Below are 72,089 nucleotides of genomic sequence, written 5' to 3'. Positions count from 1 at the left end.
CACTACTTTACCATACTTTGCCACTACTTTGCCGTAGCTTGCCACTACTTTACAGTATTTGCCACTACTTTGCCGTACTTTGCCACTACTTTGCAGTACTTTGCCACTAATTTGCCGTACTTTGCTACTACTTTGCCGTACATTGCCACTACTTTGCAGTACTTTGCCACTACTTTGCAGTACTTTGCCACGACATTGCCGAACTTTTCCACTATTTTGCCGTACGTTGCCACTACTTTGCTGTACTTTGCCACTACTTTGCCGTACTTTACCACTACTTTTCTATACTTTGCCACTACTTTGCTGTACTTTGCCTCTACTTTGCTGTACTTTGCCACTACTTTGCTGCTTTGCTGTACTTTGCCACTACTTTGCTGTACTTTGCCACTACTTTGCCGCTACTTTGCCACTACTTTGCTTACTTTGCCACGACTTTCCCGTACTTTCCCGTACTTTGCCACTACTTTGCTGAACTTTACCACAACCTTGCCATACTTTGCCAGTACTTTGATGTACTTTGCTATTACTTTGCCGTACTTTGCCACAACTTTGCCGTAGTTTGCCACTACTTTACAGTATTTGCTACTACTTTGCCGCACTTTGCCACTAATTTGCCACTACTTTGCCGTACTTTGTCACTACTTTACCATACTTTGTCACTACTTTGCCGTAGTTTGCCACTACTTTACAGTATTTGCTACTACTTTGCGTACTTTGCCACTACTTTGTCGTACTTTGCCACTACATTGCCGTACATTGCCAGCACTTTGCCGTACTTTGCCACTACTTTGCCGTACTTAATCACCACTTTACCATACTTTGCCACTACTTTGCCGTACTTTGCCACTACTTTGCAGTACTTTGCCACTAATTGGCCGTACTTTGCTACTACTTTGCCGTACATTGCCACTACTTTGCAGTACTTTGCCACTACTTTGCAGTACATTGCCACGACTTTGCCGAACTCTTCCACTATTTTGCCGTACTTTGCCACTACTTTGTCGTACTTTGCCACTACTTTGCCGTACTTTGCCACTACTTTGCCGTACTTTGCCACAACTTTGCTATACTTTGCCACTACTTTGCTGTACTTCGCCACTACTTTGCCGTACTCAGCCACTACTTTGCCGTACTTTGCCACTACTTTGCTGTACTTTGCTGTACTTTGCTACTACTTTGCCGTACTTTGCCACAACTTTGCTATACTTTGCCACTACTTTGCTGTACTTCGCCACTACTTTGCCGTACTCAGCCACTACTTTGCCGTACTTTGCCACTACTTTGCTGTACTTTGCTGTACTTTGCCACTACTTTGCTGTACTTTGCCACTACTTTGCCATACTTTGCCACTACTTTGCTTACTTTGCCACGACTTTCCCGTACTTTCCCGTACTTTGCCACTACTTTGCTGAACTTTGCCACAACCTTGCCATACTTTGCCACTACTTTGATGTACTTTGCTATTACTTTGCCACAACTTTGCCGTAGTTTGCCACTACTTTACAGTATTTGCTACTACTTTGCCGCACTTTGCCACTAATTTGCCACTACTTTGCCGTACTTTGTCACTACTTTACCATACTTTGTCACTACTTTGCCGTAGTTTGCCACTACTTTACAGTATTTGCTACTACTTTGCGTACTTTGCCACTACTTTGCCGTACTTTGCCACTACATTGCCGTACATTGCCAGCACTTTGCCGTACTTTGCCACTACTTTGCCGTACTTAATCACTACTTTACCATACTTTGCCACTACTTTGCCGTACTTTGCCACTACTTTGCAGTACTTTGCCACTAATTTGCCGTACTTTGCTACTACTTTGCAGTACTTTGCCACTACTTTGCAGTACATTGCCACGACTTTGCCGAACTTTTCCACTATTTTGCCGTACTTTACCACAACTTTGCCGTAGTTTGCCACTACTTTACACTATTTGCTACTACTTTTCCGTACTTTGCCGTACTTTGCCACTGCTTTGCCATACTATGCATCTACTTTGCCGTACTTTGCCACTACTTTGCCGTACTTTGCCTTTACTTTGCCGTACTTTGTCACTACTTTGCCATTCTTTGCTACTACTTTGCCGTACTTTGCCACTCTTTTGCCACTCCTTTGCCGTACTTTGCCACTATTTTGTCACTATTTTGTCACTACTTTGCCACTACTTTGCCGCTACTTTGCCACTACTTTGCCACACTTTGCCATACTTTGCCACTTCTTTGCCACTACTTTGCTACTACTTTGCCACTACTTTGCTGTACTTTGCCACTACTTTGCCGTACTTTCCCGTACTTTGCCGTACTTTGCCACTACTTTGCTGTACTTTGCCACTTCTTTGCTGTACTTTGTTACTACTTTGGCATAATTTGCTACTACTTTGCCGTACTTTGCCACTATTTTGTCACTACTTTGCCAATACTTTGCCACTGCTTTGCCGTACTTTGCCACTCTTTTGCCACTATTTTGCCCTACTTTGCCAATACTTTGCTGTACTTTGCCACTACTTTGCTGTACTTTTCGACTACATTGCCGTACTTTGCCACTACTTTGCCGTACTTTGCCACTACTTTGCCGTACTTTGCCTCTACTTTGCTGTACTTTGCCACTACTTTGCTGTACTTTGCCACTACTTTGCTGTACTTTGCCACTACTTTGCCGTACTTTTTCACTACTTTGCTGTACTTTGCCACTACTTTCCCGTACTTTTCCGTACTTTGCCACTACTTTGCAGTACTTTGCCACTACTTTGCCATACTTTGCCACTACTTTGATGTACTTTGCCACTACTTTGCTGTACTTTGCCACTACTTTGCCGTACTTTTTCACTACTTTGCTGTACTTTGCCACTACTTTCCCGTACTTTTCCGTACTTTGCCACTACTTTGCAGTACTTTGCCACTACTTTGCCATACTTTGCCACTACTTTGCTGTACTTTGCCACTACTTTCCCGTACTTTTCCGTACTTTGCCACTACTTTGCAGTACATTGCCACGACTTTGCCGAACTTTTCCACTATTTTGCCGTACTTTACCACAACTTTGCCGTAGTTTGCCACTACTTTACACTATTTGCTACTACTTTTCCGTACTTTGCCGTACTTTGCCACTGCTTTGCCATACTATGCATCTACTTTGCCGTACTTTGCCACTACTTTGCCGTACTTTGCCTCTACTTTGCCGTACTTTGTCACTACTTTGCCATTCTTTGCTACTACTTTGCCGTACTTTGCCACTCTTTTGCCACTCCTTTGCCGTACTTTGCCACTATTTTGTCACTATTTTGTCACTACTTTGCCACTACTTTGCCGCTACTTTGCCACTACTTTGCCACACTTTGCCATACTTTGCCACTTCTTTGCCACTACTTTGCTACTACTTTGCCACTACTTTGCTGTACTTTGCCACTACTTTGCCGTACTTTCCCGTACTTTGCCGTACTTTGCCACTACTTTGCTGTACTTTGCCACTTCTTTGCTGTACTTTGTTACTACTTTGGCATAATTTGCTACTACTTTGCCGTACTTTGCCACTATTTTGTCACTACTTTGCCAATACTTTGCCACTGCTTTGCCGTACTTTGCCACTCTTTTGCCACTATTTTGCCCTACTTTGCCAATACTTTGCTGTACTTGGCCACTACTTTGCTGTACTTTTCGACTACATTGCCGTACTTTGCCACTACTTTGCCGTACTTTGCCACTACTTTGCCGTACTTTGCCTCTACTTTGCTGTACTTTGCCACTACTTTGCTGTACTTTGCCACTACTTTGCTGTACTTTGCCACTACTTTGCCGTACTTTTTCACTACTTTGCTGTACTTTGCCACTACTTTCCCGTACTTTTCCGTACTTTGCCACTACTTTGCAGTACTTTGCCACTACTTTGCCATACTTTGCCACTACTTTGATGTACTTTGCCACTACTTTGCCGTATTTTGCCACAACTTTGCCGTAGTTTGCCACTACTTTACAGTATTTGCTACTTCTTTTCCGTAATTTGCCGTCCTCTGCCGTACTTTGCCACTGCTTTGCCGTACATTGCCTCTACTTTGCCGTACTTTGCCACTACTTTGCCGTACTTTTCCACTACTTTGCCGCACTATGTCACTACTTTGGCATACTTTGCTACTACTTTGCCGTACTTTGCCACTCTTTTGCCACTCCTTTGCCGTACTTTGCCACTATTTTGTCACTACTTTGCCACTACTTTGCCGCTACTTTGCCACTACTTTGCCACACTTTGCCATACTTTGCCACTTCTTTGCCACTACTTTGCTACTACTTTGCCACTACTTTGCTGTACTTTGCCACTACTTTGCTGTACTTTCCCGTACTTTCCCGTACTTTGCAACTATTTTGCTGTACTTTGCCACTTCTTTGCTGTACTTTGTTACTACTTTGGCATAATTTGCTACTACTTTGAAGTACTTTGCCACTATTTTGTCACTACTTTGCCACTACTTTGCCACTATTTTGTCACTACTTTGAAACTACTTTGCCACTACTTTGCCTCTACTTTGCCACTACTTGGCCGCACTTTGCCACTAATTTGCCACTACTTTGCCGGACTTTGTCACTACTTTACCATACTTTGCCACTACTTTGCCGTAGCTTGCCACTACTTTACAGTATTTGCCACTACTTTGCCGTACTTTGCCACTACTTTGCAGTACTTTGCCACTAATTTGCCGTACTTTGCTACTACTTTGCCGTACATTGCCACTACTTTGCAGTACTTTGCCACTACTTTGCAGTACTTTGCCACGACATTGCCGAACTTTTCCACTATTTTGCCGTACGTTGCCACTACTTTGCTGTACTTTGCCACTACTTTGCCGTACTTTACCACTACTTTTCTATACTTTGCCACTACTTTGCTGTACTTTGCCTCTACTTTGCTGTACTTTGCCACTACTTTGCTGCTTTGCTGTACTTTGCCACTACTTTGCTGTACTTTGCCACTACTTTGCCGCTACTTTGCCACTACTTTGCTTACTTTGCCACGACTTTCCCGTACTTTCCCGTACTTTGCCACTACTTTGCTGAACTTTACCACAACCTTGCCATACTTTGCCAGTACTTTGATGTACTTTGCTATTACTTTGCCGTACTTTGCCACAACTTTGCCGTAGTTTGCCACTACTTTACAGTATTTGCTACTACTTTGCCGCACTTTGCCACTAATTTGCCACTACTTTGCCGTACTTTGTCACTACTTTACCATACTTTGTCACTACTTTGCCGTAGTTTGCCACTACTTTACAGTATTTGCTACTACTTTGCGTACTTTGCCACTACTTTGTCGTACTTTGCCACTACATTGCCGTACATTGCCAGCACTTTGCCGTACTTTGCCACTACTTTGCCGTACTTAATCACCACTTTACCATACTTTGCCACTACTTTGCCGTACTTTGCCACTACTTTGCAGTACTTTGCCACTAATTGGCCGTACTTTGCTACTACTTTGCCGTACATTGCCACTACTTTGCAGTACTTTGCCACTACTTTGCAGTACATTGCCACGACTTTGCCGAACTCTTCCACTATTTTGCCGTACTTTGGCACTACTTTGTCGTACTTTGCCACTACTTTGCCGTACTTTGCCACTACTTTGCCGTACTTTGCCACAACTTTGCTATACTTTGCCACTACTTTGCTGTACTTCGCCACTACTTTGCCGTACTCAGCCACTACTTTGCCGTACTTTGCCACTACTTTGCTGTACTTTGCTGTACTTTGCTACTACTTTGCCGTACTTTGCCACAACTTTGCTATACTTTGCCACTACTTTGCTGTACTTCGCCACTACTTTGCCGTACTCAGCCACTACTTTGCCGTACTTTGCCACTACTTTGCTGTACTTTGCTGTACTTTGCCACTACTTTGCTGTACTTTGCCACTACTTTGCCATACTTTGCCACTACTTTGCTTACTTTGCCACGACTTTCCCGTACTTTCCCGTACTTTGCCACTACTTTGCTGAACTTTGCCACAACCTTGCCATACTTTGCCACTACTTTGATGTACTTTGCTATTACTTTGCCACAACTTTGCCGTAGTTTGCCACTACTTTACAGTATTTGCTACTACTTTGCCGCACTTTGCCACTAATTTGCCACTACTTTGCCGTACTTTGTCACTACTTTACCATACTTTGTCACTACTTTGCCGTAGTTTGCCACTACTTTACAGTATTTGCTACTACTTTGCGTACTTTGCCACTACTTTGCCGTACTTTGCCACTACATTGCCGTACATTGCCAGCACTTTGCCGTACTTTGCCACTACTTTGCCGTACTTAATCACTACTTTACCATACTTTGCCACTACTTTGCCGTACTTTGCCACTACTTTGCAGTACTTTGCCACTAATTTGCCGTACTTTGCTACTACTTTGCAGTACTTTGCCACTACTTTGCAGTACATTGCCACGACTTTGCCGAACTTTTCCACTATTTTGCCGTACTTTACCACAACTTTGCCGTAGTTTGCCACTACTTTACACTATTTGCTACTACTTTTCCGTACTTTGCCGTACTTTGCCACTGCTTTGCCATACTATGCATCTACTTTGCCGTACTTTGCCACTACTTTGCCGTACTTTGCCTTTACTTTGCCGTACTTTGTCACTACTTTGCCATTCTTTGCTACTACTTTGCCGTACTTTGCCACTCTTTTGCCACTCCTTTGCCGTACTTTGCCACTATTTTGTCACTATTTTGTCACTACTTTGCCACTACTTTGCCGCTACTTTGCCACTACTTTGCCACACTTTGCCATACTTTGCCACTTCTTTGCCACTACTTTGCTACTACTTTGCCACTACTTTGCTGTACTTTGCCACTACTTTGCCGTACTTTCCCGTACTTTGCCGTACTTTGCCACTACTTTGCTGTACTTTGCCACTTCTTTGCTGTACTTTGTTACTACTTTGGCATAATTTGCTACTACTTTGCCGTACTTTGCCACTATTTTGTCACTACTTTGCCAATACTTTGCCACTGCTTTGCCGTACTTTGCCACTCTTTTGCCACTATTTTGCCCTACTTTGCCAATACTTTGCCGTAGTTTGCCACTACTTTACACTATTTGCTACTACTTTTCCGTACTTTGCCGTACTTTGCCACTGCTTTGCCATACTATGCATCTACTTTGCCGTACTTTGCCACTACTTTGCCGTACTTTGCCTTTACTTTGCCGTACTTTGTCACTACTTTGCCATTCTTTGCTACTACTTTGCCGTACTTTGCCACTCTTTTGCCACTCCTTTGCCGTACTTTGCCACTATTTTGTCACTATTTTGTCACTACTTTGCCACTACTTTGCCGCTACTTTGCCACTACTTTGCCACACTTTGCCATACTTTGCCACTTCTTTGCCACTACTTTGCTACTACTTTGCCACTACTTTGCTGTACTTTGCCACTACTTTGCCGTACTTTCCCGTACTTTGCCGTACTTTGCCACTACTTTGCTGTACTTTGCCACTTCTTTGCTGTACTTTGTTACTACTTTGGCATAATTTGCTACTACTTTGCCGTACTTTGCCACTATTTTGTCACTACTTTGCCAATACTTTGCCACTGCTTTGCCGTACTTTGCCACTCTTTTGCCACTATTTTGCCCTACTTTGCCAATACTTTGCTGTACTTTGCCACTACTTTGCTGTACTTTTCGACTACATTGCCGTACTTTGCCACTACTTTGCCGTACTTTGCCACTACTTTGCCGTACTTTGCCTCTACTTTGCTGTACTTTGCCACTACTTTGCTGTACTTTGCCACTACTTTGCTGTACTTTGCCACTACTTTGCCGTACTTTTTCACTACTTTGCTGTACTTTGCCACTACTTTCCCGTACTTTTCCGTACTTTGCCACTACTTTGCAGTACTTTGCCACTACTTTGCCATACTTTGCCACTACTTTGATGTACTTTGCCACTACTTTGCCGTATTTTGCCACAACTTTGCCGTAGTTTGCCACTACTTTACAGTATTTGCTACTTCTTTTCCGTAATTTGCCGTCCTCTGCCGTACTTTGCCACTGCTTTGCCGTACATTGCCTCTACTTTGCCGTACTTTGCCACTACTTTGCCGTACTTTTCCACTACTTTGCCGCACTATGTCACTACTTTGGCATACTTTGCTACTACTTTGCCGTACTTTGCCACTCTTTTGCCACTCCTTTGCCGTACTTTGCCACTATTTTGTCACTACTTTGCCACTACTTTGCCGCTACTTTGCCTCTACTTTGCCACACTTTGCCATACTTTGCCACTTCTTTGCCACTACTTTGCTACTACTTTGCCACTACTTTGCTGTACTTTGCCACTACTTTGCTGTACTTTCCCGTACTTTCCCGTACTTTGCCACTACTTTGCTGTACTTTGCCACTTCTTTGCTGTACTTTGTTACTACTTTGGCATAATTTGCTACTACTTTGACGTACTTTGCCACTATTTTGTCACTACTTTGCCACTACTTTGCCACTATTTTGTCACTACTTTGAAACTACTTTGCCACTACTTTGCCTCTACTTTGCCACTACTTGGCCGCACTTTGCCACTAATTTGCCACTACTTTGCCGGACTTTGTCACTACTTTACCATACTTTGCCACTACTTTGCCGTAGTTTGCCACTGCTTTACAGTATTTGCCACTACTTTGCCGTACTTTGCCACTACTTTGCAGTACTTTGCCACTAATTTGCCGTACTTTGCCACAACCTTGCCATACTTTGCCACTACTTTGATGTACTTTGCTATTACTTTGCCACAACTTTGCCGTAGTTTGCCACTACTTTACAGTATTTGCTACTACTTTGCCGCACTTTGCCACTAATTTGCCACTACTTTGCCGTACTTTGTCACTATTTTACCATACTTTGTCACTACTTTGTCGTAGTTTGCCACTACTTTACAGTATTTGCTACTACTTTGCGTACTTTGCCACTACTTTGCCGTACTTTGCCACTACATTGCCGTACATTGCCAGCACTTTGCCGTACTTTGCCACTACTTTGCCGTACTTAATCACTACTTTACCATACTTTGCCACTACTTTGCCGTACTTTGCCACTACTTTGCAGTACTTTGCCACTAATTTGCCGTACTTTGCTACTACTTTGCAGTACTTTGCCACTACTTTGCAGTACATTGCCACGACTTTGCCGAACTTTTCCACTATTTTGCCGTACTTTACCACAACTTTGCCGTAGTTTGCCACTACTTTACACTATTTGCTACTACTTTTCCGTACTTTGCCGTACTTTGCCACTGCTTTGCCATACTATGCATCTACTTTGCCGTACTTTGCCACTACTTTGCCGTACTTTGCCTCTACTTTGCCGTACTTTGTCACTACTTTGCCATTCTTTGCTACTACTTTGCCGTACTTTGCCACTCTTTTGCCACTCCTTTGCCGTACTTTGCCACTATTTTGTCACTATTTTGTCACTACTTTGCCACTACTTTGCCGCTACTTTGCCACTACTTTGCCACACTTTGCCATACTTTGCCACTTCTTTGCCACTACTTTGCTACTACTTTGCCACTACTTTGCTGTACTTTGCCACTACTTTGCCGTACTTTCCCGTACTTTGCCGTACTTTGCCACTACTTTGCTGTACTTTGCCACTTCTTTGCTGTACTTTGTTACTACTTTGGCATAATTTGCTACTACTTTGCCGTACTTTGCCACTATTTTGTCACTACTTTGCCAATACTTTGCCACTGCTTTGCCGTACTTTGCCACTCTTTTGCCACTATTTTGCCCTACTTTGCCAATACTTTGCTGTACTTGGCCACTACTTTGCTGTACTTTTCGACTACATTGCCGTACTTTGCCACTACTTTGCCGTACTTTGCCACTACTTTGCCGTACTTTACCTCTACTTTGCTGTACTTTGCCACTACTTTGCTGTACTTTGCCACTACTTTGCTGTACTTTGCCACTACTTTGCCGTACTTTTTCACTACTTTGCTGTACTTTGCCACTACTTTCCCGTACTTTTCCGTACTTTGCCACTACTTTGCAGTACTTTGCCACTACTTTGCCATACTTTGCCACTACTTTGATGTACTTTGCCACTACTTTGCCGTATTTTGCCACAACTTTGCCGTAGTTTGCCACTACTTTACAGTATTTGCTACTTCTTTTCCGTAATTTGCCGTCCTCTGCCGTACTTTGCCACTGCTTTGCCGTACATTGCCTCTACTTTGCCGTACTTTGCCACTACTTTGCCGTACTTTTCCACTACTTTGCCGCACTATGTCACTACTTTGGCATACTTTGCTACTACTTTGCCGTACTTTGCCACTCTTTTGCCACTCCTTTGCCGTACTTTGCCACTATTTTGTCACTACTTTGCCACTACTTTGCCGCTACTTTGCCACTACTTTGCCACACTTTGCCATACTTTGCCACTTCTTTGCCACTACTTTGCTACTTCTTTGCCACTACTTTGCTGTACTTTGCCACTACTTTGCTGTACTTTCCCGTACTTTCCCGTACTTTGCAACTACTTTGCTGTACTTTGCCACTTCTTTGCTGTACTTTGTTACTACTTTGGCATAATTTGCTACTACTTTGAAGTACTTTGCCACTATTTTGTCACTACTTTGCCACTACTTTGCCACTATTTTGTCACTACTTTGAAACTACTTTGCCACTACTTTGCCTCTACTTTGCCACTACTTGGCCGCACTTTGCCACTAATTTGCCACTACTTTGCCGGACTTTGTCACTACTTTACCATACTTTGCCTCTACTTTGCCATAGTTTGCCACTACTTAACAGTATTTGCTACTACTTTGCCGTAGCTTGCCACTAATTTACAGTATTTGCCACTACTTTGCCGTACTTTGCCACTACTTTGCAGTACTTTGCCACTAATTTGCCGTACTTTGCTACTACTTTGCCGTACATTGCCACTACTTTGCAGTACTTTGCCACTACTTTGCGGTACTTTGCCACGACATTGCCGAACTTTTCCACTATTTTGCCGTACGTTGCCACTACTTTGCTGTACTTTGCCACTACTTTGCCGTACTTTACCACTACTTTTCTATACTTTGCCACTACTTTGCTGTACTTTGCCTCTACTTTGCTGTACTTTGCCACTACTTTGCTGCTTTGCTGTACTTTGCCACTACTTTGCTGTACTTTGCCACTACTTTGCCGCTACTTTGCCACTACTTTGCTTACTTTGCCACGACTTTCCCGTACTTTCCCGTACTTTGCCACTACTTTGCTGAACTTTACCACAACCTTGCCATACTTTGCCAGTACTTTGATGTACTTTGCTATTACTTTGCCGTACTTTGCCACAACTTTGCCGTAGTTTGCCACTACTTTACAGTATTTGCTACTACTTTGCCGCACTTTGCCACTAATTTGCCACTACTTTGCCGTACTTTGTCACTACTTTACCATACTTTGTCACTACTTTGCCGTAGTTTGCCACTACTTTACAGTATTTGCTACTACTTTGCGTACTTTGCCACTACTTTGTCGTACTTTGCCACTACATTGCCGTACATTGCCAGCACTTTGCCGTACTTTGCCACTACTTTGCCGTACTTAATCACCACTTTACCATACTTTGCCACTACTTTGCCGTACTTTGCCACTACTTTGCAGTACTTTGCCACTAATTGGCCGTACTTTGCTACTACTTTGCCGTACATTGCCACTACTTTGCAGTACTTTGCCACTACTTTGCAGTACATTGCCACGACTTTGCCGAACTCTTCCACTATTTTGCCGTACTTTGCCACTACTTTGTCGTACTTTGCCACTACTTTGCCGTACTTTGCCACTACTTTGCCGTACTTTGCCACAACTTTGCTATACTTTGCCACTACTTTGCTGTACTTCGCCACTACTTTGCCGTACTCAGCCACTACTTTGCCGTACTTTGCCACTACTTTGCTGTACTTTGCTGTACTTTGCTACTACTTTGCCGTACTTTGCCACAACTTTGCTATACTTTGCCACTACTTTGCTGTACTTCGCCACTACTTTGCCGTACTCAGCCACTACTTTGCCGTACTTTGCCACTACTTTGCTGTACTTTGCTGTACTTTGCCACTACTTTGCTGTACTTTGCCACTACTTTGCCATACTTTGCCACTACTTTGCTTACTTTGCCACGACTTTCCCGTACTTTCCCGTACTTTGCCACTACTTTGCTGAACTTTGCCACAACCTTGCCATACTTTGCCACTACTTTGATGTACTTTGCTATTACTTTGCCACAACTTTGCCGTAGTTTGCCACTACTTTACAGTATTTGCTACTACTTTGCCGCACTTTGCCACTAATTTGCCACTACTTTGCCGTACTTTGTCACTACTTTACCATACTTTGTCACTACTTTGCCGTAGTTTGCCACTACTTTACAGTATTTGCTACTACTTTGCGTACTTTGCCACTACTTTGCCGTACTTTGCCACTACATTGCCGTACATTGCCAGCACTTTGCCGTACTTTGCCACTACTTTGCCGTACTTAATCACTACTTTACCATACTTTGCCACTACTTTGCCGTACTTTGCCACTACTTTGCAGTACTTTGCCACTAATTTGCCGTACTTTGCTACTACTTTGCAGTACTTTGCCACTACTTTGCAGTACATTGCCACGACTTTGCCGAACTTTTCCACTATTTTGCCGTACTTTACCACAACTTTGCCGTAGTTTGCCACTACTTTACACTATTTGCTACTACTTTTCCGTACTTTGCCGTACTTTGCCACTGCTTTGCCATACTATGCATCTACTTTGCCGTACTTTGCCACTACTTTGCCGTACTTTGCCTTTACTTTGCCGTACTTTGTCACTACTTTGCCATTCTTTGCTACTACTTTGCCGTACTTTGCCACTCTTTTGCCACTCCTTTGCCGTACTTTGCCACTATTTTGTCACTATTTTGTCACTACTTTGCCACTACTTTGCCGCTACTTTGCCACTACTTTGCCACACTTTGCCATACTTTGCCACTTCTTTGCCACTACTTTGCTACTACTTTGCCACTACTTTGCTGTACTTTGCCACTACTTTGCCGTACTTTCCCGTACTTTGCCGTACTTTGCCACTACTTTGCTGTACTTTGCCACTTCTTTGCTGTACTTTGTTACTACTTTGGCATAATTTGCTACTACTTTGCCGTACTTTGCCACTATTTTGTCACTACTTTGCCAATACTTTGCCACTGCTTTGCCGTACTTTGCCACTCTTTTGCCACTATTTTGCCCTACTTTGCCAATACTTTGCTGTACTTTGCCACTACTTTGCTGTACTTTTCGACTACATTGCCGTACTTTGCCACTACTTTGCCGTACTTTGCCACTACTTTGCCGTACTTTGCCTCTACTTTGCTGTACTTTGCCACTACTTTGCTGTACTTTGCCACTACTTTGCTGTACTTTGCCACTACTTTGCCGTACTTTTTCACTACTTTGCTGTACTTTGCCACTACTTTCCCGTACTTTTCCGTACTTTGCCACTACTTTGCAGTACTTTGCCACTACTTTGCCATACTTTGCCACTACTTTGATGTACTTTGCCACTACTTTGCCGTATTTTGCCACAACTTTGCCGTAGTTTGCCACTACTTTACAGTATTTGCTACTTCTTTTCCGTAATTTGCCGTCCTCTGCCGTACTTTGCCACTGCTTTGCCGTACATTGCCTCTACTTTGCCGTACTTTGCCACTACTTTGCCGTACTTTTCCACTACTTTGCCGCACTATGTCACTACTTTGGCATACTTTGCTACTACTTTGCCGTACTTTGCCACTCTTTTGCCACTCCTTTGCCGTACTTTGCCACTATTTTGTCACTACTTTGCCACTACTTTGCCGCTACTTTGCCTCTACTTTGCCACACTTTGCCATACTTTGCCACTTCTTTGCCACTACTTTGCTACTACTTTGCCACTACTTTGCTGTACTTTGCCACTACTTTGCTGTACTTTCCCGTACTTTCCCGTACTTTGCCACTACTTTGCTGTACTTTGCCACTTCTTTGCTGTACTTTGTTACTACTTTGGCATAATTTGCTACTACTTTGACGTACTTTGCCACTATTTTGTCACTACTTTGCCACTACTTTGCCACTATTTTGTCACTACTTTGAAACTACTTTGCCACTACTTTGCCTCTACTTTGCCACTACTTGGCCGCACTTTGCCACTAATTTGCCACTACTTTGCCGGACTTTGTCACTACTTTACCATACTTTGCCACTACTTTGCCGTAGTTTGCCACTGCTTTACAGTATTTGCCACTACTTTGCCGTACTTTGCCACTACTTTGCAGTACTTTGCCACTAATTTGCCGTACTTTGCTACTACTTTGCCGTACATTGCCACTACTTTGCAGTTCTTTGCCACTACTTTGCAGTACTTTGCCACGACATTGCCGAACTTTTCCACTATTTTGCCGTACGTTGCCACTACTTTGCTGTACTTTGCCACTACTTTGCCGTACTTTACCACTACTTTTCTATACTTTGCCACTACTTTGCTGTACTTTGCCTCTACTTTGCTGTACTTTGCCACTACTTTGCTGCTTTGCTGTACTTTGCCACTACTTTGCTGTTCTTTGCCACTACTTTGCCGCTACTTTGCCACTACTTTGCTTACTTTGCCACGACTTTCCCGTACTTTTCCGTACTTTGCCACTACTTTGCTGAACTTTACCACAACCTTGTCATACTTTGCCAGTACTTTGATGTACTTTGCTATTACTTTGCCGTACTTTGCCACAACTTTGCCGTAGTTTGCCACTACTTTACAGTATTTGCTACTACTTTGCCGCACTTTGCCACTAATTTGCCACTACTTTGCCGTACTTTGTCACTACTTTACCATACTTTGTCACTACTTTGCCGTAGTTTGCCACTACTTTACAGTATTTGCTACTACTTTGCGTACTTTGCCACTACTTTGTCGTACTTTGCCACTACATTGCCGTACATTGCTAGCACTTTGCCGTACTTTGCCACTACTTTGCCGTACTTAATCACCACTTTACCATACTTTGCCACTACTTTGCCGTACTTTGCCACTACTTTGCAGTACTTTGCCACTAATTGGCCGTACTTTGCTACTACTTTGCCGTACATTGCCACTACTTTGCTGTACTTTGCCACTACTTTGCAGTACATTGCCACGACTTTGCCGAACTCTTCCACTATTTTGCCGTACTTTGCCACTAATTTGTCGTACTTTGCCACTACTTTGCCGTACTTTGCCACTACTTTGCCGTACTTTGCCACAACTTTGCTATACTTTGCCACTACTTTTCTGTACTTCGCCACTACTTTGCCGTACTCAGCCACTACTTTGCCGTACTTTGCCACTACTTTGCTGTACTTTGCTGTACTTTGCTACTACTTTGCCGTACTTTGCCACAACTTTGCTATACTTTGCCACTACTTTGCTGTACTTCGCCACTACTTTGCCGTACTCAGCCACTACTTTGCCGTACTTTGCCACTACTTTGCTGTACTTTGCTGTACTTTGCCACTACTTTGCTGTACTTTGCCACTACTTTGCCGTACTTTGCCACTACTTTGCTTACTTTGCCACGACTTTCCCGTACTTTCCCGTACTTTGCCACTACTTTGCTGAACTTTGCCACAACCTTGCCATACTTTGCCACTACTTTGATGTACTTTGCTATTACTTTGCCACAACTTTGCCGTAGTTTGCCACTACTTTACAGTATTTGCTACTACTTTGCCGCACTTTGCCACTACTTTACCATACTTTGTCACTACTTTGCCGTAGTTTGCCACTACTTTACAGTATTTGCTACGACTTTGCGTACTTTGCCACTACTTTGCCGTACTTTGCCACTACATTGCCGTACATTGCCAGCACTTTGCCGTACTTTGCCACTACTTTGCCGTACTTAATCACTACTTTACCATACTTTGCCACTACTTTGCCGTACTTTGCCACTACTTTGCAGTACTTTGCCACTAATTTGCCGTACTTTGCTACTACTTTGCAGTACTTTGCCACTACTTTGCAGTACATTGCCACGACTTTGCCGAACTTTTCCACTATTTTGCCGTACTTTACCACAACATAGCCGTAGTTTGCCACTACTTTACACTATTTGCTACTACTTTTCCGTACTTTGCCGTACTTTGCCACTGCTTTGCCATACTATGCATCTACTTTGCCGTACTTTGCCACTACTTTGCCGTACTTTGCCTTTACTTTGCCGTACTTTGTCACTACTTTGCCATTCTTTGCTACTACTTTGCCGTACTTTGCCACTCTTTTGCCACTCCTTTGCCGTACTTTGCCACTATTTTGTCACTATTTTGTCACTACTTTGCCACTACTTTGCCGCTACTTTGCCACTACTTTGCCACACTTTGCCATACTTTGCCACTTCTTTGCCACTACTTTGCTACTACTTTGCCACTACTTTGCTGTACTTTGCCACTACTTTGCCGTACTTTCCCGTACTTTGCCGTACTTTGCCACTACTTTGCTGTACTTTGCCACTTCTTTGCTGTACTTTGTTACTACTTTGGCATAATTTGCTACTACTTTGCCGTACTTTGCCACTATTTTGTCACTACTTTGCCAATACTTTGCCACTGCTTTGCCGTACTTTGCCACTCTTTTGCCACTATTTTGCCCTACTTTGCCAATACTTTGCTGTACTTTGCCACTACTTTGCTGTACTTTTCGACTACATTGCCGTACTTTGCCACTACTTTGCCGTACTTTGCCACTACTTTGCCGTACTTTGCCTCTACTTTGCTGTACTTTGCCACTACTTTGCTGTACTTTGCCACTACTTTGCTGTACTTTGCCACTACTTTGCCGTACTTTTTCACTACTTTGCTGTACTTTGCCACTACTTTCCCGTACTTTTCCGTACTTTGCCACTACTTTGCAGTACTTTGCCACTACTTTGCCATACTTTGCCACTACTTTGATGTACTTTGCCACTACTTTGCCGTATTTTGCCACAACTTTGCCGTAGTTTGCCACTACTTTACAGTATTTGCTACTTCTTTTCCGTAATTTGCCGTCCTCTGCCGTACTTTGCCACTGCTTTGCCGTACATTGCCTCTACTTTGCCGTACTTTGCCACTACTTTGCCGTACTTTTCCACTACTTTGCCGCACTATGTCACTACTTTGGCATACTTTGCTACTACTTTGCCGTACTTTGCCACTCTTTTGCCACTCCTTTGCCGTACTTTGCCACTATTTTGTCACTACTTTGCCACTACTTTGCCGCTACTTTGCCACTACTTTGCCACACTTTGCCATACTTTGCCACTTCTTTGCCACTACTTTGCTACTACTTTGCCACTACTTTGCTGCACTTTGCCACTACTTTGCTGTACTTTCCCGTACTTTCCCGTACTTTGCCACTACTTTGCTGTACTTTGCCACTTCTTTGCTGTACTTTGTTACTACTTTGGCATAATTTGCTACTACTTTGAAGTACTTTGCCACTATTTTGTCACTACTTTGCCACTACTTTGCCACTATTTTGTCACTACTTTGAAACTACTTTGCCACTACTTTGCGTCTACTTTGCCACTACTTGGCCGCACTTTGCCACTAATTTGCCACTACTTTGCTGGACTTTGTCACTACTTTACCATACTTTGCCACTACTTTGCCGTAGTTTGCCACTACTTTACAGTATTTGCCACTACTTTGCCGTACTTTGCCACTACTTTGCAGTACTTTGCCACTAATTTGCCGTACTTTGCTACTACTTTGCCGTACATTGCCACTACTTTGCAGTACTTTGCCACTACTTTGCCGTACTTTGCCACGACATTGCCGAACCTTTCCACTATTTTGCCGTACGTTGCCACTACTTTGCTGTACTTTGCCACTACTTTGCCGTACTTTACCACTACTTTGCTATACTTTGCCACTACTTTGCTGTACTTTGCCTCTACTTTGCTGTACTTTGCCACTACTTTGCTGCTTTGCTGTACTTTGCCACTACTTTGCTGTACTTTGCCACTACTTTGCCGCTAATTTGCCACTACTTTGCTTACTTTGCCACGACTTTCCCGTACTTTCCCGTACTTTGCCACTACTTTGCTGAACTTTACCACAACCTTGCCATACTTTGCCAGTACTTTGATGTACTTTGCTATTACTTTGCCGTACTTTGCCACAACTTTGCCGTAGTTTGCCACTACTTTACAGTATTTGCTACTACTTTGCCGCACTTTGCCACTAATTTGCCACTACTTTGCCGTACTTTGTCACTACTTTACCATACTTTGTCACTACTTTGCCGTAGTTTGCCACTACTTTACAGTATTTGCTACTACTTTGCGTACTTTGCCACTACTTTGTCGTACTTTGCCACTACATTGCCGTACATTGCCAGCACTTTGCCGTACTTTGCCACTACTTTGCCGTACTTAATCACTACTTTACCATACTTTGCCACTACTTTGCCGTACTTTGCCACTACTTTGCAGTACTTTGCCACTAATTTGCCGTACTTTGCTACTACTTTGCCGTACATTGCCACTACTTTGCAGTACTTTGCCACTACTTTGCAGTACATTGCCACGACTTTGCCGAACTTTTCCACTATTTTGCCGTACTTTACCACAACTTTGCCGTAGTTTGCCACTACTTTACACTATTTCCTTCTACTTTTCCGTACTTTGCCGTACTTTGCCACTACTTTGCCGTACTTTGCCACTACTTTGCCGTACTTTGTCACTACTTTGGCATACTTTGCTACTACTTTGCCGTACTTTGCCACTCTTTTGCCACTCCTTTGCCACACATTGCCGTACATTGCCACCACTTTGCCGTACTTTGCCACTACGTTACCATACTTTGCCACTACTTTGCCGTACTTTGCCACTACTTTGCCGTACTTTGCCACTACTTTGCCGTACTTTGCCACTACATTGCCGTACATTGCCACCACTTTGCCGTACTTTGCCACTACTTTGCCGTACTTTGCCACTACATTGCCGTACATTGCCACCACTTTGCCATACTTTGCCACTACTTTGCCGTATTTGTCACTACTTTACCATACTTTGCCACTACTTTGCCGTACTTTGCCGTACTTTGCCACTACTTTGCCGTACTTTGCCAATACATTGCCGTACATTGCCACCAATTTGCCGTATTTTACCACTACTTTGCCGTACTTTGTCACTACTTTGGCATACTTTGCTACTACTTTGCCGTACTTTGCCACTCTTTTGCCACTCCTTTGCCGTACTTTGCCACTATTTTGTCACTATTTTGTCACTACTTTGCCACTACTTTGCCGCTACTTCGCCACTACTTTGCCACACTTTGCCATACTTTGCCACTTCTTTGCCACTACTTTGCTGTTCTTTGCCACTACTTTGCCGTACTTTGCCACTACATTGCCGTACATTGCCACCACTTTGCCGTACTTTGCCACTACTTTGCCGTATTTGTCACTACTTTACCATACTTTGCCACTACTTTGCCGTACTTTGCCACTACTTTGCCGTACTTTGCCACTACTTTGCCGTACATTGCCACCAATTTGCCGTATTTTACCACTACTTTGCCGTACTTTGTCACTACTTTCCCGTACTTTCCCGTACTTTGCACTACTTTGCAGTACTTTGCCACTACTTTGCCATACTTTGCCACTACTTTGATGTACTTTGCCACTACTTTGCCGTACTTTGCCACAACTTTACCGTAGTTTGCCACTACTTTTCCGTAATTTGCCGTCCTCTGCCGCACTTTGTCACTACTTTGGCATACCTTGCTACTACTTTGCCGTACTTTGCCACTCTTTTGCCACTCCTTTGCCATACTTTGCCACTATTTTGTCACTACTTTGCCACTACTTTGCCTCTACTTTGCCACTACTTGGCCGCACTTTGTCACTAATTTGCCACTACTTTGCCGGACTTTGTCACTACTTTACCATACTTTGCCACTACTTTGCCATAGTTTGCCACTACTTCACAGTATTTGCTACTACTTTGCCGTACTTTTTCACTACTTTGCTGTAATTTGCCACTACTTTCCCGTACTTTGCCACTACTTTGCCGTACTTTTTCACTACTTTGCTGTAATTTGCCACTACTTTCCCGTACTTTCCCGTACTTTGCCACTACTTTGCCGTATTTTACCACTACTTTGCCGTACTTTGTCACTACTTTGGCATACTTTGCTACTACTTTGCCGTACTTTGCCACTCTTTTGCCACTCCTTTGCCGTACTTTGCCACTATTTTGTCACTATTTTGTCACTACTTTGCCACTACTTTGCCGCTACTTCGCCACTACTTTGCCACACTTTGCCATACTTTGCCACTTCTTTGCCACTACTTTGCTGTACTTTGCCAATACTTTGCCGTACTTTGCAACTACTTTGCACTACTTTGCCACTTCTTGGCAGTACATTGCCACTACTTTGCTGTAATTTGCCACTACTTTCCCGTACTTTGCCACTACTTTGCCGCACTTTGTCACTAATTTCCCGTACTTTGCCACTACTTTGCCGTATTTTGCCACTAATTTGCCATACTGTGCCACTCATTTGCCGTACTTTGCCACTACTTTGTCGTACTTTGCCACTACTTTGCCGTACTTTGCCACTACATTGCCGTACATTGGCACCACTTTGCCGTACTTTGCCACTACTTTACCATACTTTGCCACTACATTGCCGTACATTGCCACCACTTTGCCGTACTTTTCCACTACTTTGCCGTACTTTGCCACTCTTTTGCCACTCCTTTGCCGTACTTTGCCACTAATTTGTCACTACTTTGCCACTACTTTGCCACTACTTTGCCGCACTTTGCCACAAATTTGGCACTACTTTGCCGGACTTTGTCACTACTTTACCATACTTTGCCACTACTTTGCCGTAGTTTGCCACTACTTTACAGTATTTGCTACTACTTTGCCACTACTTTGCCATACTTTGCCACTACTTTGCTGTAGTTTCCACTACTTTACAGTATTTGCTACTACTTTGCCACTACTTTGCCACTACATTGCCACTACTTTGCCTCTGCTTTGCCACTACTTGGCCGCACTATGCCACTAATTTGCCACTACTTTGCCGGACTTTGTCACTACTTTACCATACTTTGCCTCTACTTTGCCGTAGTTTGCCACTACTTAACATTATTTGCTACTACTTTGCCACTACTTTGCCACTACTTTGCCACTACTTTGCCTCTACTTTGCCACTACTTGGCCGCACTTTGCCACTAATTTGCCACTACTTTGCCGGACTTTGTCACTACTTTACCATACTTTGCCTCTACTTTGCCATAGTTTGCCACTACTTAACAGTATTTGCTACTACTTTGCCGTACTTTGCCACTACTTTGCCGTACTTTGCCACTACATTGCCGTACATTGCCACCACTTTGCCGTACTTTGCCACTACTTTGCCGTATTTGTCACTACTTTACCATACTTTGCCACTACTTTGCCGTACTTTGCCACTACTTTGCCGTACTTTGCCACTACTTTGCCGTACATTGCCACCAATTTGCCGTATTTTACCACTACTTTGCCGTACTTTGTCACTACTTTCCCGTACTTTCCCGTACTTTGCACTACTTTGCAGTACTTTGCCACTACTTTGCCATACTTTGCCACTACTTTGATGTACTTTGCCACTACTTTGCCGTACTTTGCCACAACTTTGCCGTAGTTTGCCACTACTTTTCCGTAATTTGCCGTCCTCTGCCGCACTTTGTCACTACTTTGGCATACCTTGCTACTACTTTGCCGTACTTTGCCACTCTTTTGCCACTCCTTTGCCATACTTTGCCACTATTTTGTCACTACTTTGCCACTACTTTGCCTCTACTTTGCCACTACTTGGCCACACTTTGTCACTAATTTGCCACTACTTTGCCGGACTTTGTCACTACTTTACCATACTTTGCCACTACTTTGCCATAGTTTGCCACTACTTTACAGTATTTGCTACTACTTTGCCGTACTTTGCCACTACTTTGCCGTACTTTGCCACTACATTGCCGTACTTTGCGACTACTTTGCCATACTTTGCCTCTACTTTGCTGTACTTTGCCACTACTTTGCTGTACTTTGCCACTACTTTGCTGTACTTTGCCACTACTTTGCCGTACTTTGCCACTATTTTGCTGTACTTTGCCACAACTTTCCCGTACTTTCCCGTACTTTGCCACTACTTTGCAGTACTTTGCCACTACTTTGCCATACTTTGCCACTACTTTGATGTACTTTGCCACTACTTTGCCGTACTTTGCCACATTTTTGCCGTAGTTTGCCACTGCTTTACAGTATTTGCTACTACTTTTCCGTAATTTGCCGTCCTCTGCCGCACTTTGTCACTACTTTGGCATACTTTGCTACTACTTTGCCGTACTTTGCCACTCTTTTGCCACTCCTTTGCCGTACTTTGCCACTATTTTGTCACTACTTTGCCACTACTTTGCCACTACTTTGCCATAGTTTGCCACTACTTTACTGTATTTGCTACTACTTTGCCATACTTTGCCACTACTTTGCCGTACTTTGCCACTACATTGCCGTACATTGCCACTACTTTGCTGTACATTGCCACTACTTTCCCGTACTTTCCCGTACTTTGCCACTACTTTGCAGTATTTTGCCACTACTTTGCCATACTTTGCCACTACTTTGATGTACTTTGCCACTACTTTGCCGTACTTTGCCACAACTTTGCCGTAGTTTGCCACTACTTTACAGTATTTGCTACTACTTTTCCGTAATTTGCCGTCCTCTGCCGTACTTTGCCACTGCTTTGCCGTATTTTGCCTCTACTTTGCCACTACTTTGCCGTACTTTTCCACAACTTTGCCGCACTATGTCACTACTTTGGCATACTTTGCTACTACTTTGCCGTACTTTGTCACTACTTTCCCGTACTTTCCCGTACTTTGCCACTACTTTGCAGTACTTTGCCACTACTTTGCCATACTTTGCCACTACTTTGATGTACTTTGCCACTACTTTGCCGTACTTTGCCACAACTTTGCCGTAGTTTGCCACTACTTTTCCGTAATTTGCCGTCCTCTGCCGCACTTTGTCACTACTTTGGCATACCTTGCTACTACTTTGCCGTACTTTGCCACTCTTTTGCCACTCCTTTGCCATACTTTGCCACTATTTTGTCACTACTTTGCCACTACTTTGCCTCTACTTTGCCACTACTTGGCCGCACTTTGTCACTAATTTGCCACTACTTTGCCGGACTTTGTCACTACTTTACCATACTTTGCCACTACTTTGCCATAGTTTGCCACTACTTTACAGTATTTGCTACTACTTTGCCGTACTTTGCCACTACTTTGCCGTACTTTGCCACTACATTGCCGTACTTTGCGACTACTTTGCCATACTTTGCCTCTACTTTGCTGTACTTTGCCTCTACTTTGCTGTACTTTGCCACTACTTTGCTGTACTTTGCCACTACTTTGCTGTACTTTGCCACTACTTTGCCGTACTTTGCCACTATTTTGCTGTACTTTGCCACAACTTTCCCGTACTTTCCCGTACTTTGCCACTACTTTGCAGTACTTTGCCACTACTTTGCCATACTTTGCCACTACTTTGATGTACTTTGCCACTACTTTGCCGTACTTTGCCACATTTTTGCCGTAGTTTGCCACTGCTTTACAGTATTTGCTACTACTTTTCCGTAATTTGCCGTCCTCTGCCGCACTTTGTCACAACTTTGGCATACTTTGCTACTACTTTGCCGTACTTTGCCACTCTTTTGCCACTCCTTTGCCGTACTTTGCCACTATTTTGTCACTACTTTGCCACTACTTTGCCACTACTTTGCCATAGTTTGCCACTACTTTACTGTATTTGCTACTACTTTGCCATACTTTGCCACTACTTTGCCGTACTTTGCCACTACATTGCCGTACATTGCCACTACTTTGCTGTACATTGCCACTACTTTCCCGTACTTTCCCGTACTTTGCCACTACTTTGCAGTATTTTGCCACTACTTTGCCATACTTTGCCACTACTTTGATGTACTTTGCCACAACTTTGCCGTAGTTTGCCACTACTTTACAGTATTTGCTACTACTTTTCCGTAATTTGCCGTCCTCTGCCGTACTTTGCCACTGCTTTGCCGTACTTTGCCTCTACTTTGCCACTACTTTGCCGTACTTTTCCACAACTTTGCCGCACTATGTCGCTACTTTGGCATACTTTGCTACTACTTTGCCGTACTTTGTCACTACTTTCCCGTACTTTCCCGTACTTTGCCACTACTTTGCAGTACTTTGCCACTACTTTGCCACTACTTTGATGTACTTTGCCACTACTTTGCCGTACTTTGCCACAACTTTGCCGTAGTTTGCCACTACTTTTCCGTAATTTGCCGTCCTCTGCCGCACTTTGTCACTACTTTGGCATACCTTGCTACTACTTTGCCGTACTTTGCCACTCTTTTGCCACTCCTTTGCCATACTTTGCCACTATTTTGTCACTACTTTGCCACTACTTTGCCTCTACTTTGCCACTACTTGGCCGCACTTTGTCACTAATTTGCCACTACTTTGCCGGACTTTGTCACTACTTTACCATACTTTGCCACTACTTTGCCATAGTTTGCCACTACTTTACAGTATTTGCTACTACTTTGCCGTACTTTGCCACTACTTTGCCGTACTTTGCCACTACATTGCCGTACTTTGCGACTACTTTGCCATACTTTGCCTCTACTTTGCTGTACTTTGCCACTACTTTGCTGTACTTTGCCACTACTTTGCTGTACTTTGCCACTACTTTGCCGTACTTTGCCACTATTTTGCTGTACTTTGCCACAACTTTCCCGTACTTTCCCGTACTTTGCCACTACTTTGCAGTACTTTGCCACTACTTTGCCATACTTTGCCACTACTTTGATGTACTTTGCCACTACTTTGCCGTACTTTGCCACATTTTTGCCGTAGTTTGCCACTGCTTTACAGTATTTGCTACTACTTTTCCGTAATTTGCCGTCCTCTGCCGCACTTTGTCACAACTTTGGCATACTTTGCTACTACTTTGCCGTACTTTGCCACTCTTTTGCCACTCCTTTGCCGTACTTTGCCACTATTTTGTCACTACTTTGCCACTACTTTGCCACTACTTTGCCATAGTTTGCCACTACTTTACTGTATTTGCTACTACTTTGCCATACTTTGCCACTACTTTGCCGTACTTTGCCACTACATTGCCGTACATTGCCACTACTTTGCTGTACATTGCCACTACTTTCCCGTACTTTCCCGTACTTTGCCACTACTTTGCAGTATTTTGCCACTACTTTGCCATACTTTGCCACTACTTTGATGTACTTTGCCACAACTTTGCCGTAGTTTGCCACTACTTTACAGTATTTGCTACTACTTTTCCGTAATTTGCCGTCCTCTGCCGTACTTTGCCACTGCTTTGCCGTACTTTGCCTCTACTTTGCCACTACTTTGCCGTACTTTTCCACTACTTTGCCGCACTATGTCACTACTTTGGCATACTTTGCTACTACTTTGCCGCACTTTGCCACTTTTTTGCCACTCCTTTGCCGTACTTTGCCACTATTTTGTCACTACTTTGCTACTACTTTGCCACTACTTTGCCTCTACTTTGCCACTACTTGGCCGCACTTTGCCACTACTTTGCCACTACTTTGCCGGACCTTGTCACTACTTTACCATACTTTGCCACTACTTTGCCATAGTTTGCCACTACTTTACAGTATTTTCTACTACTTTGCCGTACTTTGCCACTACTTTGTCGTACTTTGCCACTACATTGCCGTACATGGCCAGCACTTTGCCGTACTTTGCCACTACTTTGCCGTACTTAATCACTACTTTACCATACTTTGCCACTACTTTGCCGTACTTTGGAACTACTTTGCAGTACTTTGCCACTAATTTGCCGTACTTTGCTACTACTTTGCCGTACATTACCACTACTTTGCAGTACTTTGCCACTACTTTGCAGTACATTGCCACGACTTTGCCGAACTTTTCCACTATTTTGCCGTACTTTACCACAACTTTGCCGTAGTTTGCCACTACTTTACACTATTTGCTTCTACTTTTCCGTACTTTGCCGTACTTTGCCACTACTTTGCTGTACTTTGCATCTACTTTGCCGTAGTTTGCCACTACTTTGCCGTACTTTGCCACTACTTTGCCGTACTTTGTCACTGCTTTGGCATACTTTGCTACTACTTTGCCGTACTTTGCCACTCTTTTGCCACTCCTTTGCCGTACTTTGCCACTATTTTGTCACTATTTTGTCACTACTTTGCCACTACTTTGCCGCTACTTCGCCACTACTTTGCCACACTTTGCCATACTTTGCCACTTCTTTGCCACTACTTTGCTGTACTTTGCCATTACTTTGCCGTACTTTGCAACTACTTTGCAGTACTTTGTCACTACTTTGCCGTACTTTGCCCATACTTTGCCCCTACTTTGCCACTACTTTGCCGTACTTAGCGCCTACTTTGCCTTACTTTACCACTACTTTGCCGTACTTTACCACTACTTTGCTGTACTTTGCCATTACTTTGCCGTACATTGCAACTACTTTGCTGTACTTTGTCACTACTTTGCCGTACATGTAGTATCTATATATGTAATATAAAAGCAACTCCACTTGTGGTTTTCAACAAGAAGTCTAAAAAATCAGTTTTTACCAAAAATGAAAAAAATATTCACCAAAATTAGAGAATTCAAGATATCATCATGAAATGAACAAAGCTAAAAGAGGTCTACCCAAGGTACATATACACCAAGTTTCAAAGCATTTAGGCTTGTAGTTATCAAGAAAAAGTCGAAAAAGTAAAACATTGACATGGACGACAACTGACAATCACTCATATGATAAGCTCCGCTCGACAAAGTCGACAGCGGAGCTAAAAATTAGTTTCTTCACTGTAGCAATGAACAAATTGTTCACTTTTTGTTGTCAATGCGTCAGTTTCAAGGAGATAAGAACCAGTTCAAATATACTACATGATAATAATTAGCAACAAACTTTGAGAAAAAGCACATCTCAAAAGTACATTTCATATAATGGAAACATATCACAGCTGGAGTTCTCTACCACGCCAAACAAAACACCACCAGGACATCTTCTTCCCAATGCACAATAACTGTGGTTATTTGGGTACAGGCCATGTTGGGGTAAACGCCCACCCCCAAATTCGATACAATAAAGAAGTTGAGGTGATATCCTTGCAAACGCTGGCATAACAGATGATATTTTGGAATAAATAATATCAGTGATTTTAAAACAGTGTGCAAGATCTAGGGGGGGGGTAACCTTATTAAAAAAGATAACATCAAGATGTTGCAATAATTCCTCATTAAAATCGCTGGTTTTGAATTTTTTTAGCGGCAACACCGAAACAGTTTAGCAGGCATAAGTCATCCCTATTTTTTTGTAATTTTCATGTTCAGACCCTTGGGCTGTTATTCGGATAACTACGATAGGTAATAACAGTGTTTATTTTTGATAATCTCTTGAGCTTGCAATGTCGTTATTGGAATTTCTTACAAGTAAATATTTGTATTTGCCAAGTTTAGGTGTAAATTTGCATTTCTTTTACAAGACGATCGAGAGTACTAAAAGTAATGTAATTGTGCATAGGGAAAAAGTGTTCTAGGAGTGTCTTTGTTTAACTCTGTGAAGAACTTAAGCTGTGACAAGTTGGTTTATGTTTAAGGATGTTTTGCAGAGACAATGTTTTATATCAATCTGTCAGTGCAGCAATGACAGCCTTGTATTTGTCTTGTAAAATACTTTGGGTTTCTCTGCTCAGCATACTTCTTCCATTGAGGGAAAACCCCCAGTAAATCGCTGCTTCAACAGGTTCCTCATCGACATAAGGAACCTTCTGCCTGCCCTTGAATAGGAAAAATGGCTTCCAGGCTGTTCTCCAGGAACCTTTATACCAGTGAATGGTGAACTTATCATCATCTCTGCTGTTCACTTTGCCAATTTGAGGTATTTCCTCATACTCTGGACAATAAACAGCAACCATGTCACCAACTGCAATTGAATCAAAATTCTCGACATGATCTGCCATCACTGGCATACCTCCAGTAACAGTGACCTTCAAAATAAACAGAGAAAAAAAATGAATATTAAAGCTTTCCATAATACCAAAAGTGCCAAGAGCAAAGCATGGCTGATTTCATTTTGTTTTGATTCCTTGTGTTTTTTTAATGAAAATAAGATAGCTCTCCATGATTGATTTGTATCACCAGCTTTTAGAAATACTTTGCTTTGACCTATGTTTTCAACAAACATTTCAAATATGTCATAATGCTCTCTCTACTTAAATCTGTATGTTTAAAATAAAATAATATTTTACTCACCCTAGGACAAGGATTTGTTATTCTTGCTTCAATGTCCATGACATTCTGTGCAACATCAGGGTCCTCCTGCGCTTGACTTCTCATTTCTCTTTTTTCTTGTGCAGAGTCTTTGAGTTCATATAAGATCCATGATTCTGGGATTTCACTGGGAACCTAAAAGCATGAAACAAAAATAATAATTACATCATTTTCAATCATGTAATTTTTAATAAAATTACAAGAATACGAATTTCTGTATTGTTCTGAAACTTGTAATTTCAAACAAATATTAGTCTTGGTGAAAAACAAGTGACCTGACAGTCAAAATAGCCCTGCTGTCTTACCAGTGAACAAGAATGGGAAAGATGTAATTGTTGGTCAAGAGTTCAAATAGCAGTTTGCAATCAAGTTCTGTTCACAAGCATCAAACCGAAACTGCCCATTCATGGAATGTCAAAATTAAAGTTTTTACAGAAAATATTTACTAAAAATACTAAAAAAAATACTAATTTATTTCCTACATTTTGGGACAGATTCAAATGAAATTTGGTGCGAGGTTAGCAGAATGTGTCATGCTTTTCTGATTTTGGTGAGAATTCGTTAAGGTTAAAGTGCCTGTGCAATGCCCATCTCCACGTTTCCCATTTTAGATCTGTGTCCCACTGAAATGGGCTGTTATTGATTTTTTTGCCGAAAATGATTACTTGTATCCAAGTAAATTTGGGATATTTCTCGTGTTGTAGCCACGCCCACCTATTCTGCAACGGTCGACTGTTTCCGGATTTCCGGCTCTCGTCGAAAGCGCGCCACCAAATGCCAAAATGTGAGAGGAAGTCATACCCCTGAGCCGTAATAACACTGGTTATTCAGTATACTTTTAAACGATATACATTTTTCGGTTGGCGTTTTTTTTTTTTTTGTCTATTTTATTTTGTTGAGAGAGAGTTTTTAGATGTTGTGTTGTGGGCAGTTGCAGCGAAACGTATAGTCATAGTGTAAGTATTCACACGTTTCTAATCGATCCGAAGGTGCGACATCAATGGACGAAAGCCACTTAACCTCAGATTCTTTTTTGGGGGGAGTGTCGCACACGACTTGTTTACCACTTCCGTGTGACTGGGAATGTTCTAGAACCGTACTGTGTCTGGGTGGAATTTTTAGAAGTTGGTTGAATAGGTAATAGGACACAGTAGAAGGCAATAGAAGGTAATGGAACATTCTAGAAATTTGTAGTAAGTTCCAGACTCATTATGTATGCTGATGTAATGGTCTATTTATAGACAGTGTGGGTATATATAGGGAAGTTGTTCAGCACTGAGATCAGATCGGAGATCTCGTTGAATTGTATTGGAGTTTAAGTATCTAGTTATTGGAGTAGTGGAGTTTTATCGCGTTATTGTACTTGATGTTTGCAGAGTATAATAATACCAGTACCAGTTGAAACCTCATCTGTTGGCTCCGTGTTCGTGTTTTATCATCGCCGCCAGGGAAGTCTTTCTGTTACTGTTGCCATTTTGGTATTTGAACCATCACACCTGTACTATACCAATTACGGTAATATTATGTTGCGTGTGACAGGGAGAAACTGTCCTCGTACATGAAAAAACAACTAGGTTTAAAGAGAAACGACGACAACATAAACCTAGCGCAACAGTTTTGAAAGTAATAGATTCCGGACCATGATCACTGAGGCAGATTTCAGAAGAGAGAGAGACGTCCGACAATCCTCATTAACGTTTTATAGAGACCATTTAGTTCCTGTTAAGTAAAAGGTAGCAATAATTTTGACAGTGACACGAAAACGAAGCGTCGGACAAACAGAAATTACACAGCCCTTACACACTGATAATTGTTTTCATTTTCGAAGACTAAAAGTTTCTGAATTGTTTGGTGATTGGTGTTGAATGTCGAATTCACACCTCTGTTTTTTTTTACCTCCATGCTTGCAGCTTGATCTGCGTAATAATTTATGAAATAAGAATCCGGGCTTGGTCAATGTGTTTCCACCAAATAAAGTTTTAATATGATATAATTATGACAATCACGCCATGGATCACACTAACTCGAATCCACTCTGAATTTATCTGTACGTGTGTCGATCGCGATTATTATTGTTATCCAATTAAACGCCACTTTTAACGGACTTGCCGTTGTCGTGACCCGACGCGTTCACCTATTTCAACAAAATTTCAATTTATTTTCACGCGGCTGTCATTTATTTAGTAACTGTGATTTGTCGTTTTTTTAATTATTTTATAGTGATCACTATAGTCTAATGTTTAGAATGTCAAAATATGTTCTCTTTTATTTTAATTTTGAAAGTTTTACTAAGACGATCGATGAAATACAACAGTGTAGTGACGTACTTAGTAACCTGCTAAATAACGAGATAATTCCGACGTCAAATTCTATTTTGTCCAGCGACAGTGTACAAACGTGCGCCGATGACGATCACGGTGACCAGCTACACCAGAACGGACATATTTCGCATCTAACTTACCACCGTGCAACAAAAGATGATACTATGTGTTCATTATGGTTCATTCCTCCTCGACGAACAAGTACATAAGTGAAAATTTAGTCAAAGACGAGAAAACTGCACAAGAAATTTGCCTTATTTACACGTATCGGCAATGCAAGCTGCCATGCGACTTCCCCTTCTGAGGTCACAAGGGGAATTTCTGTATGCAAATACGAAGCTAATGAGGAGCCTCGTTTTAAAATACACAAAAATAAAGTTGCCGTAGATTGAGTTCACACATTTTTTCACTTAAAAAAATAATTCATGCTTAGAAACATAAAAATTAATAATATTTATGTATCAATGGATATTTTTAGGCGTGAAAATAGCAGCCATTTCACAGGCACTTTAAGTGGTTCAATTTAATGAATTTCTAAATTTTCCACAATTCTATATCTTATTCAACGACTGCCTTTATACTGTCGTTCTCACTCTGTTCCATGAGTTCTCACCCTGTTCCATGGTGGCTCCCACTACTCAGCGAAGTTCTTGCTATGGTGAGTGAACAACTTAGTTGTTTTTTAGAACTAATAGTCCAAATGTGACCCAATTTGTTAGTAACATAATTCTCAGGTATGGACATTATATTTTTGCAATATGATGTAATTTCAAAGTTTATTTGCTTATTTAATTGGTCTGCAGTTGCATGATAGTAGTTAACTCATTTGCATATTACTTTTTTTTAAATTTCTTCAGACTAAATAGTTCAAATGTGACTAGACTTTGTGGTAATATACTTGATATGTACTTCTGAGAGACGGACAATTAAATGTTGCATTTCAATGTAAATAACAAGTAGTGGCAAAGTAGAGGCAAAGTAGTGGCAAAGTAGTGGCAAAGTAGTGGCAAAGTAGTAGCAAAGTAGTGACAAAATAGTGGCAAAGTACGGCAAAGGAGTGGCAAAAAAGTGGCAAAGTGCGGCAAAGTAGTAGCAAAGTATGCCAAAGTAGTGACATAGTGCGGCAAAGTAGTGGAAAAGTACGGCAAAGTAGTGGCAAAGTAGAGACAAAGTACGGCAAAGCAGTGGCAAAGTACGGCAGAGGACGGCAAATTACGGAAAAGTAGTAGCAAATACTGTAAAGTAGTGGCAAACTACGGCAAAGTTGTGGCAAAGTACGGCAAAGTAGTGGCAAAGTACATCAAAGTAGTGGCAAAGTATGGCAAAGTAGTGGCAAAGTAGTGCAAAGTAGTGGCAAAGTACGGGAAAGTACGGGAAAGTAGTGGCAATGTACAGCAAAGTAGTGGCAATGTACGGCAATGTAGTGGCAAAGTACGGCAAAGTAGTGGCAAAGTACGGCAAAGTAGTAGCAAATACAGTAAAGTAGTGGCAAACTATGGCAAAGTAGTGGCAAAGTATGGTAAAGTAGTGACAAAGTCCGGCAAAGTAGTGGCAAAGTAGAGGCAAAGTAGTGACAAAATAGTGGCAAAGTACGGCAAAGGAGTGGCAAAAGAGTGGCAAAGTACGGCAAAGTAGTAGCAAAGTATGCCAAAGTAGTGACAAAGTGCGGCAGAGGACGGCAAATTACGGAAAAGTAGTAGCAAATACTGTAAAGCAGTGGCAAACTACGGCAAAAATGTGGCAAAGTACGGCAAAGTAGTGGCAAAGTACATCAAAGTAGTGGCAAAGTATGGCAAAGTAGTGGCAAAGTAGTGGCAAAGTGCGGCCAAGTAGTGGCAAAGTAGAGGCAAAGTAGTGGCAAAGTAGTAGCAAAGTAGTGACAAAATAGTGGCAAAGTACGGCAAAGGAGTGGCAAAAGAGTGGCAAAGTACGGCAAAGTAGTAGCATAGTATGCCAAAGTAGTGACAAAGTGCGGCAAAGTAGTGGAAAAGTACGGCAAAGTAGTGGCAAAGTACGGCAAAGTAGAGACAAAGTACGGCAAAGCAGTGACAAAGTACGGCAGAGGACGGCAAATTACGGAAAAGTAGTAGCAAATACTGTAAAGTAGTGGCAAACTACGGCAAAGTTGTGGCAAAGTACGGCAAAGTAGTGGCAAAGTACATCAAAGTAGTGGCAAAGTATGGTAAAGTAGTGGCAAAGTACTGCAAAGTAGTGGCAAAGTACGGGAAAGTACGGGAAAGTAGTGGCAAAGTACAGCAAAGTAGTGGCAAAGTACGGCAAAGTAGTGGCGAAATACAGCAAATTAGTGGCAAAGTACGGCAAAGTAGTGGCAAAGTACGACAAGGTGGTGGCAAAGTACGGCAAAATAGTGGAAAAGTTCGGAAAAGTCGTGGCAAAGTTCTGCAAAGTAGTGGCAAAGTACGGCAAAATAGTGGAAAAGTTCGGCTAAGTCGTGACAAAGTACGGCAAAGTAGTGGCAAAGTACGGCAAAGTGGTGGCAATGTATGGCAATGTAGTGGCAAAGTACGGCAAAGTAGTGGCAAAGTACGGCAAAGTAGTGGCAAAGTACGGCAAAGTAGTGGCAAAGTATGGTAAAGTAGTGACAAATACGGCAAAGTAGTGGCAAAGTACGGCAAAGTGGTGGCAATGTACGGCAATGTAGTGGCAAAGTACGGCAAAGTAGTGGCAAAGTACGGCAAAGTAGTGGCAAATTAGTGGCAAAGTGCGGCCAAGTAGTGGCAAAGTAGAGGCAAAGTAGTGGCAAAGTAGTGGCAAAGTAGTGGCAAAGTAGTAGCAAATACTGTTAAGTAGTGGCAAACTACGGCAAAGTAGAGGCAAAGTATGGTAAAGTAGTGACAAAGTCCGGCAAAGTAGTGGCAAATTAGTGGCAAAGTGCGGCCAAGTAGTGGCAAAGCAGAGGCAAAGTAGTGGCAATGTAGTGGCAAAGTAGTGGCAAAGTAGTAGCAAATACTGTAAAGTAGTGGCAAACTACAGCAAAGTAGTGGCAAAGTATGGCAAAGTAGTGGCAAAGTACGGCAGAGGACGGCAAATTACGGAAAAGTAGTAGCAAATACTGTAAAGTAGTGGCAAACTACGGCAAAGTTGTGGCAAAGTACGGCAAAGTAGTGGCAAAGTACATCAAAGTAGTGGCAAAGTATGGTAAAGTAGTGGCAAAGTACTGCAAAGTAGTGGCAAAGTACGGGAAAGTACGGGAAAGTAGTGGCAAAGTACAGCAAAGTAGTGGCAAAGTACGGCAAAGTAGTGGCGAAATACAGCAAATTAGTGGCAAAGTGCGGCAAAGTAGTGGAAAAGTACGGCAAAGTAGTGGCAAAGTACGGCAAAGTAGAGACAAAGTACGGCAAAGCAGTGGCAAAGTACGGCAGAGGACGGCAAATTACGGAAAAGTAGTAGCAAATACTGTAAAGTAGTGGCAAACTACGGCAAAGTTGTGGCAAAGTACGGCAAAGTAGTGGCAAAGTACATCAAAGTAGTGGCAAAGTATGGTAAAGTAGTGGCAAAGTACTGCAAAGTAGTGGCAAAGTACGGGAAAGTACGGGAAAGTAGTGGCAAAGTACAGCAAAGTAGTGGCAAAGTACGGCAAAGTAGTGGCGAAATACAGCAAATTAGTGGCAAAGTACGGCAAAGTAGTGGCAAAGTACGACAAAGTGGTGGCAAAGTACGGCAAAATAGTGGAAAAGTTCGGCTAAGTCGTGACAAAGTACGGCAAAGTAGTGGCAAAGTACGGCAAAGTGGTGGCAATGTACGGCAATGTCACTACTTTGCCGTACTTTGCCACATTTTTGCCGTAGTTTGCCACTGCTTTACAGTATTTGCTACTACTTTTCCGTAATTTGCCGTCCTCTGCCGCACTTTGTCACTACTTTGGCATACTTTGCTACTACTTTGCCGTACTTTGCCACTCTTTTGCCACTCCTTTGCCGTACTTTGCCACTATTTTGTCACTACTTTGCCACTACTTTGCCACTACTTTGCCATAGTTTGCCACTACTTTACTGTATTTGCTACTACTTTGCCATACTTTGCCACTACTTTGCCGTACTTTGCCACTACATTGCCGTACATTGCCACTACTTTGCTGTACATTGCCACTACTTTCCCGTACTTTCCCGTACTTTGCCACTACTTTGCAGTACTTTGCCACTACTTTGCCATACTTTGCCACTACTTTGATGTACTTTGCCACTACTTTGCCGTACTTTGCCACAACTTTGCCGTAGTTTGCCACTACTTTACAGTATTTGCTACTACTTTTCCGTAATTTGCCGTCCTCTGCCGTACTTTGCCACTGCTTTGCCGTACTTTGCCTCTACTTTGCCACTACTTTGCCGTACTTTTCCACAACTTTGCCGCACTATGTCACTAATTTGGCATACTTTGCTACTACTTTGCCGCACTTTGCCACTTTTTGCCACTCCTTTGCCGTACTTTGCCACTATTTTGTCACTACTTTGCTACTACTTTGCCACTACTTTGCCTCTACTTTGCCACTACTTGGCCGCACTTTGCCACTACTTTGCCACTACTTTGCCGGACCTTGTCACTACTTTACCATACTTTGCCACTACTTTGCCATAGTTTGCCACTACTTTACATTATTTTCTACTACTTTGCCGTACTTTGGCACTACTTTGCAGTACTTTGCCACTAATTTGCCGTACTTTGCTACTACTTTGCCGTACATTACCACTACTTTGCAGTACTTTGCCACTACTTTGCAGTACATTGCCACGACTTTGTCGAACTTTTCCACTATTTTGCCGTACTTTACCACAACTTTGCCGTAGTTTGCCACTACTTTACACTATTTGCTTCTACTTTTCCGTACTTTGCCGTACTTTGCCACTGCTTTACCGTACTTTGCATCTACTTTGTCGTACTTTGCCACTACTTTGCCGTACTTTGCCACTACTTTGCAGTACTTTGTCTCTACTTTGGCATACTTTGCTACTACTTTGCCGTACTTTGCCACTCTTTTGCCACTCCTTTGCCGTACTTTACCACTATTTTATCACTATTTTGTCACTACTTTGCCACTACTTTGCCGCTACTTCGCCACTACTTTGCCACACTTTGCCATACTTTGCCACTTCTTTGCCACTACTTTGCTGTACTTTGCCACTATTTTGCCGGACTTTGTCACTACTTTACCATACATTGCCACTACTTTGCCGTAGTTTGCCACTACTTTACAGTATTTGCTACTACTTTGCCGTACTTTGCCACTACTTTGCCGTACTTTGCCACTACATTGCCGTACATTGCCACCACTTTGCCGTACTTTGCCACTACTTTGCCGTATTTGTCACTACTTTACCATACTTTGCCACTACTTTGCCGTACTTTGCCACTACTTTGCCGTACTTTGCCACTAATTTGCCGTACTTTGCCACTACTGTGCCGTACTTTTCCACTACTTTCTTTGCCGTACTTCGCCTCTACTTAGCCGTATTTTGCCACAAGTTTGCCGTACTTTGCCACTACTTTGCCGTACTTTGTCACTACTTTGCCATACTTTGCTACTACTTTGCCGTACTTTGCCACTCCTTTGAAACTTCTTTGTCGTACTTTGCCACTACTTTGTCACTCCTTTGCCACTACTTTTCCGTACTTTACCACTACTTTGCCACTAGTTTGCCTATACTTTGCCACTATTTTGCCACTACTTTGCCACTACTTGGCAGTACATTGCCACTACTTTGCCGTACTTTGCCACTACTTTGTCGTACTTTGCCACTACTTTGCCGTATTTTGCCACTAATTTGCCGTACTCTGCCACTAATTTGCCGTACTTTGCCACTACTTTGTCGTACTTTGCCCCTACTTTGCCGTACTCTGCCACTACTTTGTCGTACTTTGCCACTACTTTGCCGTATTTAGCGCCTAATTTGCCTTACTTTGCCACTACTTTGCCGTACTTTACCACTACTTTGCTGTACTTTGCCATTACTTTGCCGTACTTTGCAACTACTTTGCAGTTCTTTGTCACTACTTTGCCGTACTTTGCCCCTACTTTGCCCCTACTTTGCCACTACTTTGCCGTACTTAGCGCCTACTTTGCCTTACTTTACCACTACTTTGCCGTACTTTACCACTACTTTGCTGTACTTTGCCATTACTTTGCCGTACATTGCAACTATTTTGCTGTACTTTGTCACTACTTTGCCGTACTTTGCCACTACTTTGTCGTACTTTGTCACTACTTTGCCGTACTTTGCCACTAATTTGCCATACTTTGCCACTACTGTGCCGTACTTTTCCACTACTTTCTTTGCCGTACTTCGCCTCTACTTAGCCGTACTTTGCCACAAGTTTGCCGTACTTTGCCACTACTTTGCCGTACTTTGTCACTACTTTGCTACTACTTTGCCGTACTTTGCCACTCCTTTGAAACTTCTTTGTCGTACTTTGCCACTACTTTGTCACTCCTTTGCCACTACTTTTCCGTACTTTACCACTACTTTGCCACTAGTTTGCCTATACTTTGCCACTATTTTGCCACTACTTTGCCACTACTTGGCAGTACATTGCCACTACTTTGCCGTACTTTGCCACTACTTTGTCGTACTTTGCCACTACTTTGCCGTATTTTGCCACTAATTTGCCGTACTCTGCCACTAATTTGCCGTACTTTGCCACTACTTTGTCGTACTTTGCCCCTACTTTGCCGTACTCTGCCACTACTTTGTCGTACTTTGCCACTACTTTGCCCTATTTAGCGCCTAATTTGCCTTACTTTGCCACTACTTTGCCGTACTTTACCACTACTTTGCTGTACTTTGCCACTACTTTGCCGTACTTTGCCACTACTTTGTCACTACTTTGCCTCTACTTTGCCACTACTTTGCCACTACTTGGCAGTACATTGCCAGTACTTTGCCGTACTTTGCCACTACTTTGTCGTACTTTGCCACTACTTTGCCGTACTTTGCCACTTCTTTGTCACTACTTTGCCACTACTTTGCCGTGCTTTGCTCTACTTTGCCACTACTTTGCCGCTACTTTGCCACTACTTTGCCACTACTTGGCAGTACATTGCCAGTACTTTGCCGTACTTTGCCACTACTTTGTCGTACTTTGCCACTACTTTGCCGTACTTTGCCACTTCTTTGTCACTACTTTGCCAATACTTTGCCGTACTTTACCACTACTTTGCCACTATTTTTCCTATACTTTGCAACTACTTGCCACTACTTTGCCACACATGGATATGTGTACTTGTAGTCGGATATTTTAGGTGATACTCTAGTATCACATGGATATGTGTAGTTGTACTAGTCGAATGGTAGAGGTGATATACTAGTATCACGTGGATATGTGTAGTTGTAGTCGGATCGTTGAGGTGATATACCAGTATCACACGGATATGTGTAGTTGTAGTCGCATGGTTGAGGTGATATACTAGTATCACATGGATATGTGTAGTCGTAGTCAGATGGTTGAGGTGATATACTAGTATCACATGGATATATGTAGTTGTAGTCGGATGGTTGAGGTGATATACTAGTATTACACGGACATATGTAGTCGTAGTCGGATAGTTGAGGTGATATACTAGTAACATATGCATATGTGTAGTTTTAGTCGGATGTTTAAAGTGATATACTCGTATCACATGGATATGTGTAGTTGTGGTCGCATGGTTGAGGTGATATACTAGTATCACATGGATATGTGTAGTTGTAGTCGCATGGTTGAGGTGATATACTAGTATCACATGGATATGTGTAGTTGTAGTCGGATGGTTGAGGCGATATACTAGTATAACATGGATATATGTAGATTTAGTCGGGTGGTTGAGGTGATATACTAGTATTACATGGATATATGTAGTCGTAGTCGGATGGTTGAGGTCATATACTAGTATCACATGTATATGTGTAGTTGTAGTCGGATGGTTTAGGCTATATACTAGTATTACATGGATATATGTAGTTGTAGTCGGGTGGTTGAGGTGATATACTAGTAACATATGCATATGTGTAGTTTTAGTCGGATGGTTGAGGTTATATACTAGTATCATATGGATATGTGTAGTTGTGGTCGGATGGTTGAGGTGATATACTAGTATCACATGGATATATGTAGTTGTAGTCGGATGGATGAGGTAATATACTAATATCATATGGATATGTATAGTTGTAGTCGACTGGTTGAGGTGATATACTAGTATCACATGGATATGTGTAGTTGTAGTCGAATGGTTGAGGTTATATCCTCGTATCACATGCATATGTGTAGTTGTAGTCGAATGGTAGAGGTGATATACTAGTATCACGTGGATTTGTGTAGTTGTAGTCGGATCGTTGAGGTGATATACCAGTATCACATGGATATGTGTAGTTGTAGTCAATGGTTGAGGTAATATACTCGTATCACATAGATATGTGTAGTTGTAGTTGAATGGTTGAGGTGATATAGTAAGCACATATTGCATGGCCATGAGGGGTACCTGTACCCCGAGGGAAAAATAGACGTATACTAGTTCCCGAATTAGGTCATGCAATATGAGTTTTATAACACATTACACGTTCATACTAGGAACGAGCATAGATTGTCTGCCGTCTTCTTCTCGACGTCTGCTAGCGGTGTCCCGATTTTTTCACAAAACGATGTAAAGACGCTTCTAGAAAACCTGATTGCGTTAGTCGTCTTCGGTGTATCTTTATTTTCTACTAGTGTGTCAAGTTCTTCTTCTGAACTGAAGCTAAATCGTCCAGTCTTTCGAGGCGGACAATCGATATCAACGACCGAACTAGCAGACGACATATTGGAAATCACACAATCAGGTGACGAGTGACGTCATCCCCTTGCACTAGTTGATGTCTCTCTTGGGAACTTGTAATTTCCCTGGGGCTACTATGGTAATTTAGCCGATAACACGTGATTCTGTTTTGAGCAATTACAGTACAGTATTAACAAGTGATGTGTTTTAATATCACATGGATATGTGTAGTTGTAGTCGGATGGTTGAGGTGATATACTAGTATCACATGGATATTTCCTAGCCTATATTCTCGAAAATGTGGCGAGATGAAGCCTTAGTTCGGTCCACAGTCTCAGTCCATTCGGCAATCAACTGCAAGTCTGTTATGTGACAAATATATTGCATTCATTTTTGGTAATCGAAAATGTGACATTTCAAGTTCAGTGGCGGTGGCACTGAGGCGAGGGGCGGTAATGTAATTGTTTTGTTTTTATCTAGTAGTACGTACAATGTATATGTCATTAAATGAGTAAACAGAAACGTAGAATTCATCATCTCAACATACAACTAAATATAATAATTTGTAAAAATAGTAATAGAAAATAATATTTCTATGACATTGTGACATGAACTGTAACTGGACTCACAAGTATACAATCCGTGTCGACTGGTATTTAAGGATAAACGTATATCCAACAAGCTCTCTGCCACTAAGTCACTCGGAGTTCGGGGACTAATTGGACTGAAAGAGTAACTAACACTTAATTGTTAATGATAATTAAGCCCGGGGTTCATCGGAATGCAAACGCAAACAAGAGGGACACAGCCTACTACGACGGACACTAGCACATAATTTTATAATATACACGGCATACTGAAAAATAACACAGAGTTACTCTCTTGTAGCAGGACAGACCTGGACACCAATATTGCTACTGGTAACGACACAATCTCACGATATATATACATGTACTAGCTATGTTGTTGTTTCAAGAAAGGAACAGATAATATTATCCCCGAATGTCCCCAAGAACGAGGGCGATAATATTATGTGGGCCCAACTTATAGCATAGATATATATATAATGTTACCTGTTCCAGGGCGGCCCAAGAATGACGGAGATAATATTACCTTCGAATGGTGCTATTAACAGTAATAAGTTCATTCTTGAATGAGAACAGATATTTCGATATTTTAATAGTTAGGTGTTTGTTCAGGGGAGATCAGGTAAAGAAACAGATCAATGAAAGGACATTGGTGTCGCCATCATTATTTTGAATCTATACAAGTTCTTTCGTTTCTGTGTGAAATGTTCGTTTTTCATCTGCAAATGTAGCATTCGAATGTTCAGTAACAGTTATTGAAACGATTGGTGCGATGTATAGGTGATAGCAGACATGGATTCTGAAAAAAAAGCATTTTCAGTCACATACACTGTGTATGTGTAGGTTTAAAGAAGTCGGATTGACAAATCGCATGAATATGTCAGAGAGTCTGTAGAGCAGAAACACGGGAAAGTGTGATTAACTGTAAATGAAAGGGGTTCACTACCAAGCTACTTGCATTGGAGAGGTAAATAGGTACGTTCTGCGTTACGGAGTGGCTTATTTTGACAACACATTTTCATCAAAATATAGACATTTAAATATTGATTTTAATACAATTTACTCAAAATGTAGACCTAAGACCTCCTCTAATTGTAAATATGACGTGGTTTAGAACACCTTACACATATCGACATTGATTAGCAAATAAAATACTCGCTTGAATGGAATCATCACACTGTTGTCATTTGAAATAAAAATTGCTCTCGGAGAACATTTATAAAGCGTTATTCGTGTACTTGGAAATGCCATTTTCTGTAATAGTACGTACTGTGACCAAACGATTGGGAGACTATGAGCTCTATATAAGTTTGTTGTCGTAAATAATTCCATTTCAGCATTTAAACATGAAACTTGCTGCTAATCTGATGGTTCATTGAAATACCGGTCGAGTAATTTGAAGAGTCTTTGGGAACGAATCACGTATATTTTATATATTATATTGAGAATATACTTTCACCGAGATTGTTTGGAAATCTAAACAATGTTTTTCAAAGCTAAATTTAGATAACACCGCGGTTCTCTTCAACCCACACATTTATACGTTGTTTTATTCCATAATTATTTTGCGAGCATCTAAAATTTCTTCTCATCAATACTCTGCCAGGGACGTACTAGTACGTCCAGTACTCTAGTAAACATGTTACTCTCCATGACCATTATTGAAAACACCACTACCGGTAAATTAAAGATTATGAACTGGAACTCGAAGGTACAAAACACATTCCGTGCTCATGAATATAACAGCGCACGGCGGTTGAATCAGTCACAGTATCGACCGTTACACCGTAGGGAGCCCAGGAACTATGATCAACTGTACACACTCTCTATGAGCGGGGGGGGGTATCGGTTGGTATCTAGTGTAAGAAATAGACAAGGGATGAAGGCTCCAGTCAGCTCATATATTTTAAACTGGAAAAAACAGACGAACAGAATGAAAAATAAAATCTATAAAAAATACCAGGTTGAAAAATATTAGTTGCTCTTTCAAATTTCGCCAAAGCCTTACCTATATTTTACCTATATCTGCAGAATAAATCAAGAAAACTACACAAATTGACGTCATTTACGAATAATTAACGGTTTGCTATTTATTACACTAGATACCAGCCGATACCCCTCCCCCCGCTCATAGGGAGTGCGTACAGTTGATCATAGTTCCTGGGCTCCCTGTGGTAGCACCACAAATCACGGGTCATTCGATAACAAACGTCACTTTCTGTGTCCTATTCGCGAGGTCGTATCTGTGAAGTTCTATTCGTGAGGTTTATAGCGTGCGCATACATCAATCGGCCTATTCTAACTGTATACCGAAGAAAATATCACACATTCACGATAAGCCACGCCCTCTAGTGGCAAAGCGTTCTGTAGGTAGCTATATTATCACAGCCCTGGTAAATTGTTTTGTAAATTCGTCCACCAATATCAATAGTTTCTAAAAACAAACATTGACAAAAAAAGTGTTTTAAACTTAAAACAATTCAACCAAATGCCGTAGTGCATGAAAAACCGCTAGACCAAAATAACTTTCGACAATCTAAACACTGCCCCCAACGAACTTAAAGTTTCTAGTTGACCACTGGTGTTTGCAAGAAACAGAGTAAAATTCAAGAACTTTTCAAAGTAAAACAAATTCAATGTGATCTGAAAACATGTGACCCATGGCTTCTTTAAAAGTATTTTAACATCGATATAAAAGATTAGATGTGACTATTAATGACACTACAATCTCGACCGAGATCCAAACAGTGACTTATTGTAATGGCGATTTAAGTCTAAACATTATCCTTTACCTCTCTCTATCTTATTTTCTATTTCTTTCCTATTTCTACTTTTTTACGCTCATATTTTATTGCGCACGTTTGTACACTGTCGCTGGACAAAATGGGTTACTAGGCACGTCACTACACTGTTTTATTTCATCGATCGTCTGAGTAAAACTTTCAAAATTAAAATAAAAGAGAACATATTTTGACATTCTAAACATTAGACTATAGTGATCACTATAAAATAATTAAAAAAATGACAAATCACAGTTACTAAATAAATGACAGCCGCGTGGAAATAAATTGAAATTTTGTTGAAATAGGTGAACGCGTCGGGTCACGACGAGGGCAAGTGCGTTAAAAGCGGCGTTTAATTGGATAACAAAAATAATCGAGAACGACACATTTACAGATAAATTCAGAGTGGATTCGAGTTAGCGTGATCCATGGCGAGATTGTCATAATTATAACATCATATTAAAACTTTATTTAGTGGAAACACATTGACCAAGCCTGGATTCTAATATTTCATAAATTATTACGCAGATCAAGCTGCAAGCATCCAGGTAAAAAAGAACAGAGGTGTGAATTCGACATTCAACACCAATCACCAAACAATTCAGAAACTTTTAGCCTTCGAAAATGAAAACAATTAGCAGCGTGTAAGGGCTGTGTAATTTCTTGTTTGTCCGACGCTTCGTTTTCGTGTCACTGTCAAAATTATTGCTACTCTTTACTTAACAGGGACTAAATGGTCTCTATAAAACGATAATCAGGATCGCAAAAAAAGTCAACTCATTTGAAACACTTGCCGTCTCTCTCTCTCTCTCTCTCTCTCTTCTGAAATCCGCCTCGGTGATCATGGTCCGGAATCTATTTCTTTCAAAAGTGTTGCGCCAGGTTTATGTTGTCGGCGTTTCTCTTTAAACCTAGTTGTTGTTTTCATGGACGAGGACAGTTTTTCCAAAAAAAAAAGAAGCTGTGGTTAAGTGGCTTTCGTTCACTGATGTCGCACTTTCGGATCGATTAGAAACGTGTGAATACTTACACTATGACAATACGTTTCACTGCAACTGCCCATAACACAACTAAAAACTCTCTCTCTCTCAAAAAAAAAAAAAAAAAAAAATAGACAAAAAAAAAAGAAAAAAAACGCCGACCGAAATATGTATATTGTTTAAAAGTATACTGAATGATCAGTGTTATTACGGCTCAAGGGTATGACTTCCTCTCACATTTTGACATTTGGTGGCGCACTTTCGGCGAGAGTCGGAAATCCGGAAACAGTCAACCGTTTCAGGATAGGTGGGCGTGGCTACAACACGAGAAATATCCCAAATTTACTTGGATACGAGTAATCATTTTCAGCAAAAAAATCAATAACTGCTCATTTCAATGGGACACAGATCTAAAATGGGAAACGTGAGGGTGGGCATTGCACTACAAAGTGTTATAGTTTGGGTTTATTTGAAGACTGAATATTAGTTTTATGTCACTATTAAAATGGGAATTCTGTTTATGTTTGTGCTTAACCCCATACCCAAAGACAGAATTTTATATTTTTACTCTATTTTTGGAGTACCTTGCTGTTTTGCTTTACCATGAACATATGATCACTCTGTTCGTACGTGTGTATAAACAGGTTTTTATTGGTGGAAAGTCAGTTATCGAAGGTTCCGTAGTGAATGACTTGTTAGTGTGTTTTGGGTATTATAATGCGGGAAAAACTTGACTAATGACTAATTCACTATAGGACGAAACAACCAAGGCGCCATGTTATACAGTATGTGCGGGTGATGCATGGGAGTGTCCAATAAAGTCGCGAACTGCTTAGTGATCTGGCTCGTAGATATTTTGCGCTACCGAGAAGTTGACGTCCATTTTAAGAAGGTACAGTCCAGTCCCCCCTATGTAGAAGAAAACACTTGATCGATTCCTAATGTACCAGTATTTGTCAGAGTACTAGCCTGGTCTCGCATTCTACTGTAATATCATTGTATTGCACCGCCATCCGTCGTTTCACTTTTCACTTTTCACCGCGGTTGCTCATTTTTCCTACCTTACTATAAATAAACTAAGATTTCGAGATCGAGAAAATAAGTTTATTAACCTCATTCTCTATCAAATGTATTTAAAAAGAACGATGCTGAATCTCCCAAGTGTGCGTGAGCGGGCGGTCTAAATTTTGCATATGTCACCACGCCCTCTCCCGGCCGCTGTATATTGTATGTGGCATCCTTGCATTTGACTGGTTCCCGCCTCCAGTGTCATGGCGCACTAAGCCACAAGAGGCCGGTAACTAGTAATGATTACAGCATTCTGATTGGTCCATCACATCATTTCCCTTGGTTACCTGACGACAGCGCTTACCCTCGTGGTCGTTCCATATATATACTCCAGATTTCTAACTATGGTCAAGTAAAAAAAGTATTGTTCTGTGCCGCGAAACAGAGCGGAAACAAAACTCGATATTCCTGTCGGAACGCGTACTAATACATGTGTATCAGATAAAACGCCCTCAGAGCCGGAGGTGTGTTTATCGGGTGGCATCGGACGAGAGGGTTACCTGATTTATTATTACTAGTATCGGCTATGACTGTACGCCGGCTTTCAAGTCATGTTGTGATAGGACAATCCGATATCTTCATTTGAACGAGTAATTATAACATAAATATGCATATTGCAATCATAGTTGTAATGGCAGAATTAGTAACAACGATAATTTGTGCCAGTCACCTAGCTATCTTGAAACCATTATGCAGTTTGTAAAATTTGAAAACCCATGTATGTCAGATATATGGCTGCCGAACAGAATTTCGGAATCAAAGCTATGAAATAGACGTGCACACAGCTCTTATGGTATTCAATGTGTTTACCAAATTTTACCGGAATACGGCAATACAAGACAGTTCTGGAATGACACAAATGATTGATTTTAGCATTAAAATGGTAATTATTCTGACTTTTTGAATAGAGCCGCAACATGAGTAAATGTACGTAATGATGTGTGATGCATATCTGAAGTCTAAACGTGATCGGTTCAGACAAATCTGAGATAAAGATGTGGACGTACGCATGCGCGCTCGCTCGCCTATCCAAAGGTAACTAAAATAAGATATACAAGATTTGCCAAACGTGATTCTAGAATAGATTTGCGTAGTAAACAGATTAATGTGTACTGTATTTTTTCATCTATTCATATAATTAAGTTTTGACTACAATTTAAAACGACTATTTGGAAATATTTTACGACATCTTGCCGCAAACTGAAGAGGAGTATTATGCAAATTAGCAAATATTTATTTCCGAGCACGTGCAACCCTACAAGGCCAATTAATTGTACACAGCATACCGGAATGGAGGCCAGAGCCCTCTTAATCTTATGCAGAATTATATGAATGAAAATAATAATCAGTCTGAAACTATATAAAATATTATACAATGTTTCCTAAATGCTAATTTCCATACAAATCAGTTCATTCATGATGTATTATTTGCCTGTTTGTTTGTTTGCATATGAAATTTATTAATTCGACTTAGTGCATGGTTGTTTCTGCACAGTGGACAGATACACATGCCCCTGACTTCAATCGTAACTAATTACAGTTATTCGAACCTTGACTACGTATACATCGCTATATACGTTGTTTGTAATGTTGGAGATTCGATTTGTGCATTTACCACCGAGTAACTGTACATGTGGGCGGTATAATACACTTCCGTAATTTCGAACAGCGTTTGGCAAAGCGAGTGTGGTGTGATAGATAGCGCGTCTACCTGTAAGCGAAGAGACGATTGCCGCGAACGTGAATTCGAATTCAGTATTTATGGAGTGATATTTGTCTGTTTGTTTACATGTTTAATTTATTATGAGGGTCGATATAAAATAGAGGCTTTGCGCATCGCGTTTGCTCGAGAAAGTAGTCATAGATTATTAGCTAGTTGCTAATTATAACTCAAGAAAAGGGGATTTGCTGCGCCACGTGTTCAAGGATAACTCGAATACACGAAAGTGGGTCATTCACATGATTCGTTCAATTGTCTGGAGGTCGTGGCAATAAAATCAGTAGTTATGGCGACCAGTCGAGCTATTCCGCCCTGCCTAGCTTAATTCGTTGGAAAGGCACGCCAAGGCCGAGAATGCCACCACAAAGAAGGCCGATCGGTACGTGTGTTTGTTGTGTTAGTAGACGAAAATGATTTGATACAAAGTACACAAGTACCGAAGAATTACAATTGATGACGATGTTGAACAGATAAAGAAACAAGTCGACACAAGTGACGTAATGGATTCGAACTTTAATCAACATTTACATAAACAACAAGATATAATATAATTTATGTTTATTTTGACAACTAATGTCTTGTGTATAATTCCGACGATCTATGGACATTCTTGGGGGGACCTGTACTCGAATAACAACACACACATTGACTCGAGGTAAATACTACTCTGTCGGATTAGAAATATAGAAACTTTGTCAGACACACGCTTACAATCCAGAGATGACAAACATAAAATGGCAAAAAAAAAAATCAAATCTATGTACACTAAACTAGTCGAATATTTACATATATCCATTATTGTAATTGCTTATACGATTGTTCTACTATTTTTATTTCTTTTTGTTATTTAAATTACAGGATTAAGGACAAGGTGGTTTGGAGGCATTATACGAGTTAGCGAATGCTACATAAGTATGTGTCGATTGTAGGAACAAAATATAGCGGTAACATCATGTCCAGAAACATTATTGACTTCACATATCTGACACGTTTTTTTTTGTATAAACGATGCCCGCTGTTTTAAACGATGGGCACTACACCGTATGACGGGTCTTCCTGGGAGCAGGATCACTGTAACTCACTGTCATGAATGGGGGATTATTTCCCACGCTATACGTTGGTTGAATCAATAAGTGTGTTTTTTACGATCAGTTAGCGCGTAAAGAAGTGATTTACACTGCAATATGAACCGCTCCTCAAACGTTTACGTAACGCGCCCCCACAGATTACTAGTGTTTGACTAGTATATCTTTTAAAATAACTCTTTTAATGTGAATCGTGACAGGTTACGATCGGTGTAGATCGATGTCAGTACGTCAGTTGTGACGTCATCCACACTTGCCATTTTATTTAACATCTTGTGGGTTATGTATACATAGTTATATTTCCTGCTGTATGTTGTTACACGCAAACTGCTATGCAATCAAATAAAGTACGGTGCCCTCCCAAAACCGTAGGACCGGCTCTACTCGAGTTTAGCGCTGCTGAATGACGGTTGTTCTGTAACTTTCGTCAAATCTTTTACTCATCGACTGAATTACCATGTCTCGTTTAAAATACATGTTATGATGAGGACACGACACCCTGATAAAATACGCAAACTATTCAATTCGTATAATTATAAAATGTACTGGCCCGGCTGCATCTCTCTCTCTCAGCATTACAACACCAATATTCCAGATCAGTAGTACGTCACTTGGCAGCATGCTATAAATGCCCAAGGATAAACAATCTCATTTTCTCCTATGCGTGTGATCTATTTCCCAGTGATTATATTTGTTCTTCTGGCAGTGACGCGGTTAAGCGAATCTACGTTCCAGTAAATCCAATTCGGAACGATCGCTTCTCTCCGTCTTCCCACGCAACGCTCACCGTTAAACATGCAAACATATCAGATCAAACAATCGATGATTTCGAATTAAAAATAACCAGAACGTTTAAAAATGTCGATCAAAATTAGTGCTGGAGAAAAATTCCCCCCCCCCCCCAAACTGAATAAATGGTTGCGAATAGCAAAGTTATTTCCCACTGTAATAATATGTGCCCGATGTGTATTCAGGATATTTCAGTAAAACACAAAATACAATTCCCACAGTGTTGGTATTTAAACACTATTCTGTTGCGTGTGTGTTTTATTTTTAGGTCCATGGTTTAAACAATAATTTCAGTGAAATAATATTTTAGTCGTTGTATTAAAAGTTCAATACAGACGAAAAATATATTTTTTTAATATTGTTGTTCAATACTCTATACTGTGGACTAAATTGTACTATAATTTATAATAAACTGAAAATGTTGGGTTTGCAGGACTCACAACAGTATTTGTTAGATAAAAATCGAAACCACTAATACGTATGTGCAGTGATTGTTATTCATTGTACGTACCAAAAACAACTAGTTCACATGCGTATTGGAATATTTAATTGTTTAATCGAATGAATACCAAAATGTACACTACAGTGTTTTTATGTAATCACCAATATACAATCTCGAACAACGTTGTTAAACATTACATGTTCTCTCCCATTTTATATCTTTAAGTTTAGGTTACTAGGTTAAGTCATGAATTGGTGTACTGAAACACATCTATCATTCCTAAACATACCCCAAACTCTCAGTAAACAATTTGTGTGTCTGGTGCAATGCAGAATGCGACGAAATAGGTTAACGACGAAAGCAACAGTTTTAAAATCGGTAATGTGGGCGTTAGAAAAGAAAATCGTGAAGTTTACCACGTTTCGCAACTTAAGTACGTGCCATGAAATAACTTCAGTTTAATGGTAGTACGTAATATTATTAATTGGCGATACAAACATAATAAACTGGGGTTCATACATCGAGATCGTTATCCTTAAAAGCCCGACCGGCATATCCATCACGTAACGTAGGATTGAGATCACAATGAAACTAGAGGTATAATATTCGTGGTATAGACTAGTTAGGTAGCATGCAAATTTTGTTTACGAAATCCTTCAAATGTTATGAAAAGACTTCTTAAGTAGGCGGTTAAAATCCGGAAACATTTTTCCCCTTGAACTCAGAAAGTCAGATAAAACAAAATATTAAAATTGTGTCAGCTAAATAATATATCAGACTCATAATTGACGATCGGAGTGGGGTGGCTTACTTTTGCTTTATGTTTCTCTATTCGAAAAAGTGCTCATTTTACTAAATAATGATCATTTTCTACTGAGCAACTATAGTTAGCATAATATATTTTACAACCATTTAAACAATGCTATCTCATTTTAGGTCCTTTACCCACCAGTTCCTTCTTTTCATTACAAAAATCACAAATTAGACCTGTTTATAGTCTGCACTTTTCTTCAGAAGATAGGGACAAATATAGCCAAATTTTTCGAGTAAAATTGATTCAAATTTTGTTTGTTGACTCCAAAATTAAGTTTCATTTACATAAATATTGAAGAATATAAGAAAAAAGTGCAGAAAATAGTCCCCTTCATATTCTTACTTTCCTTCAGGAGATTGGGGAAAATAGGCAGATTTTTGAGTAAAAACAAAAAAATTACTAAAATTTTGTTTGCTCCAAAATTAAAGTTCATTTCCAGAAATAATATATATTGAAGAATATAAGAAAAAATGCAGAAAAATCCCTCGCCATAGTCGGTTCTAAACGGGAACCATCATTGTTGTACACATACAAATATTTCCACCCTGTAAGTGAGGCCATCTGCCTGCGGTAATGCCATTACGGAAAGTCATGACGTCAACACACACACATATACACAAACTGCCGTGTGCATTCGTATATTTCACAATTGTAGAAAAACTGTCTCATTACGGTACAAACTGCAAATAGTTGATATACCATTAATTATGGAATGAACTGCTCTCGAAAGACAAGTGAGCCGTGCTCAGATATGTTCAGAATAATAATTCCACACATTCATGTGTCTGGAATGTTTTCTCACATGTTTGGAATTAATCTCTAACAAGTGTGAGAAATCTTATTCCAAGCCCCTGGAAAAAAATATTGACACAGGGAGCAATTGTCTTGGAGTTGGATTGGAGTGGTGGCTAAGTTTAAATAACTTTAATTTTGGGAACTTTTGATCTCGAAAGACATGCAGGCGAGATATTCCATACATTTAATATTTGCGTTGGAGTGGGTGGGGATATCGACCGTAAGTGGTTAAGTCCTCTCCCTCTATGTATCAGAAGTGAAATCAACGAGTCAAGGTAGCAATCGGGGTGCTAGTTTTGGCCGATTTCACCATGATGGACTAAATTATCGGCAACTTCTTGAAAACTAGCACCCGATTTATAGATGGTATGTAGGTCTTTTTTAGGTGGACTTACCTTCATATGAGATTTTTTTATTTCGTGTCATTTTAAAATTTTTCATTCGAACATCTGTCTTTGGAGGAGTGTTTTGCAGTAAATTATCGGCAACTTCTTGCAAACTAGTACCCGATTTAGACTAGGTATGTGGGTATTTTGAGTGGAAATACATCCATTTCGTGCACTTTTTCACTCAAACATCTGTGTTTGGGGAAGTGTTTTTAAGTGGGGGGACGGTCATCTCTCATTTTACTGGAAAAAACATGTACTAAATTGGCTTATAAACTAGTCTATACAATAGAACTTGTTGTTACCAGTATGCTATATTACTATGCCAGTATTATATATTATTCTCATTGCAGGTATGGGAAACTGGAACACTGAACTCTTTTCATCATTACCTTACACCCCTTAACAATAAATGAATGCCATATAAATTAGACATCGAGTTACTACTCAAGTGAAACTTAATCTTTATCTCATATGCATCAAATCATTTAAAAAATATATGAATAAAGCATTTCAGGACTGTATTACCAAAGAAATGTAATGCAAGTATTTCCTTTATACATCAAAGGTTTGACATTTCGTGAGAACTAAAATAGAACTAAACAGCATGCCCGCCATCGGATAACATAGCAAGAGTTCGTGAACAATGGACATCTATGTACGTCTAACATAGGTAGGTAGGCAGGTGATCAATTTCAGAAATGTCGTTCATATTCAAAGGATAGTGTCCGGGAGTTGGGATGGGGTGAATTGGGGGTTCCTGTTTCGTAGAGTGATCTTAGGTGGTTATGCCCCCTCCCTCTATGCCACGTAAGTGACATTAAATTGCTTTGGCAGTGTTTGCGTTGAATCAATTCACATTCATGAGCGCCAGCCTCCTTTCTTTTTTGCTATTATGCAATAATATAATATTGAACTTTAAAAAAAATAATCAGTCTGATTACTTTGACATCTGATTCAGGTGTATCCAGTGCGCATGGATACATGTGTTCATTTTGTTTCATTTTATACACCCACATATCTCCTCTGATTTGCAGAAAAGAACTACAGTGAGCCCATCTCTTCTTTTGATGGGAACATGAAAGTCTATGTATGTACCAAATTTCATACATAATTTAGACAAATATACCCAAGTGATAAGGCCTAACAACTATATCATACAACAATCAACCTTGTCCAGTATTTTAAGCATCTATCTGACACCCATTAAAGTTGTTTTTTTATTTAAAGATATTTTTATTGAGTCAAGTCTCTCAAAACATACATTTCAGTTTTACCTAGCAATCACATAAAATACTTTTACATAGTCAGAAATTTATCCAATTTCTTAATATTTGCATTTATTTGATATTTGTTGGCAATAACATATTCAGTCTTCTGAATGGTTTGAACAAAAGGATTAAGATGTTGGACACATGGAATTTTTCTAATAAAGATATTAATAAAACGCTTAGCTACTAACTAATGAGAAAAATAAGCAGCAAAGGCTCATGTGGATCTCCCAACAACATTGTTTCATTATATAGAGTATTTCTCCATCGCTCAGAAAATTTCACCCGCCTGATGTTGATGAACCATGGCTGAACATTAAATTGGCTCTTATTAACTTGCATACTGTGCTGTCACAGTGCTATGGGTTTCTTGCAACATTATAATACCATCGCCCTGTTTAGCGAGCCATATAAAAACTTATGCTTGCTGAATTGGTCAATTTCTCTAATATTCAAAATCAAAATTTACGACTGCTGCATGACTATTGCTTATAAATCTTCAAATGTTTACTAATCATCTACATTTTACTGGACCACAGAATATGGTCAAACACGATTTTATGACCATTTATTGATATGAAACTTAGAGTACTCCTCATTAATATGCGAAATACAGTATTTCTCTGTTTGAATCACTTCACATCCATAACCGCCGACCTGCTTTCTTGTTTTACTTTGGAGGTAAATTATGCTATATTCAACTTTTTCTTGAAAACTACCAGTCTGATTGCTTTGACACCTGAAGCAGGTTAATCCAGTGCGCATTGATACATTTGTTCATTTCGTTTCATTTTTGTTTTCCACATACCTTTGTTTGGAGGAGAGATCTACAGTGAGCCCATGTAGTAAATCCCATACTTACTTTATCAACTGTACCACACAACAACCAACCTTGCCCTAACCAGTATTTTCAGCACCATCTGAAACCCATTAAAGTTAAGTAAAGGACATTATATATATATATATATATATTGGTGCTACTCAAGAGAAATTAAACTTATTTTCTATGTGATATATGCATGATCAGTATCAACAGGATATATCATATTATAAGGGTTAGACCAGTTCATGTGTTATAAAAACAAATCCTCTGATAGAGAAGTGACCGTAGCGATCGAAGCGGGTGTTTCCGACAACGTAGCGTCTGGACCAACTCCCACAGAATCTGGCACCGCTTCTATTTCTAATAACCACAATCAAAGTGCACATGCAGCATCCAATATTGAGTTGTTTTTCTTAGCTCTCCTCTGCGAATTTGATCTTTGAACGTTTCATATTGTGAAATCATCATCAGACAGGTGTCACTTCTGACAGTGATTCATGGTTTGGAGCTTGAGCTAGAGTATTCAAATTGTCTATAGCTTCCTTGTTCAGTATTCTACCCTCAGTTTCTTCATATGCTCTTAGAAGCAAAAGTTCAAATGCTTCAAGCATTATTTTATGAACACGCATGGATCTGTTATAATGCTTGCCTGACATCACCTTTGCAATTGACCCACTTGCACAAATGTCTGCTTCAACCAGAATATCTTCAAATCTACTGCACTGCAGGTGTTGACCAAGAGCACCAAGATATGAACATGTTGTGTGGAAAACGCCTAATCTTACTAGAACATCACTGAAAAGCACCGGGTTCTGCCAGACAATTGTATGGGCCTTCTTGGCTACAGCCAAATCAAAATTGACAATTGTATATTGTTGTCCAACTTCTTTTGATACAACCTGGAACAATCTGATAATGTGTTGTACTGTTGAATTCTCAATAACAGAAGCATTTATGGGAGCCATATAATCTACAGTGGTTTGTCTATCTGCTTTATCGTTGTTGCTTCCTGTGAGAGTAAACCATCCTGCCCATCCACACTTCACTGTTTGTGAAGAGTCCTTCAACAAAGTTCTACAGATTTACTGCCTCTGGGGTTTGTTGCACTTGTTCTACCTATTTTCAGGTTTGGTTCTGTTTTTCCCATTACAGATCGTTTCTTTGTTTTTGCAAAAAAAAACTGGTCATGTAAAGAACCAACACTTGTGTCAGAAGAAACCTCTTGCATAATGATACCATGTGTTGAATGTGTTGTGCCTGAACCGATTGGTGTTTCTTCATTGAGGTCAAAATTGTCCCAGCAAAAATGTGTCACAATATTTTTGTCATGTATCAGAGTTGGCGGTAGAAGGCTATTTCTTTCCACTATAGCATTACACGTTGCTGTTTTAAGTTCAAGTAAACTTGAGTATGAAGCACAATGACCAAATCTATTCAAAAGACTAATTAACTCAGCAATACCTGTGAGATGCCTAAGTGTCATACCGAGAAGAAGATATTTTGGCATCAGCCATTGAGACCTGGTAATAGCTTTACAAAGATGCTGTGAAAGGGAATTGACCAATCTCTCCTTTTTGCCTGGACCTTTTTTACCTGTTATCAACCATGAGAGAAATTCATATAAAAGAGGTGGGGGTTGAATGCTACCACTAAGTAGGAAACACCGATAATAATTATATGTAACACTGATGCAGCTTCTTCTAATCTCTTTCCATTGGAGGCTGCAGTTTCAATGCGACCTCAACACAAAATCTGAACAATAAACAAGGTCATATAGTTCTTGCTGAAATTGGTTGGTACATTCGCGCAAATGTCATACATTTTTTTACTTTGCTGTGCCACTTTTCTGGCGGACTTCCGTAGATTTTTTGATCTTCTGAAAACTTGTTTCAGTCAGTGATCTAATTTTCTTCTCTGATTTGTTTTTTGGATTATGCATTGCAGAGGCTTGTTCTTTGTTTGTTTGGATCTCAATCTTGACGATTTCAAGTTGACAGGTTCTTCGTCAGTGTTGTTTACATTAGACACGTTGAACTATTACTGACTGGCAAACTTGGAAGTAACGAAAGTGGATCGATCTTTACAATGACACTCAATTATTTTTACTTACAATGAATGTTAAAAAACACTTAATATGTAAAATAATAAACAAAACAAAAGTATTGAATTCCATGCATAAGTAAATATCACGTTTATATAACTGAAACAAATTACTAAGTAGATGAAATAATCATATCACTGAAAAAATAATTAAATAAATTACACATGAGTGACAGAATGAATTAATTAATTAATGAATTGATTATTCAATCTGACCGTGAATATTAGCTGTTGGCTTTGATTTTTCTTTGTATTTTGACCAATGTCTTAAAAGGTGGAAACACAGTAACAGAGCAAGCACACTGACACATGTTTCACATACAAATGGTTTGCATTAGTGTTACAACATAAATTTATTGAACCAAAAAATCCTGCGAGTTAATATATATCCCTCTACAATTCATCTTAATCCCCTGCACACACGTTTTCTCATTATATATTCAAAATGGCGGTCGTGTGGTCACGCCCACCATTCGGCAGATGGCAGACAACCTGATTCTTGTCAGACACACCCTAAGGTATGTAAAAAACATCACCTTGAAAAATCCCCATAGGTGGGTCAAGGGCTGACCCATGGTCTAAATGTATGTACCATCAGAAGTTTTGTGAGAACTAGAATGAAGCTACACATCGTGCCACCCATCAAATACTATAGCAAGGTTAGTGGGAAATAGACAATGTATGTCTATTACACGGTGATACTACTCAAGACATTTGAATTTGTGTTTATTTTTGCAAATCGCAAAAGACGAACGAGATGATTAAAAACAGCATATAAGATCACTTTTTACCTCTTTTTATCTCCATGGCTGGAGCAGGAGCTGTTACAGCTCCCTGGTTGTAGTGACTGTATTCATTGTGTTCTTGACGTGAACAACCAACGCATTCAGGGGGCATTCAAGGGGTCATTTAAAATAAATTTGCATACATTATGTTAATATAATTTCGTTTCGTGACGTCAGCATCAACTATGAATTATTCATATCAACTAGAAATCTGCAGACGGGGGACAGTCTCTCGGGTCTAAAGTCGCTCGAGTGAGATGGTTCGCATTTCCCATCAAACGCCTTCGGCGTTCGAATATCCAGGAAACACAATTACAGTCCCAGGACTGTCGACAGTCTAAACATCACTCAACAAGGATTCTAACTCACTGACTGTTCTGTGGATAGATCTGAGATGGTTGACCCCCTCCCTGTATTTTATACAAGTGACTTCAACTCGTCAAATTGGCAGTCAGGTGGACATATGTCACAGTGTAAGGCCTGCTTATTGCTATTGAGAAGACACCAACAGAACTCACACTGGACAGGGGGTTCTTTCACTGATAGAATGGGGTAGGCAAGACAATAGTACTGGAATTGAAATACACATACACCAGAATATCAAGTTAAAGCTCCTGGCTTTAATACCTCACAAAATAATTACACGAAACGAAGCACAGAAAAATACAATGAATAAATTCACTAAAATAGGGAAGTGTGCATTGGTGATAACTCACAGTTCCAGGACGTAGAAATATACGACAGTCACTGGCTTCCACAACACAACGACTAAGAAATACAGGAATCTTGCATGGAAAGGAACGCTGGTTGAAGCCTGTATCACTTGTCTTACCAATATCGTAGAAGCAACACACATGATACTAAGTTGAAATGATGGACCACAACTGTCCTATGTATAGACATAAATGACCCAGATTCAGTGACACCACCTGGCTTTCCACATTAGCCAATCAGAATGAGATCTTTCTAGCAGCTCAGTAGATCATAAACATCTTTTGTTATTCAATTAGCAGCACACCTGGTAAACCCGGTAAATTCCCCTTGTTATGTAAATCACAAGCACACATGGTAGATTCCAACTGTCCTTTAGATTTGAATACATGTATGACCTGTCAATCACCTTTATGACAGTTATCACACGGTAATGCACACAGATTATTCTCATGATTCCATGCACACTTCTAATTGCAGGGTTTGAGGTAATAGGACAAAAACATGATGCTGACAACATATTTTGACAACTTTTGCTGTCAATAACTTATAATACCGCTCGCTTGACTATTTGTTTACTTGGTATGATAATAATTTTATCCAAATACATATGTTTTATTTTGATAAAAACATTAAATTCTATGTACTAAATTCATATAAATTTGCGTTTATTGGCTTATATCCACTGGTCTATAACACGCCCAATCGGATTTTCATCAGCAAGCTACTATAAATGATTCCAGGTATGGAAACCTATTTTCATTATTACCCTACTTCCGTTTACCTTGTTTTAATGCCATATATATTAGACATCGAGTTACTACTCAAGTGAAACTAAATCTTTTTATTATGCAAATAATCAGGATCAACATATATCAAAATGAGCATTTCATCTGTTACCTCTAAATATCACTTACTTTGATGTCTCAGTGGTTTGTCAATTTATAGGAATTAAAATGGAACTGAACGTCGTGCGTGGTAAAATTTCTTTTTCACATTCATGTCAAGTTTGTTTTGTGCTTACACTTGTCGTTATTGTGGATAGAATCTTGTACATCAAATCCACACACGAACCAAAGGTGTGGAATTTTGTATGCAACCATGTCGAAACTATTCAATTCATTGTACCACTAGTGCAGCGCTTTTGACTTTTGAACTTCCGGGGTCGTCACATTTTGTGTTTTACAGACACAGTGCACGATAATTTGCACAGATGTGCAACCGACAGAGAACAATCAGTGAAGCTATCGAAGACGAATAATTATGTCTGCCATTCTGTGTACGTTGTGCATTCTGACCACAAGACAATGTTTTTTCAATCTCTGTGATGTTAAAATTTAAAGGTTACGTTGCTTAACTTTAAAGCGGGGGAGTCATCACCTACGCATGCGTCAGGTTGCCATAGCGTGTCATTGTTTACAAAAAGCGTCTACCCATGAGCCTTTGCGTTTTTAACGTGCGTTGTTATCATCGCTTGGGACTCAATTCCCGCGCGTGCGCAGGTGACGACCCTCCCGCTTTAAACTTCATCAAACCATATTAACTCATCATAATGTTAATCAAAATGAACTGTTTATACATTATAGGCATATCAAATTATTCTATCAAAATATCAGAACTCTATCATCATAAACGGAACATACTCCCAACAGTGGTCAAAATTAAAAACCTGGGTTGTTATGGTGATTAAATTAGCATATTTACATGTGTTTTACATAATTATTCTTTAAATTCCTACTAATCATTTACATTTTACTGGACCACAGAATATGGTCAAAAAGATTGTATGACCATTTATTGACTATTTTTCTGTTTTAATTCTGACATCAAAATGATCAATCAAATGAGTACTACTCAGCAGGCACTTTTTTTATCTCTTGTTTTTTTGGGAGATTATAGATGTGGTATATAGGAACACAAATTTTACCCATTCAAAAGATGTCACTATCTGAATGTAAAAACAGACAATATGCAAAAATAAAAAATAAACAGTTATGAAAATTGCTGTGATGATTAAGTTTATCGTGTATTATTCTTCATTTTTTAAGAAATAAAATTGTGGTTATTTCTTCACAGTACTCATTAAAATCGTCGATGAATGTCTTAGTCATGTGACCACGTGACGTCTGCATATCAAACATAACATCGTGTTTTTTTTAATTAATAAAATATATAGTATGCTTTGGTACAAAACTATTCTATGAAAATAATTTGTGTGAATTTTACTTCCTCTTCTATATCCCTAATTGTACTTGAAATATACGAATTCACTAATAACTCCACGCTGTCGATAATCGTAACTTGCAGACATGCCACAAACAAAGATTCGGTCGCAACGTTTTTCCAGCTCTCACACAAATTGACGGGGTCAATTCATTTTATTTAGTTTATCGGGTGGAATGGATTTCAATTACGACCGAGTTGTTAAAAAGCTAACAACGTCACATTTCACCGCGCGTCCCCCGACGGAGTTGTCAGCGGTGTGTGTTAACCACAAAAAGTAGTTATACGGCATGAAGTTGACATGGATTTTCCATCCGTGTGATTGTTGTGTAAACATTTGCCAGCACAGATGCGCTGACTTCCATTGCACGACCAACGACATTAAAAGTCATCCGTCGTCACGGTAGTGTTTTCATGATCATGAGCCGCCATTGTTTCATCACACAAAATCAAGAATCATGGCTCACGCAGTCAACGAGATCTCGGCGACCATTTCCGAGGGTTGGTTTATATATTTATATTTATATAACTGATATGATAATGGATTTCCAAGTTAAGCCTCCTTCACGTGGGCGGTAAATTGGGTGTTCCTTTCTGCATTTTTGTTACAGTCCGGTTATGACAACACATCACCTAATCAGGTCACTGAGGGAATAGTTCACTCTAGTGTCTTCACCTTCTGTTGGTTGGGCTTCAAAAAGATAACTCCGTACCTTACAGGGCATCGCTGATAACTAGTTCTGTTTGTAAACTCGACATTCTTGTGATATCAATAATAGCGATAATTTACATTACATTCGATTTAGCGGCGAAGGACGATTTAGTCCCACTGTTACGTCATTACCGAGCTCGGATAGCGATGTGTGCAATAATGAGGGAGACGCAGACTAGCCATTTATTTAAGCGAACATTATCATTGTCACACTATAATTGTCATTTATTTTAATCAATATACCCTGAAATATCAAACAAATTAACATACGTGTTGTGGTGCGCTTGAGAAGAACGAATTAACCGTGATAAACATGACCAGCATATGGTAACACGAATAAATCGTAATGGATTTCTAGTTTGAACGATTCTTACAAATATGGACCAGTGTCAGATGTTGCTGGTTCATGTGCAATCTTGTTCGCGCGTTCCCGCATTGGCCCCAGGCCCTGACCAATTATATATGATAACTTGACAGCAATTGGTACCAGTGGATCAATAAGAATGTGCCGTTGCAGCGCACTGTATTATACTATTCAGATGTTATTCTCAATGTATGACACTGTAGCTGGCGCAGGATATATGTTACAGTGGTAGTGTATGATCTGGCTTCTAGTACTTCTTCAAAGTTTACAATTGCCATTTATAGGCAATACAACTGGGTATACTGGGAATCACGAACATGAGACTTGATAGACCACTTCAATCAGATTGTGGTCAATGAAAAACCAAAACCCGTGGGGCCAGTGTATCTATTTAATTATGAATTCTCTAATAAAATAGACCATTACATGCTAAAGTTGTATAATTGTATGGATAGCAACCGGCAGGGATGTTTTGTGAAGAAGAAAAAAAACGTATCGTAGCTAGATGTCATTATATTTACTTTAAAAAAGACGTATGTATGTTATTTGGAATGACAAATTTGTTTCCAGGTTAATAATCAAACCAAAACGCATAAGCCATGATGTGAACAATTCAACTGTATTGGCAGGCACATGTAATATCATACTAATTAATTTACGTGCTTGGATAGAACTTGGTATCGTCCTCGAACTCTATGATTCGTGTCACATCACATTCAACCTATCGCCACCGTATTCTCGCCGTCGATTGTTTTGAACCAGAGTACAGTTTACTGTTTAAGTATCAGGTACCCTTTCAAAACGCAGATTTTTAACGTAGGGGGAAATACAACAGGTGTGATTAAGAACCAATCCATAGTGAAAAAGTAATTTAACGGAAATCACACTCATCACAAAAATCACATATGCCCCCTCTTTATTGCCAAATACACATCAACTGGGTCACTAAGAGGATAGTTAACTCATATTAATCATGTGTGTGTGTTACGTTTCAATTATCTCATAGCTGATAGATTTCCCGCATTCAAAGTGTGCTCGCGTGACTCGCTGATAAGTCTTTAGTTAGACGCCCTAGTTATTTCAGTTATGTTTGTAAATACAGAAACTCTTAGATATCAGTGCTGAGAAATGTAAACAATGTATTTATCTCCCGATTAATAATAATCACTCACACGATGTTGTAATTTATATATGAATTTATAACGCCCCACTCCCACTAGTCATCACAATGTTATATTTCAATGAGCCTATTTATTTGTATAAGTGTACTTTCTACATTCATTTCTCCAAATATTTCATCTTGTGTTGAAGTGCCAATCAATATGTCAGAAGGTGTGTTGCTTGTCAATCGATCGCTGTGTTCGGCTTACATATACCGATGATGTGATAATACTACTGATTGATGTGGTCAAACAGGGGGCAGTGTCTCAGGTGTGTATCTCTGGAAAAACACTCGTAGGATTGAAACACTTTCCATATTTATTTGTTGATTTTTGCTGAATTGTATACTTGGTGTCAGTTATCCTTATTTCGCGTTATTATGGTGATTCAGTATGTTGTTGTTGTTACAGCCCTACATCACGACAGACGAGTTCATAAGTGTGAACCCAGTGTTTGTTTTCGTGTCGAGTTTATCAGAGAACCCGCTGCTCCGCCAAAAATAGTACCACAACATAGTTACACGTCTATTTTCGCTCTAATGCCAGATTTAAACCGATAGCCCTTCTTGGCAGGTGGTTACACTTTATTATCTCTGTTTGTAAACAACACACCATCCCGGTTCCCACCCTTACTGTACATCCCGATGCCCATTCTTAAGGATCACCCTAACCCTCTCCATTGCCATAGCAACAATTATTCAATTTGATTGATTATTAATCACATGCGATATTGCTAAGAGAATTGGATAAAGAGGCATTTTAAGTCCCATAAAAAGATAAAATGTCGAATTCATTGACCTGGTACTGTGCATACGGGCATGTATACCAAACGACCGGCAATAGAGCATTTCGACTGGTGGGAGTCATAAGGTGGCTTTAAACTAAATGTCCACACCGCAACATATGGGCGAAGTGTCCGCCTTTCAATCGACCTTTGAATAAACTATCATGCGATATGTGTTGGGTTCGTTGATCGAAATATTACAGTAGTCGTCTGGAACGTCAACCAAAGTATTAACACAAATCGTACGAATTCTGTTTCAAACTATTAACTCCTGTAGCCGAATTTCCGTCATAGAATTCTAATTGCACAGACGCATAGACAGAAAACGACTTGCGGATTGAAATGGGTGAGAGTGCAGATGTTCCTACTCACAGAGCTGTTTTATTTAGTGTGTTGACGAAGAGGTCTGGGAGTTGTATATTCAGCTTGGATGGGTTATTTGGCACGTCATCTTCCTGTCTATGGTATATCTTATGTAATATACGACGCGTGAATTCAAGTTCTTTTTTTTTTCATTCACGTCATTCCTTGGCTTATATTGGCAAAGTTTTACTCGAGGGACGGTTTATATGATCACTGGCTATGCGTGGTATATGGATGAAATGTTTTAGACTATAGTTTTGCCATCGATATAATACCTGAATATATATGCTTTAACACAGCTACCCAATGGAATGAAAAGATATACAAGAACAGCTTATGCCGTAGAGGCGAGTTATATATTTGTTAGAATTAAACTGATAGTGGTGGATTCATTGTCGATTATAGGGCCATTATCGAGAGCGATTGTGCCTGCAGTGGCAGATCGATTGTCTTCATCACGAGGTACAAACCGGCGATGCATGTCTGCAGTTACAGTATTTAAATTGCAGAGCATCAATATTACCATTATTTGCTGAGGGACGGTATGTGCTCTGTAACTTGCAGCAAATGAACCTAAAAACGTTAGGTAATCAAACAAAAATGACGTTGTACTAAAGTCCAAAATGTACGTTCAAGGTCTTCGTAATTTCTCTGTACATAATTTTTCGTAAACTAATGCAATACCATCCATCCATTCCCCTAATTTTTTATGTAATCTGCTGTCCAACTTCTTCGATACCTTTATTTCTTTTTTTTACTGATCCATGCATAATTATGTTTGACATTATGCTACTTCACTAAACCATGTCAACATTCTGGTCTTCAAATACTCTTTAGTTAGTGCCTGATATTTTTCTTGTTTTTAGCATATTCATATATCACGATGAAGAATGGTAAAACGTTTCATTTATATATATTTTATTTCTAAACTTGGAGAGGGAATAATCAAACTGTTACATTGAGGTGTGAACGAAACAATTTTCAATACATGTCCCATTTATAGTCTTCGACAAAAATAGCCAAATTTCTTGGGTAAAAACTGAAAATTGATTCAGATTCTGTCTGCTGGCTCCAACATTAGGGTTCATTTCCAGAAATATTGAAGAATTCAAGAAAAAAAGTGCGGAAAAATTTGGGCAAGAAAGTCTGGTGGTGAAAAGGTGAAAAAATTTTATTCGACTTTATTTTGACTTCACTAAATACATTGCTACTGCAGCAATAAATCAATACCACAAAGTACCACTTTCTTGTTGTCCGTTTTCATTTTCGGAGACAAGTTGTTCTTCTCACGATTCGGGGCTGAACCCTGTTCGTTTCAGTGAGATTTAAACCAGCTAGTAGGGTTCAGAGTTTCAACCTTCTCGCCAATAAAGCTCCGAGATTTGTATCCCATATTTAGTAAAAATATAAGTCCAATAACATTACACAAAGATGTTTAGGTTGTACAATTGTCACGAATTACATGTAAACAAACAAAGTATTTAACGCCCGTGGAAACATTCCACGTGGCCAACGTTGGATAAGACGCTCGTTCCTTATTTGGGATTTGAATTTCCAAATAAGGTATGGTGCCGATACTACTGTCGATACCGTAACATTAACCTATGCAAATACTCAGACAGGTGTATGAAAACTTTACTTATCTTAGTGATAGAGCAACAAACACATCACGTTTTTTTTTTTTTTTTTTTGTTAAACCGGTTATACAGAGCGTGTTTTGGGTGTGTCGGTATTTCAAGCTGTCTGCATTCGAATAGCGGTACGACTACTAGAAGATTTGGGGATTCTTTCTTCTCTTTTAATGAATAGTTAATGACATGTGTCCGTCATAAATCAACCAATTGATCCCATTGAAAAACACGACGGGTGAACTCCTTTGTCGAACTTTTATACTCGCAGTAAATAATGCGTGTAAAGCAATTTTGCGGAGTCTTCTTATACGTCGTGTTTCTGAATGCCGGGGACTGTTTTTTGGTGCAGAGTATTTTTACTTTGCAAAACACTGTCGCGTAGATATAATTTTAAACAAGTAGCAGTGTTTCAAGCGTTCGTTTTCATGTCTATAAACTTAGCGTAGCACTAGATGAGTAAAGTTGGAAACTAATGACTATTATTTTGACACCGGGGTGTGGAGGCAACAATGGTGTGCGTGGAATGTTTCATTCCGTGCGTCCTACATTGTCTAATGCGACCGTGGTCACTGCATTGTGCGGAGAGAGTACTAGTTGCAATTTATGAAACGTTACCAATGTATTCACGCATTCCAGTATGGTTGTAATGCGTTTTATTGTTTTTTTATGTGTAATTGGCTCGGATGAGGTTAATATATCATGATATTTGGGTTGATCCCATAGTGTTGTCATGCCGTGTAAGTTTATAGGATCATTTTCTCATACCGATTGTCGACAACAGTAACATATATATTTTCTCAAACATAAAAGCCCAAAAGTTGTGTACCAATTTGCGCTGACCCTCTCACCCCACCCCCACCCCACCCCACCCCGGTTTCCTGAACCACGAAAAATGGTACCCGAACGAATATGTTTTCACTTTATAACGCACATGAGAGCATGTTTCCTGTGCAATCGAGAGGTCATCCTGTTTTGCTGTGTCAAATCACGGATATGGGAAAATATTATTAAGGATGTCCTTCGTAAGTAATTATTTTATCATTTAATTATCATAATTAATCGTAGTTATAGACAGCAAGTTCCGCTATCCATGCCACCTAATTAAACATCCGGCTTTCGCCTGTTTGTCTTTTTTTGTCGAAAGTCGCCCTACTCTCGATTACCCCTAGACACATTGCGTCACGGATCACATGACGGTGGTCGTTCCGCCTTTATACGGTATAGGGGGATTTTCGCTTGACTGGGTTTTATTGCACAGTACACACAAACAAGGCCAAACTGATTTGTTCTTCTTTCCGTTGGTTTCTATGATTCAGTAAGCTAGGTGTCGTTGCTGTTTTTCGAAGGTAATCCTCTGCCATATAATAAAGTCTTTATTTTATTTGCAGTGAAGTATACTTTCACTCTGATAAAAGAAAAAAAACGAAGTCATTCATTTTGTAATAAATATGAATTTTATGAACAGATTCGCTACGTTTATTCATAATAAAAACTTTTTGGTAACGCCAAGTTGTCACATACGGCGATCGAATTGAGATTATATGTAAAACCTCACATACAAACATTTACATTAGTCTTCAAAGCTTCCAACAACTTCCACAACTTATTTGTGATTCCGTCTCAGTCTACATCTCAGTCCCTAATATTTGAAACAATTGAGGTACAGCTGAGGGGTAAAAAACGTTAAAAATTGAACTGTGATGCGGACATTCTCCTAAGTTTAGATGCAGGCCTATGCCGTCCCAATGTTTGTCTAAAAGATTACCCGTCGGCCAATTTCGCGAGTGTGCTTTTTGACTATTCCAACTATTGAAAATACCGTTATTCATCACTTTCAGTCATGCGTACGAGCTGTTACACATTGGTATGAATGGTCTGCACTCTTCTTCATATGTAGAATTACTACTTGAACTTGACAGCAGTAGAAATCTTCACAACGCTTTATGCCAAGCGTAATGTTGTTAAATGTTTCCACATATGCATAGCAACACTCCAAAGCACATGGGATTTATTTTTCGCAGTCGGGACGTTACTCGGGGAAAATTCAACGGGAACTTTCAAGTTCATTTAGATATATGTCATTCAAAAAAACTACTAATCATAGGATTACTAATTTGAGAAACCGATGCACAGGAACAGAGCAAGGTTATCATGTATGTCGAATAATTTTACGGCGACTAATACTTGAATATTTTCTTGAATTTAGTATTTGATGATGTATAAGCTATGGATGATATAAAATCTGACAGGTGGTGATGAGAGCTTCTATCTACATCACGTGCTCATGTTATAGATCCTACGAACATCATTTGTTGTTTTTAATTGCTGGTACAGTTTGATTTTTTTCATTCTGCATTCACTGTGCATTTTGGCGATATTTTCATTGCATATTGTAAATCTTCGATGTTGTCATTGTATTTGTCTTTTTTTTTATGTTAAGTTGTAGCCAAAAGAGCGATGCACGGTGTACATAATGTACAATATGTCGCCTGTCGCATTCGATTGTTATAATTTCAGATAAGTCATTGATTGCTCATAAAATATATCACTGTGAAATGAAGAGAATCAGGAGAAAAAAACACTCCTGTCGCGTTTCTCCATGAATGTTATTCCATTTTCTTAGTTCATCATCAAATCTCTCGACTGTTTCTCGATCCGCGTCCATGGTCCTGAACATCTCTCTCCGTGTGCTAGACTAAGTATATTGATGTATTGTAACTTTTTACGTAATCAAGCTATTCTGAAATAGCTAAAACATAAGTATAAATCTTGCCGTATTCAAGTTATTCCTTCAGTTATTTTGTAACATGTAAATTCAATACTGTGTGTCTGAAATTCGAGCTAAGATGGCCCCATCCTACGAAATCGGGCTGGATTTTCGTCTCATATGCGAGGATCACACCAATATCTAAGTGATGTCCGGGCCCCTTGGGCAGTTTTAGTTTAAAATTGGTATATATTTACCATATCATGAACCATGACGACACATAGTGAAATTCTGCTTCAATATTTTATTAGTGAGAAAGAACGAGATCGTTTCTGCAATGTTACGTAAAAGTAACCACAGAAATAGGAACGTCCCATGCGTGATGTGCTGTCATTATTTTCTTTAAAGCATTTAAACATATTATTTGAAATTATTCGAATGTTCATCACCGTATATGGAGTGTCGGCGATACGGTTTGGAAAAACTGGGTAAGTAGCTATTATACAGATGTATTCGAGTAAGATTAAAAATGATGTGAGTGTGGATTCAGCACAGGAATAAATGTGCATTGACCAGGTTTTGGATTCGGTAAAATATCGTAACTCGCTTGACTGTAGTTAGAGGCTCAAGGGTCGTCGACGGTGATAAATACTTGAACTTATTTGAGAACTTGAGTATGTAAAGACCTAACAGTGACGTGGTGTACTCAGTGATGGAACAGGATTGCGTTGACACATTGGCCTCGTTGTTGGGCGATGGGTCCGTTGATAGCGGTAGTAGTAACACGTCGCATAACCGCCGTGGCCTGTCACACTCTCATTACCCATTACGTCTTGTCCAAGTATAATTATCTGCAAATCCCGAGTATTGTAAATATTTTTTCTCGCCCTCGCCCCATTTTTAAATCTATACATTGGCTGTGTATCAGCTGTTGTTGATGAACAAATGTTAAAATTACATAATGCGTTTCCGATAAAAAATACTATAATTATAAATAAAATATTTTTATGAACAGAAGACGGCTGGTGCTGTACTTGAGAAATAAAAATAGATTTGAATTTGGAAAAATAATGCGAAACAATCAAAGTCCAGTGATATCAACCCCCTATCTAGACAGTGGAATGTTCCAGTCGCTAAGCTTACCTTGTAGTGTTGTGTCGTCTTGTCTATCTCTTAGCACGTGTAAAAAAATAGTGTTTGGTGCTACTGCAATTTAACCGCCGCCCAATTCGGACAGGGATGTTGTAGTTATTTCAAATGATTTTTTTTTTAAATAAATAGAAATATTGTTATTTGCCATATACCATTTTCAAACATTTCCAACGCCGTTCAAATTAATGCGTTCAACATCTAGTCAAGCTTAATGTACAGTCGACCGTGTGGAGGCATTTCCCGTGTGGATGTCCGCACCAATATTAATTATAAACACATGCAGCAAAGTAAACAAAGTTTTAATACTTAAAAAAATTCAATAAACGACGCGTTTTGAGTATTTTCCATTGAAAATTTAAAGTTTACATTATGACAGAATAAATACCATTGACGTGTATTCTTCAACAAGTGACGAGCACAAGATTTATCCAAAGGTGCTAAAACAGTTGCCTTTCACCTTTTATTACAGACTAATCTTTAATAGATTTACTCCGATATGCAGTCATGTCAGAATATATGAATAACATCATAAGTTAAATATCAGACAACATTCAATTCGAAGGGCCTTACCTCAATCGGTTGGATGGGGAGACAAATTCTTCAAACATGTAATAATGTTCTATAATTCATTGTTTTTAAAGACAAATGCATGACCCTGGCAGTGACGGTGTATACTTCGCCAGATAATTATGGCTAACATGCCATCACGATGTGATTTGAAAAAAGATCGTGTAACATCTGAATAATCAAGTTCAATTATATACAAACACATCCATTAAGTGATTCCGTACGACCGTAACATGGTAATAATTGATGACAAATCGGTTGAAGTTTCATAAAGTGTTGGGTGGGGTTGTCCGCACTTCAATTACCATTCAACAATGCATGTGTTCTCTAGGTAGGCAGCTTTTGGCTTTAGCGAAGAATAAATGGCTTGAACACTTGTGTAGAACGAAACGAGAAGTGCCAAAATTCACTCAGTTTCAAAGAAAATTTACAACCAGTGATAATCTCGATATCGAATCTGCAATGGAAAAAAAAACAGGTCACGCCGGCATCTTTTAGATACCCGATAGCATGGCAGCATAGTTTACAAAACGGGGTCATATTGTGACAATAGTTAGGGGTATTTTCAACCCAATCGGCACAATCTGTACAGATTTCTCTTTTTTGTCTTTTTGAAGATTTAAATGACATTTTGTGATTAAGTACACTGCCATCAGTCGTTAGAAGATTATTGTAGGATGTTATCCACGTGGGTAAACACTTGAGACTTCTGATAGATCCGAAATGTAATCGCTGGCTTCTAACATATTTGATAAATTATATTTACTTATGATATTATATATCTATGCACTGTTGATTGTAAAAGCGTGGGTGGGCACCTTCTGTATGTGCGCCGATGAGCTGATAATACTCCTACAAACAGCTGGGATAACCCAGTTATGACGCTCTGTCATAAATCGGTATAAGTCTATATGTGTATCCGATGTGTATGCGTTGTCATAGCAACAGCAAGTATGATGACGGAGCATTTTCTCGTTTGCTATTGTTAATTTTGTAGGGTATATGGTTTGTTAGTTTACAGAATACATAAACTATATATATATATATATATATATATATATATATATATATATATATATATATATATATATATATATATATATATATATATATATATATATATATATATATATATATAATTCGCAAGTCATCAATCGGTGATTACCTACTGCGCACCTCGTATATTTGCGACATATATCGGCATGATGCAACAGGTTAGTCACTTGATTGGTGCAGTGCTTTGAGAATCGTTCCCAGCTCGCTGATTTAAGCTCGGGATTCTAGACCTATTTCTTGTGAACTACACACAGCCAAAGAGCTGAATGTGAAAACACGTTAAAATGTATCGAACGAACCAGTGGAAACCACGCGTATGCTTTTTCTTAGTGTATTTGTTTAACATTGTAATTCAATAAGCGTTTGACGTGTATTACATTTCGATCGCGTGACATTATTTGTGGCGGGAAACTAGTCTGTCCACCATTATACGTTAGTCCAATTTCAGCTGTTTTATCTCGGAAATATATAAAATTGTGTGCGATTTTGCTTATCAGATGAAATAGACAGACTGTGACATCATAGGTGTTACTGTGATTCAGCAGAAAACTAACATGAGGCACGTGAGTAATTTCGGTATTTACTCTAGGCTGTACATTAATGTACTGACTTATTCTGAACTACTCAAAGCATTTCACTGTAGTCCTCCACTTCACTTTATCCAATGCTGCTAACATCAAACAATATACGACAAAGGGGCTTCAACATAGCGTGGTATTTTTGTCTTTTGCCGAGTAAGTCTAACAGTCTGCTGTCTCGTTCGTGGCCAGTCATATAGCATTACTAAAATTGTTCTCTAAATATTTAATTATCACAGCACTGCATAGCAGGTAAAAGTATGATTTGAAGCATTACAAAATCCTGAGAAGGTTGCATTCGTTTTGCTTCATGTGTCTGTATTCATAGTCATTGACCGTGCGCGACTAGAACAAACCTCGAACGAGGTTACAGGATGATGACGTAATCCGTCAGCACACTAAGCGCACTAGAATCCCGCAAAGTATATTGTGCGATCGGGGTTTGTAGTCACCGTGCGATTCAACAACTTTCCATCAAGTGTCACTTGAGTGTTCTTGTATCAAATACAAATATATCAAAAGAAAAGAGCACAATTATTCCTACTCTAGCACTTAAAGGGACACTTCCAATTAAGCCTAATCTCACAACAAATTTACTTTCTGGATTAAAATTACAATGAATAACAAAATATAGATTAACATTGTAAACAACATAAACAATAGTGTCCCATGATTCTTTGTTGCAATCCCTGGGCTTGGAAGGTTCCCCTTTAATACCACAAGTTGCCTGGTCAACTAGTGCTTATCCAACTACATTCAGATTGCCCCATATTTAGCATGGTTGTCGTATGTCGAATAGTTCAGCCAGTACATACACTTGACATTCACTCAGTATTAACATTTATTCAATAGTTCTGAGCCGATGATCCGAGCCGATTTTCTATCAACTTGACGTCAGAATACGGGAGACACCGTGACTGCTACTTTGCATGCTGGTGACGGCGAGTGACTATGCCACACTGTGTACTGTCACACGTCATTCTGGCATGGAGTACAAAAAAAAGATCTATATAAATTTACAAATAATACAAATAAAATTTTCGTGATATTCGTGATTTCAGTTCAAGATTGTTTAGCAATAATTGTGACTGTATACGTGTACACTATTTGACAGGAGAAAAACTGTTGCCATGTAGTGTATGTGTGGTATGTATGTACATACAATATTATATTCAAAAGAAATATACATATAATATCACATGACCATATGCTATGATATATACAACAGCGTGATTTAATATGACACAAAAACTCTGGTATGTAACGAATCGGATGTGAACGGGCTGATTTTCAAAAGGGGAGTTGATGTAGTTCTTAGTAGATTGAAACTAGAACCTTGTGAACTCACCTGCAATGGCCTCGTTTGCATTTCGGTATATCACATCACGAATCGGAACTTACCACGCTTAATGAATACTTAAATATCTGTACTCAAATGTTAAGGTTCATTCAATATCGAACCTGGTTTGCGACTCGTGGCTATGGGGTAGCCGAGTCTATAATCAAGAATCGATTATTTCTACTTGTACTATGAACTCTTGTTTTAACTTCAAAACATGACGGCTAGCTACGTAATAGTAGAGTGTGCTTGCATTTACCAACGCCAAAAACAGGAAAAGTATTCCTCAAACAACTTGCGCTATCACGGAAAGCGAATACAACTTGAAGTAGTTTCCGATCTTTTCACTAGTCTTGATAAGCCACTGTCGGACTCTTCTCGCAAACGTGTGTAATGGTTTTAAAATCAAATTGTTTAATCCATCTTATTCGCTCATTATTTCCAATAATTCCGCACAATATAATGTTCCGAATTCAGAACATTTGTGCGTCATTAAATGTATTCCTTCTCTCACGTGGGCGGGTGTGACGAATGATTCCTGTAGATTTAAATATCGTGCGTCAGGACCGTAAAATAAAAGTTAAAAAGCGTATATTAAAAGAAGTGACGAAGGATGTATGCTTTTGAGATATTGTCCAACTGTGTAGTTGAGTTCATGACTTAAATGAAAAGTAAACACTGCTTCACTCAAGCGAATATAGTTATAGTATTATAGTGGCAAATAATCAAATGCAGAATATTCGCCTCAGTGCGTCAGTAAGTGCATTTTATATACACCAAAATGTGTACCAAAATGTATTGAGGTGGCATTTTGTTCAAGATTCGTGTTTTTA

Source organism: Saccoglossus kowalevskii, chromosome 9 (genome assembly GCF_978046115.1).
Source record: "Saccoglossus kowalevskii chromosome 9, keSacKowa6.1, whole genome shotgun sequence".
In the NCBI taxonomy this organism is placed as follows: domain Eukaryota; kingdom Metazoa; phylum Hemichordata; class Enteropneusta; family Harrimaniidae; genus Saccoglossus; species Saccoglossus kowalevskii.
The sequence above is the reverse complement of the archived record's forward strand: the minus strand, read 5'-3'. Positions refer to the sequence as shown.